Genomic DNA, 59654 nt, shown 5'->3' with positions numbered 1-59654 from the left:
GAAAAAGAAAAAGTCATTGCAAAAAAAAAGAAGATTTGTTAAGAAATCTATTATAGGAAACATAAAAGAAGTTAAAAATATTTATTAGGATGTATTAGAAATTTAAGTGGGTTTATAGAGTAAAAAAGAAAATTTTAAAGTGTAATAATAAATTTATTAATTACATGAACTTATTGAGTATTATAGTGTGAGTTCAAATACCTTCTCCCTTATTTATATTATTAAAGATGATATCTTATGCAAAATTGAACAAATGTCAATGGTAGTGCATGATGAAGCATTGAACCTTATCTTGCATATGAAGAAAATCCCATTATTTATTTATTTATTGTCATCTCTAAGCATCGAAAGTGGACCGTGAGAGATACTATTCAATAGAAAGCTTAAACTTGCATGGTCTTTATTCGATATTTGCTGATTTTTTGAAAAATCAAAGATAACATAATGTAGGCTGATAATTATTTAATCTTTTATTACTTTACCATCTAATTCTAATGTAGTCCTTTTGAATTTATTATCATCACTTATTTTAGAATTTATTATATAAGATACCGGCACGATTTTACTTTAATGATTTCACTTTATTTAAAAAAAATCCCCAGATCAAATAAAAGGACAAAACTCTTTGTCACATTTTGATGATATTTTTCTTTAAAGATCACTCTTCCTTTCAATTTCCTTTTTCTTTTCCAGCAGTTACGTGCCACTCAATTAGACAATAGGCACCACTCTGAATTTCTATGCCATGTGCAAGGGAAGTCAACTGTTCCACAATTGAACGCGTCAAATCAGTTGGCAATTCAACAACGCATATACAGGAAATGACATTTTTGTTCAACGGCATTGCCAAAAATTCCGTTGCTCCAAGAGTGGCGCTAAGGATGAAATTATCAGATGCCCCTCTAGTTGTTAGCTTAAATATCCATTGCCCCCAAGATTTTCAGAAATGCTTAGATGTCCCCAATTACTGCCTTTACTCCTTACACTATCAGTTGTTTTAGCATCTTGATATATGGGCCCCTTTCGAATTCGAGTTCGAATTGAGCACATATGCCTCCCTGTTGGATTTCTTTTCTTACATTTTTTTTTTGTTTTTTTACTTTGTTGGTTGATGAGACGTACATAATGCAAAAAGGAAAATTTATCAGATGATCCACTATATATATTAAGCTTCATTACCAGTTACCTCCAAGATTTCCTAAATGCCATGAGATCTCCTACTGCTACATTCATTAATCTTAGTTAATAATTTTGGCAGAGATACAAATAATAAGAGAAAAAAATAATAATTTGTCGATGTTTTTCTGCGTAAGAGTGCACAAAGACAACCTTATTTATGGTAGTATGAAATCATTGCTTACAGGAGTTATTATATACTTAATGACGGTTCAGATGTTGCAATCGGAATTAATTGAATAATCCTGACATGGATTACTTTTTAAATAATATTTGTGCTTCTTTTAGTAAGGTATCCTAATATTTGAGTACTAACTTATTTGTAATTAATGTGATTTATCTTATAAACGATAGAATAGTTTAATAAATAATTTTATAAGTTATAAATTCAACATCTAATAAATGAGTGACACAATAATTAAAAATTAAGTTAAAACTCAAATATTAGAATTTATATATATATTTCGACGAAACTTCCTTTCTGATTTTTCTATTGTTATTTTGATATATTTTTAATCATCCGAGCATGAGAGCCTATGACTTTGCAAAACTCTGGCTTAGCCATTACTATAGGTTTAATTTAGTTGAATTTTTTATTAACATATTTTTTAGGGTGTCTGACCTAAAACTTTATTTAATTTTGGATCAAAGTTTTGAATCAGATTTCTGTACTTCTAATATATCTGGTCATAAGGGCCTAATCAGTACAATTCCTAAATTGATGTAACATCATTTGACTTGGTTTAGTTCGTGGAATGAGAATTAGGAGAATCATTAATTTGACTTGGTTTGTGGGATGAGTAAAAGAATATGCTGAACTTAGTGATAAGCAGAATGTGCCGATCTATTAATTACTTGCGATGGATTTCTGTTAGCATATGTGAGTAACAGAGCAGGGGATTCCAGCTCAAGAGCTGACGTGTCAATATTCGTTATACATGTTGCTTAACGTGTAACAAACTGATTTCAATTGTAAATAACAGATTCCAGTAGCTTCATTAATTAGTTAGAAAGATTCGTTTAAGCTACTATATAAACCAACACTTGTAATCTTTTTCATCAACTGGATTGAATACAAATTCATTGATATCAGTATATTCTCTGTTATTTTCTTTCTCTTTCTTATCTACCAAACACATCAACAACATTTCTAACATGGTATCAGAGTTCCTGTTTTCTTGGCCTTAATGAAACAAAGAATTCCAACAAATTCAACAATAACATTGTTGTCAGCTAAAAGTTGTGAAACACTTAATAAATTCTTGGTGATATTTGGAACATGTAAGACATTTTTTAGGAGTAAATGTTCAGTTGTCAGTGTATCAAGTACTGCAGATCCAATATGTTTAATTTCTAATGCATTTTCATTTCCAACCAGAAGTGATTCTGTACCACAATAAGGCTGCATGTTAAAGAGTTTACCTGAGTCAGCTGTGATGTGAGTAGAGGCTCCACTGTCTATGTACCAGGACGGATCTTCTACAGTTTCAGGAGAAGAATAAGTATGAAAGCTTGTTGATGACTGAAACTGAGAAGCATTAGTTGTTCCATTGAAATAGTTAAAAGCTACTGGATGATCAGAACCAAAGTTGTGAGAGTTATATGAGGAAGATTGAGAGTTAGCACCAGCAACATTAGAATTTGAATAAGTGACATGGCCTTGAAAACCACTTTGAAAACCATAACCCCTTGATGATCCAGCATATTGACCATTATTATTTCTTCCAAAACCATTAAAAGGTCTTGGAGGAAAATTATTTGGAGTGAAGCCTCTACCATAGTTTCCAAAACCAGGTCTGAAGTTACCTCTGCTGAAATTCCTCTGAGGTACAAATGCAGGATTAAATCTGTTTCTGCATTTTGTAGCACCATGACCTGGAATGAAACAAATTTGGCACACTATATTTGACTCATGATTGACATTATTTCCTCCTTGATTAGCATTGCTAAACCCTCCATTTCCTCTTGGAAAACCAAAATTACCAGATCCACCTCTTGGAAGATTTTGATTCTTTTGTGCAATGTTAGCAGAGAGATTATGAATTACATCAGCACTAATCTTCCCTTTCTTTTGCTCAATCCTCATTTCATGACTCAATAACAAGGAATATAATTCATCTAGACTCAGATTATCACTTCTAGCAAGCAGAATAGTAAATAGTGACTCATAATCCTGAGAGTCTAAACCAGTTAGAATGTATGAGATCATATCATTGTGTTCAACAGGCTTTCCAACAATAGCTAAACTATCAGCAAGACGTTTCATCTTAGAAAAATAAGCATTCATTGACATAGACCCTTTCTTAGAGGTCTGTAACTGCATTTTTAGTGGCACAATTCTTGCCTGAGTTTGAGAGAGAAACATGCGTGTAAGAGTTTCCCAAAGTTCTTGAGAAGAAACACATTGAATTACTGAGGTAAGTAGATTTTCTTGAATAGACGAGAACATCCAGCTTAACAGTAGCTGGTCAGTTCTAATCCACAAAGCAAACGCAGGGTTTTCAGTTCTAGATCTAGAATTACCTTGAGCTGAGCTTGATGCTTCACTTACTTGATCGAAGTACTGAACAGGACGCGGATTAGTTCCATTGATGAAACCTTCCAGACCGTTTCCTTTGATTGAAGCCAGAACTTGATTCCTCCACACCATGAAGTTGTTGTGATCCAACTTGATCGGAGTGACAAAGTTATAAGAATGAGAATTTTGATTTGAGTTGGCCATTAGCTCTAATACCATTTTCTTCATTATTAACAGCCTCTGGTATCCATTTCAGACACCCTTGTCCTCACATTCACCATCAAAATGGTAAAATAGAGAGAAAACAAGGCACATTGTTGACATTGGTCTCACCTTACTAGCTCAATCAAATTTGCCACTTACCTTTTGGTGGAATGCTTTCCACACTGCTGTGTTTCTCATAAACAGATTACCAACTCCAGTGTTGAATAATGTCTCACCCTATTTCAAACTCTTTCATCAAACTCCAGATTACTCATTCCTAAGAGTTTTTGGCTGTGCTTGTTACCCTTATCTTAGACCCTATCAAAAACATAAACTAGAGTTTAGTATTGTGCAAATTTTAATGTACTCGCAAGCGCACAAATCTATTGTAGTATAGATCAATGATGACGAGTGTCGATCCCATGAGGAAGTGGATTTTAATTATATGTAGAATTAATTTTGTATGAGGGTGGTTGGATTTATGGTGAAAGTGATTTAAATTATCTTAAAATTGGAATTGAAATGGCGATAATAAATTCTAAAATTGGAATTGGAATGGCGAGAATAAATTGAAGAGAAATCTATTGAAATGACGTACTTGGGTATCTAGATTTGTATCAACATGCATCATGTGCTAAATATTCCTTATTAATGCCAATTAAATCATGAGGGAGAAATTCACACCTCATGAACCACGCTCTAATCAATATGGTGCTAAGGGCTTATCGTGCCAAATAATAATAACCTTGTACTAGGGGGCCGGTGGAACCAAGGCGGTACTAGACAAGATTAGTATTATTTGTCGACGAGAAGTCAAAACATCCACAAAAATTAGAGGGGAAGAGAAAGTAAATTTACCAAATAAAGCCCATGACACATGTTGAGACTTCACCTTTAACCCAAACTTGAAAGAAAATTAGACACTCATAATTGAACTAGGGGCAAAATGGAAATTTATTAAAATACATAGAAAATACAAGATGTAGAAGGAATTACAGAAAATGGATCCCAAAAATGGATTCAGAGATATCAAATTAGGAGGGAGAGTCCCCTTTTTTATAGATACATGGAGTAAATCGTGGCCATCGGATTAAAAACAGTTTGAACGCTCAGAATTGTGCCACGTCATCAGTCAACAGTACGCGGTTTGACCACGAGAATGAACAGTAACACGGTTTGACCCGGGTTGAACAATAACGCGGTTTGGTTGAAAATAATCATGTGTGATGCATGTACCGTACGCGAGATTTTTGGCCCACTGATATGCTGCCACGTCACCATCAACAGTACATAAGAATTTTAGTCCAACAGGGTCGTGACACCTCATCAGTCAATGCCACATCATCGGTCAATGCCACATCATCGTCCGTCTATGTGAACAGTGTCGTGAACAGTAACGTATACAGTACCGTACACGTGAATAGTACCGTACATGTGAACAGTGCCATTTTTTCTTTTATGCTCCTCCTAAGGTTTTCGACCGTCCTGAGTTCAAAAGTGATGTCCGTTTTACCATCTGATCTCTCGTTTATTGTGAAATGACTATGATGCCCCTAAAATACATAAAATACTTAATTAAAATAAAACACACGGAATTAAATCAAAAGAAGGTTAAATTCATAAAAGTAAAGGTGTTAGTAAAACTTGTAATGTAAAATGATGATTTTCTCCTGTATAAATATACATTTTCTAACACTCAACACACCCCCCAACCAGCTTATTACTGGTTCCTAGCAAATAAAGCAAAAACAAAATTCAAAACCAAAATGATTTTTTTATTTTATTTTATTTAGAAACACTCGTGTTTATTCAATCAGATTAATGATAGCAATCAAATAAAAGTATAAGCATTATCTCAAGTCTAAAGCAACATCACACCCACATCAACCATCCACATGAATCAGCCCAGTAGACTTTGTTATAGCTACTTTCAAGAATGACATGTCAAACCCCAAAATCTCACTGGAAGTAGTGACACTCTCACAAAGAAATTAAACCCAATAAAAATAGTCACTCCAATGAATGGTAATTGAGAGAAAATAATGAAGAAGTGATATCACATGCTCTCACCAAGATGAAATAAATATGCCCTCAACTTAGAAATAATACGATCTCAAGTCAAATAAAAAATGTTAGTCAACCCAATTTATTTATTTATTTTTTATATGCACCACTACATCTTTTTAGCCCATATAAGTAGCTTCTACTTCAAATTATAGTTCCCTAAAATCAAGAAGGACTTTTATTAGGACGTAACGTAGGCTAGGGATATGGTTAACAAAGAAAGGAAATAAGGAAAATAAAGTGTATGTTTGAGAAAAATGCAGAGAAATTTTTTTTTTTGGAAGTTGCAAGGTGGATTTCACCTATTATTGTTATTTTTATTCTTTTGAAACAACAACTTTTGTTTTTTTTGTTTTTTTTTGTTTTTGCTTTTATATGGCATAACTTCACTGAACAACATAATTATTTACATTTTCTCAAACATAAATAGGTGATGGAACTTATAAGACATCGGGCAATACTCCAAATCGGAGTGGGTCAAGATGATAAGTTGATAAAAAAAAAGGTTTTTTTTTTAAAGGCTCAAAAGGATTAACTATGGATATTTAATAAAAGGGATGGCTATAAAGGCTCAAACGGATCAAAGATGGCATTTCCATCGTCTTTTAGGGCTCTAAATAATCATTCATATCTACTAGTTAGACGGGCCTCCCAATGTAGGAACACACATTTTTTTTTCTTTTTCTTCTTCTTTTTTTAATTTTACCATTTTTTTTAAGGGTTAACTCAAAAGAAATCTAGAGATCGTGTATAAAATAATAAACTGCTAAGCTGTATAGAGAATGGGCAAAAGGGTTACTCTCCAAGAAAATGATAGGCTCAACAACTCACTTGGCACTTATTTATGACATGTTTATTCCTTCAAGCAACTCATATTTGTCTCCGACATCAACATGTAAAGTAGCAAACATAGCGTAACATCACTTAAGACCAAAGATAATACAAATACTAAAATTTGAAATTAATCATGTCATCCAATGTTAAAATAAATCACACAAAATTTTTTTTTTAAACAACATTCTACCCCCCAACCTATTCTAAATATGAAAGGAAAATATGCATGCAGAAATGTGAAAATGATGCATAAAAACTAATTAGAAAAGTTACACTTAAAATGATAGAAAACGAAAATGATTTTTTTTTTTTAACTTAGAAGATGCGTTTCTAGAGGCACTGTACTCCATATTCAGCCATCTTTGACTCAAAAATTTAAAAATATATATTTATAAGGAGAAATTAAAAAGAAGAAGAAAAATGAACATCAAAACATAATAAAGAAAAAGAAAATGTCTGATTTTTTTTTTGTTTTTTAGTTTTTTTAATTTTTTTTAACGATGAAGATGCGTTTCTAGAGTCACTACACTCCATATTCAGCCATCTTCAACATAAAAAGTTAGCAACAGTTAGTTTCTACAACAAAAAAAAAATTAATAAAAACTTAACCAAAATTTCACAATTGTCGGCTATTCCCTCCCCCCAACCAGAACGAAACATTGTCCTCAATGTTTGAAAGGAAAAAAGTAGAGTTTAGAAGACATCACCTGGGTAGTGCAACACAGAAGAAAATATTTACAAGCGGAGAGTTAAATCTAATTTGTACTTCTTACTGCGGCTACTGTTACCATCATTATTTGGGCACTCCAACACAAAGGTCCAGGGGTCTGGCTCCAGTTTATAAGCTTGTAACAGATCAAGTAGCTCATTAGCAGTGTGAGCACAAATAAAAAGTTTTTTCACATTAGAAGGAATGAAATAGTTTTTTATTGCATGGTTAAGAAATACGATAAAGTCATCATAAAAGTTATTGACATTTAACAAACCGATGGGTTTCTGGTGGATGTGCAGATGAGCCCAAGATGCTAGTGTGATAAGTGCCTCTAGTGTTGCAAGATCTCCTGGAAGGAAAATTAAAGCATCAGCATGATTAAGCATTTCAGTTATTCTTTTTTGTATACCTGAGACGACTAACTCTTCTCCAGTTGATGAGTCAGACGAACTGCCCAATGGTTTTAAGACTCTTGGGATGATGCCTAACACTTGACTTCCTCTGATAAAAGCTGCTTCTGAGACCATTTTTGATAACCCTCGGTTACCTCCTCCATACACCAAGTGTAATTTTTTCGCTGCTATGCTTCGACCAAGATCTATGGCTGCCTCCACAAACTCTTTATGTTTGCTATAGTTAAATCCAGAAAGCACATAAATGTTCTTGAATTGTCTATTGGGAGTAGCTGCCATTGTGATACTTCTCAAAAATAATTTGTGAGTGCTTGACAAAAAAGAAATCACATTTAAGAATCTTGGTGATAGTGGATCACAGCTGTGAATGAGGTAACATGTCAGTGTCAAATAATGCGTGAAGCACATGGCTCGCGAGTAAAAAAGGAAACAGTAAAAAAGAAAAAAGCAAACAGTAATAAAATTATTAAAGACAATAATGCAAACAATAAAACAAAAATGAAATAAAATAACAATGAAGTAAAAGGATATTTACAAGTAGTTGCGACTGTGGCTCACATCTTCCTCTGATTTTGCGTCCAGAAACGGCTTGAACGCCCTCTATGGGTCGAGGATAGGCTTCCCATCCAGTTTTCTTATAAACTGGCAAACATGATCGTTTATATTCAGATTCTCAAGACTATATCGTGCATGCTCTTTCTGGAATAATGGCTATAACTGGAGAATCGCTCTTTGCACATATCCACTGGGATGCGTTTCAAGAGACAGAAGGATATCATCCAATGACTCCTTATTCAAGCCATCCCTAATGAATTGAATCTTATCTTCTCTGTTATCAGACACCATTTCTAAAGAACATGGTTTTTTATCTCAACTTATTCTGGCACACTTATGACAAGCAACAAAAATTCTTTGAGCTCGTCGTTTTCTTGCATAATTTTCTTTACCACAACCAGGCATGTATGCAATAAATTTTGGAGGTAACTCACCTGCTGATCGTACTTTCGCCTCGATTAACCAACAAATATCAGCAGGTATGTTATTCCTCATGAGCAATCGCATGCGTTCAGACCGAGTTTTATAGATTGTAAGGATGGCATTCTGAGGAAGTGAAAGGAATCGCTTGTGAAGCTTCGCTAGAATCTCGTTTCTGTCCATACTTTCGCCTCAGAATATCAGTTATTATGGGAAACTGAAGTAACCGACTTGATTGTCACGGAGTACCGTTATCCGCCACTTCACCGGAGTAACAAACTAAAGCACACAAACAGAAAAACAAATTAAAACACACAAAGAAAATTAAAATCGTCATCTTATTGAATTTACCTCAAGCTCCAACTGGATGTCGTAAACACTTCTCTCAATGTCTCTGAGTTGGCTTTCTAAACCCTCAACATAGGCTACTAACTCTGGTGGCTGTAGAGCCCAAATGCGATGTGTTTTACAAAATTGAATCTGCCTTTTGAGATGAGTTTTGACACGTTGAAGTGGTTTAAGAATGTTCAGGAGGAACGGTCTAAGTAAGGTACTCATGATTAAAAATGATAAGAGAAAACTTAATAGTTAAATAAACACACTTATGCAAAAATAATTTCAATTAGCAAAAGAATAATATAAATAAAGAAAAAAAATTAAATCACCGAAAAAAAAATCAATTCAAATCTGGTGGGTCACTCAAATTTATTTCGGTGTCTTCTCCATGTGGTTGGTACTCTAGATATGGCTTTAATTTTTTACCATTAACTTTAAACGTGACACCGTTCTTTGGGTCCTTAATTTCAATTGCCCCATATGGAAAAACAGTATGAACAATAAAGGGACCAGACCATCGAGAGCGTAACTTACCTGGGAATAGGTGCAAACGAGAATTGAATAAAAGCACTTTCTGACCTGGAGTGAACGATTTTCTCATAATTTGCTTGTCATGAAAGACTTTCATCCGTTGGTTGTAAATCTTGGCATTTTCGTATGCGTCATTGCGAATTTCTTCAAGTTCTGCCAGTTGTAATCTTCTTTCTGAGCAGGCTTGCTGCATGTCAAAGTTGAATTTCTTGATGGCCCAATACGCACGATGCTCGAGTTCCACTGGTAGGTGGCAAGCTTTTCCATACACTAGCCTGTAGGGTGACATCCCAATCGGGGTCTTGAAAGCCGTTCTATATGCCCATAATGCATCATCAAGTCTTAATGACCAATCTTTTCTGTCTGGCCTTACTGTTTTTTCTAATATGTGCTTTATTTCTCGATTGGAGATCTCAACTTGGCCACTGGTTTGCGGATGATACGGGGTCGCCACTTTGTGTGTGATTGAATACTTTGTCAAAAGAGCCTTGAATGCTTTGTTACAAAAGTGGGCACCACCATCACTGATTATTGCTCGAGGGAATCCAAAGCGTGAAACAATGTTGCTTTTCAAAAATCCTATCACCACCTTGTGATCATTGGTTCTGCATGGAATTGCTTTTACCCATTTTGATACGTAATCAACAGCAACCAATATGTATTGATGGCCAAAAAATGGGGGAAAAGGTCCCATGAAGTCGATACCCCATACGTAAAAAATTTCAACCACTAAAATTGGATTTAATGGCATCATGTTCCTTCGTGTAATGCTCCCCATTCGTTGACACCTATCACATGAAGAACAGAAAGTGTAAGCATCTCGAAATATAGTTGGCCAATAGAAACCACATTATAAAACTTTAGTTGTTGTTTTCTTAGCGCTGAAATGGCCTCCACAAGCTTGTTCATGGCAGAATGAAAGGATATTCTGAATTTCACTTTCTAGGACACATCGTCTAACAATTTGGTATGCACAATACTTGAACAAATACGGGTCATCCCAAAAGAAATTCTTTATTTCTGCAAAGAATTTAGCCTTGTCTTGCTTTGTCCAATACTCTGGAAGTTGACCTGTAACAAGATAATTAACTATATCAGCATACCATGGTAATACTTCCACATTCATTAATTGTTCATCTGGAAATGACTCATTCAATATTAATGGCTCTGTGATTGTGTCAAAATGGAGACGAGAGAGATGGTCCGCCACAACATTTTCTGTGCCTTTCTTATCTTTGAATTCCAAGTCAAATTCCTGCAAAAGTAACACCCAACGAATAAGTCTAGCTTTTGCATCTTTCTTTGTGAGAAGATATTTAAGAGCAGCATGATCTGTGAATATAATTATTTTACAACCAATGAGATAAGATCGAAATTTCTCTAATGCAAACACTACTGCTAGCATTTCTTTTTCAGTAGTTGAATAGTTCAACTGTGCATCATTCAATGTCATACTAGCATAGTAAATAACATGGGGAATTCGATCAACTCTTTGTCCTAATACTGCTCCTACTGCATAATCAGATGCATCACACATGAGCTCAAATGGTAAGCTCCAGTTTGGGGGCTGAATGATGGGTGATGATGTCAACAACTGCTTCAATTTTTCAAATGCCACAAGACATGAATCATTAAAGACAAAAGGTACATCCTTAGCAAGTAGATTGCATAAGGGTCTAGAAACTTTGCTAAAATCTTTAATGAAACATCTATAAAAACCAGCATGCCCAAGGAAAGATCTTACTTCTCTGACTGTTTTGGGTGGAGGAAGATTAGAAATGAGATCCACCTTGGCTTTGTCAACCTCAATACCTTTGCTCGAAATGATGTGACTGAGAACAATACCTTGTTTTACCATAAAATGGCACTTCTCCCAATTTAAGACCAAGTTATGTTTGATACATCTCTGCAGAACTAGTGTTAGATGATGTAAACATTGATCAAACGAGTCACCAAAGACAGAAAAATCATCCATAAAGACTTCAGGGAATAGTTCAACCATATCAGAAAAAATGCTCAACATGCATCATTGAAATGTGGCAGGTGCATTACATAATCCAAATGGCATCCTCCTATATGCAAATGTGCCAAAAGAGCAAGTGAAAGTGGTCTTCTCTTGATCTTTTGGTGCTATGGGAATCTGATTATATCCTGAGTAGCCATCTAGAAAGCAATAAAATTCATGGCCTGCTAATCTATCAAGCATTTGATCAATAAATGGTAAAGGAAAATGGTCTTTACGTGTGACAAAATTCAACTTTCTATAATCAATGCATACACGCCATCTTGTAGTTACTTTAGTGGGTATCAATTCATTATCAACATTTATAACTACTGTGACTCCTGATTTTTTTGGGACAACTTGTACAGGACTGACCCATGAATTATCAGAAATTGGGTAAATGATACCTGTGTCTAATAGCTTAAGGACTTCAGTTCTAACAACTTCTTTCATGTTAGGATTTAACCGACGTTGCATCTCCCTAGTAGGTTTAGCATTTTCATCAAGGTGAATGTAATGCATGCAGTCTACTGGGTTTATACCTTTAATGTCTTCTATGGTCCATCCTAATGCTCCTTTGTGCTCTTTTAAAACATCCAACAACTTACCTTTTTGTTTGTCATTTAGGGATGATGAGATGATTACCGGTAAAGTACTTTTTTCTCCCAAAAATGCATATTCCAGAGTGTTGGGTAATGGTTTGAGCTCGAGTTTCGGTGGTGATTCTGATGATGGGATGAGTTTCTTTTCTGATGGTGCTAGTTGTTCAACTCTTGACTTCCATTTATTAGTGTCCATGGTTGGTGTTGAGTCAAACAGGGCGTTGACCTCATCGACCGATTTGTTAATATCAAAATCCAAACCAAAGTGAGTTAAACATGTTTGTAAAGGATCATCACTAAGGTTTGAAAGAAAAATGTCATCAACTATTGTTTCTATTAAATCCACATCAACAATTCCATCATCTGCATTGTAAGGTTGTTTGGCAATGTTGAAGATGTTCAGCTCCATAGTCATGTTGCCGATGGACAACTGCATGTTTCCAGTCCTGCATTGAATGTGAGCATCTGCAGTTGCCAAGAAAGGTCGGCCTAGGATAATGGGGATGTGCTTCCTTGAATCATGTATTGGTTGAGTGTCAATTACAATGAAATCAACAGGAAAATAAAACTTGTCTACCTGGATAAACATGTCCTCCACAATACCACGAGGTATTTTTGTGGACCGATCTGCAAGCTATAACACCACTGGAGTTGGGTGTAATTCTCCAAGTCTAAGTTTCAAAAATACTGAGTAAGGCAACAGATTTACACTAGCTCCTAAATCCAATAAAGCATTCTCAATTGTGTGGTTCCTTATACTACATGAGATAGTGGGGGAGCCTGGGTCTTTACATTTCAGAGGAATTTTGTGTTGGAGTATAGAACTAACATTTTCTGTTAAAAATGCCTTCTTTCGAACATGAATGTTTCTCTTTTTAGTACAAAGGTCTTTAAGAAACTTGGCATAAGATGGAACTTGTTTTATAGCATCAAGTAAAGGGATGTTAACACTTACCTGTTTGAAGATTTCAAGAATCTCACATGTGGATTTTTCCTTCTTTCCTTTAGCTAACCTCTGAGAAAATGGAGCTTTGGGAACGTATTCTCGGGGTTAGTTTCTTCTCTCTCCTCCGGTGATGAGTCCTCAACACTCACAGGTACAATTTGATTTTCTTTTGTCACCGGCATCTCCACTTTGTTGTCGACTTCTTTTCCTTTTCGCAAGGTCATGACGGCTTTGACCTCTCCATGCTGCTGTGATGAACTGGTACTTGCTTCATGCACTCCTTTAGAGTTAGGCACTGGTTGACTTGGAAACTTGCCTTTCTCAACAGTCGTTGCCAAGGTCTGAACTGAAGAAGCAAGTTGTCCCACTATCTTCTCGAGGCTTAAAATTGTTTGGGCTTGTGAGTTGAAGCCTACTCTCAACTCATTTCATAGTCCATCAATGGTGTGGTTCTGTTGCTCAATCGTAGAGTGAGTAAGATTCTTGAGATTCTGGAATGAATCCTCCCATGGTTTGGGTTGAGAGTAGTTCTGGTTCTGATTGTATGGTCTAAATGGTGGCTGAGAGACTTGAGGAACTTGAGGAATTTGTTGCATTGGTGAAGCTGGAGCTGCTTGTCCATTTTGTTGGAATCCTTGAGACCATGAAAAATTGGGGCGGTCTCTCCATCTAGGGTTATATGTGTTGGAGTATGGGTTGTAATTTGATGGTTTTCTCATTACACCTATGGCATTGGCTTGATCTGGGTATGAGTCATGGTTATGTGGCTCGGTTGATTTAGCAGTCGATAACGATGCTATTTGTCGAGCGAGACCTTCAACCATCTTATTGACTTCTTTGATTTTTGAACTTGACTCGCCAATGTGAACCTCATTTACTCCCTTAATTCTTCTAGTATTCCTGAGTGATCGACTCCGTTGTTGGGAATTATCCCCTTGTCGCTGGAAAAATTCTAAAATTTCTGATGCACTTTTTGACATTAGCTCTCATTCACTTGTTGCCATTAGCCATTCTTGCACATTCGGCAATAATCCATCCAAAACGTATTGGCATTGGTGCCATTTCTCGTACCTATAATGTGGACACTTCAAGAGTAGCTCATTGAATCGCTCCCATGTTTCGAAAAACTGCTCGTCTTCTCTCTGGGTAAACTCTGAAATTTCCCTGCGAATAGCATTGGTTTTATGCACTGGGAAATATTTATTAAAAAATTTTGTAACCATTTGTTCCCATGATGCAATGCTATTAGCAGGCAATGTATTAAGCCATGAACGAGCTCTATCCTTTAAAGAACATGGGAATAGTCTAAGTTTTACATCATCATCTGAAAAATTCTCATATTTAAATGTTTGACAAATAGCACGAAAATCATTCAAATGATTATATGGGTCCTCATTTTCTAGGCCATAGAATGTTGGGAGACAATTTAGCATACTAGGTTTTAGTTCAAAACTCCTAGCAGCTACATTTGGGTATCTTATACATGATGTGCTCAAATTAGCTAAGGGACTGAAGTAGTCCTTAAATGGCCTCTCCTGTAGTGCTTGTAAATCCATTCCAAATTTATTTTTAACGTGCCTGTGTGTGCGAAGTGTTTTTTCTAATTCAAGGTCTATAGGTTCAAGATTAGGAAATAATGACCTACGACCATGCATGCAAGGAACACAAAAATAAATGGGAACAAAACGAATAAAAATAAAGAAAAAAGAGAAATTACGATACTAACCTTATTGCGCTATTACAACCTTTCTATAAAAACACACTAAAACAAATACGTGAAAATAAATTAATTAAAAAGAATTAGTAAGATAAACAAAAAAATTACAAAGACAAATAAATTGAAAATTAAATTACAGAATTTTAAAGAAGAGAAAAAGAAAAGAAATATTAACCTTTAAATGTAGATTCACTTTTTTTTCTTTCTTTTTTTTCAATAAAAAAAATAAAAATACAAGAAAAAAAATTATTCACAAAAACTAATTCTATAAATTAAAATTACTTACCTCCCCGGCAACAGCGCCAAAAACTTGTTGTGCAAATTTTAATGTACTCGCAAGCGCACGAATCTATTGTAGTATAGATCAATGATGACGAGTGTCGATCTCATGAGGAGATGGATTTTAATTATATGTAGAATTAATTTTGTATGAGGGTGGTTGGATTTGTGGTGAAAGTGACTTAAATTATCTTAAAATTGGAATTGAAATGGCGATAATAAATTCTAAAATTGGAATTGCAATGGCGAGAATAAATTGAAGAGAAATCTATGAGTATCTGGATTCGTATCAACATACATCATGGGCTAAATATTCCTTATTAATGCTAATTAAATCATGAGTGGGAAATCCACACCTCATGAACCACGCTCTAATCAATATGGTGCTAAGGGCTTATCGTGCCAAATAATAATAACCTTGTACTAGGGGGCCGATGGAACCAAAGCGGTACTAGACAAGATTAGTCTTATTTGTTGACGAGAAGTCAAAACATCCATAAAAATTAGAGGGAAAGAGAAAGTAAATTTACCAAATAAAGCCCATGACACATGTTGAGACTTCACCTTTAACCCAAGCTTGAAAGAAAATTAGCCACTCATAATTGAATTAGGGGCAAAATGGAAATTTATTAAAATGCGTAGAAAATACAAGATGGAGAAGGGATTACAGAAAATGGATCCCAAAAATGGATTCAGAGATATCAAATTAGGGGGGAGAGGTCCTTTTTTTATAGATACATGAAGTAAATCGTGGCCATCGAATTAAAAACAGTTTGGACGCTCAGGATTGCGCTACGTCATCAGTCAACAGTACGCGGTTTGACCACGAGGATGAACAGTAACACGGTTTGACCCTGGTTGAACAATAACGCGGTTTGGTTGAAAATAATCTTGTGTGATGCATGTACCGTACGCGAAATTTTTGGTCCACTAATATGCTGCCACGTCACCATCAACAGTACATAAGAATTTTAGTCCAACAGGATCGTGACACCTCATCAATCAATGCCACATCATCGGTCAATGCCACGTCATCGTCTGTCTATGTGAACAGTGTCGTGAACAGTAACATATATAGTACCGTATATGTGAATAGTACCGTACATGCGAACAATGCCATTTTTCCTTTTATGCTCCTCCTAAGGTTTTCGACTGTCCTGAGTTCAAAAGTGATGTCCGTTTTGCCATCTGATCTCTCGTTTATTGTGAAATGACTATGATGCCCCTAAAATACATAAAATACTTAATTAAAATAAAACACACGGAATTAAATCAAAAGAATGTTAAATTCATAAAAGTAAAGGTGTTAGTAAAACTTATAGTGTAAAATGACAATTTTCTCCTTTATAAATATACATTTTCTAACACTCAACATTTAGGACTGGTAGATGCATCTTCATTGGATACAGTCCAAACCATAAGGGCTATCAGTGTTTACACTCATTAGGAAGGGTATATATATCCAATCATGTAGTGTTTAATGAGAATTCTTTCCCATACCAGCCTGATGTTGATTTTTCCTCTGTGTCAATGTCTTGTTCAAGTACAAACAATCCAGAGTCCACTTCTTCTATACAAGTTCTCTCAGCACCTCCCTTAACAATAGAGGTTCCTGCTCAATCTCCACATTTATCACAAGAAGTTTCTGGTAATTTCAACTCACCTTTATCACAGCATTCTTTACCTTCTTCCTCAAATCACAATTCACCAGATTCTTTACATTCAAACATTCTAGTTCCTTTTGTTCCTGCCCATCAGCTACCCAATTTTCAGCCACCTGGTCATAGCATGATCACTAAGTCCAAAGTTGGAATTTTTAAACCAAAAACATACATCACTGCACTTTTAGCCCAACCATCTGAACCCAACTCAGTAAATCAAGCACTACAAGATCCAAAATGGTTTAATGCTATGCATGAGGAGTTTAAAGCTCTTCAAGCTAATCAAACTTGGGATTTAGTTATTCCTACAGCTCCTGTCAAAATAGTAGGAAACAAATGGATTTTCAGAATTAAATACAACTCAGATGGATCAATCTCAAGATATAAGGCAAGACTTGTTGCAAAGGGGTTTCATCAAACATATGGGATCGATTACAGTGAAACGTTCAGCCCTGTTGTTAAGGCTTCAACAGTGAGAGTGATATTGAGTTTAGATGTGATGAACAACTGGATAATAAGGCAAGTTGATGTTAATAATGCCTTTCTCAATGACATTCTTGTTGAAGATGTATACATGGCTCAACCAGAAGGCTTTGTGGATCCAGAAAAGCCTCATCATGTGTGCAAATTAAAAAAGGCTCTATATGGACTCAAGCAAGCTCCAAGGGCATGGTTTGACAGGTTCAGAAGAGCTATGACATCTCAGTAGCAGGGTATGCTATGTTTCTTGGACCTAATCTTGTTTCATGGTCTTCAAAAAAGCAACATGTAATCTCCAGGTCAAGCATAGAGTCAAAATACAGAGCCTTAGCTCTGGCAACAACTGAAGTTATGTGGGTAAAAGGGTTACTTAATGAGCTGAAGATTAAAATTGATCACACACCTATTATGTGGTGTGACAATCAGGGAGCAATATCTTTGGCTATGAATCCAGTGTATCATGCCAAAACAAAACACATTGAGCCAGATATACACTTCATTCGAGAAAAGGTCCAAGCTAATCAAATTGAAGTTAACTATGTGCCTAGTGAAGATCAGGCTGCAGACATATTCACAAAAGCTTTGACCTATGGACAATTCAGTTATCTTAGAAGCAAGCTGAACATATTTTCTACACAGTTCAGCTTGGGGGGGGATGTTAACATATGTGAGTAACAGAGCAGGGGATTCCAGCTCAAGAGCTGACGTGTCAATATTCGTTATACATGTTGCTTAACGTGTAACAAACTAATTTCAGTTGCAAATAACAGATTCCAGTAGCTTCATTAATTAGTTAGAAAGATTCGTTTAAGCTACTATATAAACCAACACTTGTAATCTTTTCATCAACTGGATTGAATACAAATTCATTGATATCAGTATATTCTCTGTTATTTTCTTTCTCTTTCTATCGTTTTCTTATCTACCAAACACATCAACAACATTTCTAACAATTTCAGATAGGTTTAATTCAGTTAGCATTTTGACTTTTTTCTTTATTTTTTCAATTGAGTCTGAACTTGAGTCTGAACAGAAGCCTAATTTAATGTTTACGAACTTTCATTAATTAAGTTCTTATGAACATTGGATAGTTTAACTCACTTTTCGGAAAGAGTTGTTCACAATTAAGCTGCTAATATGTCTAAATTTAGAAACGAAATACGACGAGAAAAGATAATAATAATTTACAATCACCACTCGGAAATCAGAGTCCACGATGAATTTAAATGTCAAAATATCTGAACATCATAATATGAATTGAACAGAAGACAACAAACTCATCCAATCCATCGAAGGAAGGAAGAATGAAAACTCTGAATGCTTTACTGCAAATTATTTTAATCTCAAAACAAAATTGAACGGAATTGGAGATCCATTGAAATGCACAAAAGACAAAACGACTAATGATATTTTGACCCGCTTTCATTTTTCTCATCAGTCTCTACTTTTTAATTAATTTCCTTTACTTTCAAAACTACCCTTACCAATAAGCTCTTTTTCGTCTTCAACTACTGATAATATGAGTATCAAATTTCATTTCTAAGACTATACAGGACATAACCCTTGATATTTCGGAAAGAGTAGGCCCATGAAAGCCCAACCTTCCAATCTCGTAAGTACAGTGGACAAGTGCCACAAGGCTCACAGTCGCAAATCAAGCCATAGGTATTAGGTAGGGTAATGAGTGGATCTACTAGCACCTTCTACTTCTAGCATCCTAATAAAATCCATTTTCCCACATTTACAATTTCAAGCTTGAATCTGTTTACATCCAGTATCATCATTTTCAATTTATTGGAAAAGAACGGGAGAGCTGTTCTAGATACAATATGTTCATAAGTCAAAACTGAAAAATATTCTCAATTATTAAGTCCGACACGAAATAAGATTTGAAAGAATCTTTATTTAAATTTAAGTGAGAAATTTAAGAAAAAAACAAAGGAAAGAGAGGGAGAACCTAAAAATGAAATAGTGAGACATCGTTTACTTATTGGAGTTGGGTGAGGGGCGTGTATTTCTCTTGCTCTAGTGTTTACTTATTTATTTTAAGAGAGAAGCGAGATTCACTCTATAAGTTCCACTCATTTTTAGAATGGAAAGTGGAATTCCCACTCTTATGGGGGACCTTTTTTTATCATTATTTTATTAAATTTAATATAATTACATTTAATAAAATAAAATAAATAATATTATATTTATTTACATAATATTACTATATTGTTTTATAAATTACATTTATTAATAATAATAATATTATTATTAAGATTATTTAAATATAATATTATTATATTTAGTTAAAAATAATATTATTACATTCATGAAGAATTAATAATATTATTATATATTATTTTTATTTAAAAATATAATATTATTATATATATTTAAAAATTATTTCCCACCTCGAGGGGGCTTTAATTCCCACCTAGCGATCCTTGTTCTTAACTTTTAGAAATCTAAGTTCCCCCTTGCTGATCGTAACTCCCTTAAGGTTGTAGAAGTGACTAACTTCTATATCACAATATATTCCCAGAAACATGGCTTGGAAATTAGAGTTCGAAGTGGTGGCCATTACTTTGAGGGTGTATCATATGTTCCAATGTCCCATTAATCATTATTGATTTGATAAACCTCAGCTCAATGAATGTTGATGTAGAAAATGAAACTGCATGCGTCCAATCAAGTGCAACCATAGGCCAACTCTACTATAAAATTGCTGAGAAAAGCAAAATCCTAGCTTTTCTAGCTGGAATTTGCCATTCCGTGGGTGTTGATGGACATTTTAGCGGTAGAGGATACGGCTTGTTATTGCGGAAATACAGCCTTGCTGCTGATCATGTTGTTGATGCTCACTTAATTGACGTTGAAGGTAGATTTCTAGATAGTGAATCAATGGGAGAAGATCTATTTTGGGCCATCCTGGTAGGTGGGGGTGCTAGCTTTGGGGTCATCATAGCTTGGAAGATAAAGCTAGTAACCGTTCCGCAAACGGTGACTGTATTCACTGTCCAACCCTGAAACAAAATGCAACTAAGATTCTTAACAAATGGCAATACATTGCTGACAAACTTGATGAAGATTTAATCCTCAGAGCATTCTTAAGAAGACTAGTGGATGCAACAGCAAAAGGAAAAAGAACGATGCAGGCTCTCTTCTCAGGCTTGTTTCTTGGTGGGGTTGACAGGCTTCTTCCATTGATGGACCAGAGCTTCCATGTGCTTGGTTTAGTTCTCTGCTTTGCCGGATTCCAAAAGAGAGAATCCCGGGATGTGTTACTTGAAAGGACCACTATCCTCGAAGGATTCTTGAAAGTGAATCTGATTACGTGAGGTTACCTATTCGCGAAGTTGCATTGGAAGGGATATATGAAAGGTTCTAAGAAGAAGAAGGAGAGACGACTCAATTATTTTTGGTTCCTTATAGTGCGAAAATGAGTGAGATTTCGGAGTCCAAAATTCCATTTCGACATAGAGCTGGTAACATTTGCCAAATTGAGCACTTAGTGGTATGGGCAGAGGAAGGAATTGAAGCTTCTCAAAGGCACATTAATTGGATCAGAGAATTGTACTCTTACCTGACTCCTTATGTTTCTAAGGATCCTCGAGAAGCATATATCAATTACAAGGATCTTGACATAGGTATGAATAACAAAGGTTACACCACAAACTACAAACAAGCTAGCATTTGGGGTGTTTTAACACTTCAAGAATAATTTTAACAGGTTGGTTCATATAAGGCATTGGTAGATCCTAGTAGTTTCTTTAAGAATGAACAAAGCGTGACGCCACTCTTGCCATGGTAGAAGAAGAATGGTGCATACATTTTTACTTATGGTTTTAGGTAGTATTCGTTGATTGAAAACTTTCAGGTTCAATGCTCAAGAATTTCAGGCTTATCCTCTTATTACGTGAAGCATGACAATTGAAGAACAGAGTTAGCCATTAAATCCGTAGATAGCCGCATTATAATCTTGAAGTTTGGCCTGCACAAAGAAACGAGAATTAGTCATTTCTGACGTATGTAAATTACTCGAGGACTTTCATTTTATCCTCTCCCCTTTGGCTTCGGTGTCATTTAATTTCAATTTTGTTGAATGTTTCAACTCATTCAAAGTTTCATCATTGTAATATCCGCAAGGCCAACTGTCCATACACGGTATAGTTATGATGTGAAGTTGGGCTACCGCAAACAAACAAACATTCAATTAGATGAATATTGAATAATGGTTACGACAAAATAATAATAATAATAATAATAACAATCAATCGAAGGGAAAGAATCAACGTCATGAACTACCTAATAAAAGTTACATGATAGATTCAGACAAATACCGTAAACTGGCAAGGCAACATATGGTACAAGAAGTCATTGTCTAGGAAAACGAATCGGAAAATTTATTAAGAAGAAAAATTTACTCGGTCAAAGACTAAATACATCTTCCGATATCTTATTTTGCCGTTCATTAATTTCTTGTTGAGATTAATGGCAATGGACAAGCCAGTACTTGAACTTTCTTCAGACGCGCAGAAGAGTTAGCCGCCCAGCCTGTCGATGAGATATGTATAAATAAGGGGTCTCTTTTGGGTTTTCAAGTACCAAACTAATTACATTGAACAAAAATGAAGACTACTCCAAGCTCTTCACTCCTCCCATTTGCTTTTGTTCTTCTAATGTCACTTCATTCAATAGCTTCGGCTGATGCTCATGAGAATTTTCTCCAATGCCTTTTGCAAAATTCTGACAACTCCACCACCTCCATTTCTAAAGTGATTTACACCCAAAACAACTCTTCGTATTCGTCCATCTTGGATTTCACCATACAAAACCGAAGGTTCTTAACAGCAGCCACCCCGAAACCTCAAGTCATTGTCAAACCATTGCAAGTATCCCACATTCAATCAGTCATTTTTTGTTCCCAATTGCATGGAATGCAAGTTAGGGTTCGAAGCGGGGGTCATGATTATGAGGGCCTTTCTTATATATCCCATGTGCCCTATGTCGTCATAGATTTAATAAATCTCCGGTCAATTAGTATAGATGTAGAGAAGACAACAGCATGGATTCAAGCAGGAGCAACCATTGGCGAACTTTACCACAAGATCGCTGACACGAGTGGCACTCTTGGCTTTCCCGCTGGAGTTTGCCCTTCAGTGGGTGTCGGTGGACATTTTAGCGGCGGAGGATATGGTATATTGTTGAGGAAATATGGTCTTGCTGCTGATCATGTAGTTGATGCTCACTTGATCGACGTTAAGGGAAGATTACTAGATAGAAAATCAATGGGAGAAGATCTGTTTTGGGCCATCCGCGGAGGCGGCGGAGCTAGCTTTGGAGTCATCGTTGCTTGGAAAGTAGAGTTGGTTACTGTTCCATCAACTGTCACAGTATGCAGCTCCCTCCGAAGTTTGAAACAAAATTTGACCCAGCTTGTCCACAGATGGCAGTTCGTTGCTGATAAGTTTGATGAAGATTTAATCACTGGGGTATTTCTTAGCAGTGTGAATGCAAGTACGGGAGGAAACAGGACGGTGATCGCTTCATTCGAATCTGTATTTCTTGGAGGAGTCGATGGAGCCATTCCATTGATGCAGAAGAGTTTCCCTGAACTTGGTTTAGTGGAAAAAGAATGCACTGAGACTAGCTGGGTTAGAGCTGTGCTCCACCACGCACGCTTCCCAATTGAGGCACCCTTGGACGTTTTGCTCAACAGGAGTCCTGTCACCAAAAGGTTTTACAAAGCAAAATCTGACTATGTGAGAGAGCCTATGCCTGAAATTGCATTTGAAGGAATATTCGAATTGTTTAACGAAAAAGAGGGCGGGAATGCTGAGATAATGTTGGTTCCATATGGTGGGAAAATGAGTGAGATTCCAGAGTCATCAATTCCTTTCCCTCATAGAGCTGGCAACATATACAAAATGAGCCCAGTGGTATATTGGTACGAAGAAGGGAGTGAAACAGCCGAAAGGCACATCAATTGGATCAGAAAACTTCATAGTTTCTTGACTCCATTTGTGTCCAAAAACCCTCGTGCTTCATACATAAATTACAGGGATATTGATATTGGAGCAAATAAAATACGAGGCTACACTAGCTATAAACAAGCTAGCATTTGGGGCAGAAAATATTTCAGGAATAATTTTGACAGGTTGGTTGTGAAGACAATGGTTGATCCTCATAATTTCTTTAGAAATGAACAAAGCATCCCGTCACTTTCGTCTTGGAGGAAGCAAAAAGACGATTAGACATTATAATCCTTAAGCAAGAGTCTCTCATGAGTCTCATGTTAACACTAACTAAATTAAATCATGTATTCACGCGTTTGTTTTAAATTCCTTTAATTCCGGCTTTCTGGAGTAAATCATGTATTGTTTCATTCGTTTAAATTGTTTCAGCAGAGTCAATGAATTTTATCTTGTTCACAATTATTATACAACTAAACGATGGTGTTTTCTCTTGTTTACTCGAATATATTGTCACAAAAACGCACCCTGGCAAGAAGTTAAGGATAAAAATTCAAAAGAGTAATGCACTAAGAGCACTCATATATATATATATATATATAACATGATGTCATAATGTTGATCCGAGTGTAATTCAATAAGTGGTTATGTAGTGACACATTTGCCAATGACAAAGAAGTAACAAGCATTTTTATTTGACAATAAATTTTTGAATATGTTATATGTACTATGTCATCCATACAACAAGTAAATAATATTATAATATATGTGCATTTATTTTGAAAAATCATATTAGAGAAACCATAAATTTGAATAGGTTATAAAATTTGTTGATTTAAGGGGAGGTGGACAAAATTAATTTTTCTTTTGTTTTTTATTTTTTTATTTCACTTCAGTTTTGATTTACTCAAATATCAAATTTTTTTATTGTGTCTTTGTATTTTTTTTTTCCCTTGTTTTCCTATTAGCAATTTCTAGCTAGAATTATTACTAATTTTTTTTTTTCCATTTACAATTTTAACCGTGCATTGGATTACACCCCTGTTTTTAATATTTATTAATATACAAAACAGAGCCACTATTCATAAGCCAAAACTGAAAAAGGCTCCAACTTTCACTTATAAAGAAGGCTTTGTTTGAAGCCTAAAAAAAGAGGGTGAAAAACAAACTGAGGGCCCAATCAATTTGACAGGTGCAAAAGCCCATCCAATAATTAAAAAGTGTTACCCCACTAAATATTACAGTTGAACTATGAATTAAATGTTATCAGACACGTTTACTTCCAAAATGTTACCAGTCTATCATCTCAATTAAGATCTAATAATTAAAGGGATAATCTTGAGTTATTAAAAAAAAAAAAAGGCAGAACATTTTGTCTCCTTATTATTATTATTATTTAAATAATTTTTCCTCCCTGAACGTTTTTAGTAACCACTGCAGAAAACCGATGACTATTTACCAGATATAGATTCATCCTACATAAACTACACGCATGTAATATATGCTAGTCTCTTTTAATCTTTTCGAATGTTTCAATTACTTATAGGAAACTTGGCCACTTAGAAAGCTTTGCAGTATTATGATGAGAAGTTGGGTACCTGCATGGGAAAGAAAACTCTGACCGATGACTGCACCTACAGAAAATTCAACTTGAAGCTTAATATAGTCAGCATAAAACATTCATCTTAGAAGAAAAACAGAAAAAAATAATAAATAAATCAGAAAGCCAGGTTTCTCTGTGATAAGAATACGGTATAAACGTGATTGGATATAATAATAATAAATCATCAGTCAAAATTACTTAATTGAAAATTCTTCTAGAGGGAACGGCATCATTGAATAAATGCTTTGCTAATAATGTTCAGATGTAGTTAGTTAGCTATTGTTTATATAATACAGGCTTTGATCTTATATACATTATATGTTTCAAAATTTGTGTATTACATGCCTTCCTCTTATGTACGTCAATCAAGTTGATGCAACACTCCTCTTTCACGTTTTTAATTTCCAATCATGAATTAGGACGGACCCTAAATTTGAGCTCTTTTAAACTTTACTAAATTTGATGTCACATATGATTGATATTGCATGATTGAGAGTTCAATATTTTTATTTTTCATCTACTAATTACTAATTACCCAAGTGTATTTCACTAAAAAAAAGCTTATATCATAACAAAATTCTTAAAATTGTTTATCTTCAGTCCGATAGGGATAATATCAAGAACTCGAGAAGTGATTAAATGTAACACAAAATTGGTCAAAGTTAATTAAAATAGAGCCCAATGTCTTTGACAAGGCAAACGAACCCTTTAAGAAATTAATTTACCTCATTAATTTATTGACTGATACAATCTAGATGCTTGAATTCCCTCCAGACGCTAGATACCGTGTAAGAATTCGCAGTTTACTAAAGATATTTTTTTTATTGTTAAATATCCTCTGCATCGGTGTATATAAGCGATTAATTTTCTTGCACCTCTGCACCTTATTGAACATCAACAGAGAAATGAAGCCTCAAAGCACTATGATTGTCCCATCTACTCTTGCTCTTCTACTATCGTTTCAATTGATAGCTGCTGCGGCTGATACTCATGAGAGTTTCCTTCAATGCCTTTCTCTACATTCTGAGAACTCCACTTCCATTTCTAAAGTGATCTACACCCACTACAACTCTTCATATTCATCTGTCCTGGAACTTACTTTACAAAACCTCAGGTTCTCAACGCCGGCCACCCCAAAGCCTCTGGTCATTATCACGCCAATTCACGTATCTCATATTCAAGCAGCCATTAAATGTTCCCAGAAATACGGCATGCAAATTAGAGTTCGAAGTGGCGGTCACGACTACGAAGGTCTATCCTTTCGTACTTCTTATAATGCCCCGTTTGTCATCATTGACATGATAAATCTCAGCTCAATTAGCATTGATGTAGAAAACAAGACAGCATGGGTTCAAGTTGGTGCCACCCTTGGCCAACTTTACTACAGAATTGCTGAGAAAAGCCCAAATCTTGCTTTTCCCGCTGGATCTTGCCCTTCTGTAGGAACTGGTGGACATATTAGTGGCGGAGGCTGGGGCATATTGTTGCGTAAATACGGCCTTGCTGCTGATAACATAGTCGATGCTCATATGATCGATGTTCAGGGGAGATTTCTTGATAGGAAATCAATGGGAGAGGATCTATTTTGGGCCATTCGGGGTGGCGGAGGAGCTAGTTTTGGAGTCATTGTTGCATGGAAAATAAAGCTTGTGGACGTTCCATCAACCGTGACCGTATTCACAGTCCGGAGACCCTGGGACCAAATTGTAACCAAGCTTGTTCACAGATGGCAACACGTTGCTCATAAACTTCCAGAAGATTTATTTATCATGGTCTTCTTAAGAAGTTTGAGTAGCGGTACGGAGGGAAACAGAACAATGGAAGCTATATTCCAATCCTTGTTTCTTGGTGGAGTTGAGAAGCTGCTTCCATTGATGCAAGAAAGATTCCCTGAGCTTGGTTTGGTGAAAGAAGACTGCAATGAAACGAGCTGGATTCAATCAATCATGATCTTCAATGGATTTGAAAGCGGAGAATCTTTGGATATATTGCTTCAGAGGACTAATTATTCTGATAGAAGAGCTTTCAAAGCAAAATCTGACTACGTGAGGGAACCGATGCCTGGAATTGCATTGGAAGGAATTTATGAGAGGTTATCTAAAGTAGAGGCAGAAGCAGCTCAACTCTTTTTTGTTCCGTATGGTGGCAAAATGAGTGAGATTTCAGAGTCTGCAATTCCATTCCCGCATAGAGCTGGCAACATATACGAAATTGGGCATCTCGTGCTATGGGCAGAGGACGGAATTGACGCATCTCAAAGGCACATTAATTGGATCAGAGAATTGTACAGTTACATGACTCCTTATGTTTCTAAGAATCCTCGGGCAGCATATATCAATTACAGGGACCTTGACATAGGTACAAATAGCGAAGGTTACACAAGCTACAAAGAAGCTAGTGTTTGGGGCAAAAAATATTTCAACCACAATTTCGATAGGTTGGTTCATGTGAAAACTTCCGTCGATCCTGATAACTTCTTCAGAAACGAACAAAGCATCCCACCACTCTCGTCTTGGAAGAAGAATAGGAACGATTGAATATCAAGTGGAAGTATCCCTATTAACAAAACTTGTTGAGCCCCACCCGGACCGTGTGTTTATTATTACTCTTATTTTTGCTTCTTTGTATTGTTCACTGTCATAAGAATGGAAGATTACAAGATCTAGTGCTAAACTAAGTTTTTATAGAGAAAAGAATCAATGGTTATTAGGTAAGAGAAAAAAAAAATTAACATTTGATTCTTTGTTTTGTAAAAAATAAGTTCAAGATTGAATCCTAATTTGATTATTAACCCAACTAATGTATGTATGTTATGTGTTCATTTATTTTGACATATCACCATGTAATTAATAGTTATATTTAATTAAACTACATGTGGTATATATGCATTTATTAAGTGCAATATCTCTCATATACTTTAGAATTTTTCCATAACAATTAGACTCACTTCTAATTAATAAGAATAAGTCTACAAAATGTGGCTACTTTTCATCTTTTTTTTTTAATAAATTCCCACGCACTAAGGTTCATAAAAAGTAAATAAACTAAATAACCTTTCTTTTTTCAGTATCTTTCTGAAACAAAACATTAAAACGTAACGTTAATCATTGTAATCATTGTACATATGTACAGAATACACACATAGTGTGTGTGTGTGTGTGCGCGCGCGCCTATATGGTTATAAAATGTTGATTTTGATGATAACAAACTGCATGTTTTGAATAAATAAAAAATTACACATTATGTTTTTATAACAAGAAAATGATTTTATGAAATTAGTTATTTTCAAGTTTATGGTTTAAATTAAAAAATTTTGAAAACTTTGAAATCAACAAATATTGTTTTAAAATTCTAAAAATGGACATATTTGCAAAGTTTTTATAAAGATTGGATGATAATATAATTTTATAAAGTTTTGGGGTAAAATAATAATTTTAGAAATAGGCGATTTACTGTAGCAAGCGGCTAACCAGATTTACCAAAATAGCAAATCAGTTTTCAAGCAGAAGCTCTCTGGAATAAAAGCGGCTAACCAGAAAATGAAAAGCGGCAACTCGAATGTGCAAAAATTCAAATCTTTGAATATAACGGTAACGTACTTAAAAAAAAAAGTAACATAAAACGGCAAGCCGGTTAACACAAGACGGCAAGCTGGTTATCACAAAAAAGTCTATAACAGCTAGTTTTTGGGCTAAAACTATATAAACTCAAATCCAATTCATTTTTAGATACTTTTGCAAGCAAAAACGAAAAGCATACAACATATATTGAGCTTCCATTTCGCAAATAATCATATATTGAATTATGATTGTGCTATAATTTGTATATCCACTCTAAAAGAGAGTTTTTGCTGAAATCTTTATTTTCTCATCAAATTTGTGAGTGTATAAGTGTGAGAAACACTGGATAAAGAGATTGGAAGATAATCTCTTAATTGTAAAGGTTTATTGACACTCCTAAAGTCAATTGTAAAGAATTTGAAGCTTTGGGAGGCTTGGATAGTAAAATCTTCAAGTTTGGTTGGCTTGGAAGTGTGAATGTAGGCGGGATTGCCGAACCACATAAAAATTATTGTATTTGCTCCCTCTTCCCTTACTCTTTTATTATTGTGCTTTATTAAATTTATTGTTTTTTATTTCATTAAGACAATAAATTGAATTGTTGTGTGGTTTGTTTAGCTTAAGTTTTAAAATCTCAATTCACCCCCCTCTTGGGTTGCATAACTAGTATTTCAATATATATATATATATATATATAGTGATCTCGCGTAAGTTCTAATATATGTATAAACCTGAATAAATTGAATTTTTTTTATTTAGTAATATTCTCATTTTATTAACATGAAAATGTCCTTACTATAATTCGCAAGTTGATTTGACACCTTGCAATAAAAATTAGTAATCAAGAATTCAAATTTAAAGAGATAATTTTAATTTGGGTTGAGTGGAAGTGGGGTGCATGGTAATCTTAAAACAACAACAACAACAATAAATTTCTTATTTGGCATACACATGGCTTTCACACAAGATCCATCTAATTAACACAAAAGAAAATTACAATAACATCATGTCGTATGCCACATCAATTAAGGTAACAAATTCTACAACAACTTTATAAGCATAACATTAGTGAACAAAATATCAGATAGCCAAATAGATTCTGGTTAGATAACAATACATGCGTAGCGTATCTAATTTATTTTCAAAAGCAACAATTTTTTATTCTTCTTCATCTTATTACAGGCAATAAAATAGAATAATTAAACATTTAATTCCTGGTAATTGAGTACATATTCAACTTCATTCTAATGTGGAAGAACAGGAATGCTTTGTTCATTCCGAAAGAAATTCCCAGGATCAACCTTGGTCTTGATTTTCACCAACCTGTTAAAATTACCCAAGAAATATTTGATACCATAAGCTTTTGCTTCTTCAAAGCTTGCTTTCCCATTGTGATTAATACCCAAATCTATATCCCTGTAGTTGAAAAATGCTTGCCTTGGATTCTTGGACACAAAAGGAGTCATGTAACCATAAAGTTTCCTCGTCAAATTTAGATAGCGATTTGCAGCATCTGTCCCTGGCTCATTCCAATTTGTTACATACTGAATCTTCCATAAGTTTCCAGCTCTATGCGGGAATGGAGTCGCCGTCGAAGGAATCTCAGCCATTTTCCCTCCGTAAGGGTTGAAAATCATCTGTGGTGTCTCTAGTTCAATCATTCTTTTCCAAATAAATTCCAGGCCATTTTTCGGAATTGGCTGCTTCACATAATCTGACTTCCTCTTCAGAAACGTCAGCGTCGGAGGTGTCCGATTGAGCAAAATATTTAAAGGATCGTCAATTTGGAAATTAGTCCAAAACAGAACCGATCGAATCCAACTCGTTTCAATACAATCGGATTGAGCTAACCCCAGTTCAGGGAAGCTCTCATTCATTATAGACAAAAGTCTGTTAGAGTCTCCAAGAAACAATGAAAGAAACGAAGCCCTGACAGTCTTTGTCCCAGATTTTGTGCCATTTACGACATCGAGTATAAGTCTAACGAAGAGATCATCAGGCAGCTGCTTGGACGCAACTTGCTGCCAACGACACACAATCTCAGTAGCATTCTGTTCCAAAGTTTTCCGAACCTGAAACACAGTGACGGTTTCAGGAACACGAACGAGTTTGATTCTATAAGCTAGCACAACTCCGAAGCTTGCTCCTCCGCCTCCTCTGATAGCCCAAAACAGATCTTCACCCATTGACTTTCTATCCAATAGCCTCCCATTTACATCAACCAGCTTTGCATCGACAATGTTATCAACTGTCAACCCGTATTTTCTCATCATATTGCCATAGCCACCACCACCTATGTGTCCACCAACACCAACAGTAGGACAAACCCCAGCAGGGAAGCCATGAGTTTTACTTTTTTCGGAAATCCGATAGTAAACTTCTCCGAGAGTTGCTCCGGTCTGAACCCAAGCAGTCTCGGTTTCGACGTCGACATCAACAGAATGAAGATTGAACATGTCGAGGACGAAGAATGGGACATGGGAAACATAAGATAAGCCCTCATAGTCATGGCCGCCGCTTCGGATTTTCATTTGCAGGCCATGTTTACGAGCGCAAATGATGGCTGCTTGGATATGGGATTCATGCAAAGCGGTTATGATTAGGAATGGCTTTGGTGTTGAAGTTGAGTTGAAGCGAAGGTTTCGAATTTGAGCTTGCAATACAGACGAAAATGAAGAGTTTTGCGGAGTAAAAATAGCAGGAGAGATTGGATGGGAAGGCTGAGAATGGCTTAAAAGACATTGAATCAAATTTTCATGCACAGAAACTGAAGTGGCTCTTGCTCTCCATGAAATGGACAAGAAAAGAAGAACTGGGAGTAATAATGAAAGTTTTGTGATTGTAAGCCTCATAATCTCTATATTTTGTTTTGTTAAGAGGAGACATTAAGATTTGGAGTTGTTTATTATTTATAATGCAGCAAGTTCATGAAATTGGAACTATAGTTGATGACCTGGCTATCTGATCCTTCAATCTTAATTTTTCTATCATCTTTTTAATTTAATTTTGAATTAATTAATGAAAGAATAGAAAAGAAGATCGTGCAAGTCACCGGCCGGCCTCCTTCCAATTTGACCAAGAAAATTCAAAGCACAAAATGAGAGAAAGACGCAATATATCGGCCTCTGACTTTTGGAAATCAAATTTATTTTGAGCTGATAGCGCCATACATTTTATTTTAATCATATACGAATAGGGATACGTCCACAAAAAAAAAGCGCACATAGTCATTAGGGCCCAAAAAAAACATAAAAAAAAAATTCTTATAGTTTTTATTCTAAATTTGCACTTTTTTGGCTACAAGCATGATTATTCATCATATATCCTATTATACCCTAATATCGGATGGGTTCGAGGGTGATTCTTACAAAACAATTCACAGCTTAATCATAGAAGCCCTGAAACTAATGAACTTCTGATTTTTATAACTAATAAACTCATCATCTTTATATAATAAAAATTCAACCCTTAAATAGAAAAAGACTTTAAATGATAAATCATTTATGATTCTTAAATCAAGTTTTTCTCCTTACTCATCATGAATCAATCTTGATATCTGAGAATCATAATAAACGAATACTAGCTCAATAAATAAATCAGTTTTTATACCCTATGCAAATATATGAAATACCATGATTTCGTTGAAAACTAACCTAGTCTTACCGTGGGAGTTTATACCTCTATTGACAATCCCTTTTAAGAAGTGGTGCCGGGTCACCAAAAAATTCTATTGATTATATTCAGCGAAAGGTATTTCGGACAAGAGGTGATGGCGGCGATCAATGGTCCCCAAAAATGGGGAGTTGTTCCCTTTTCTTGGGTCATTGGAGATCATGAGTCAGCGGATGCGGGCCTGGATGCTTCCGCGGCTTTGGTTTTTTGTGGGGGGGGGGGGGGGGGGGCGGCCGGGGGAATCTTTTGAAATTTATAACCATTTAACATTTAAAACATTGTACAATGTTAAAAACATATAAGTGATTGAATCATTATGCAAGCATTTAAATATTGGAAACATCATAAGAACATTTCATAACTAAAACATTTAAATATTTGAACTTAGTTAACTTATACCTTGTAGTTGTTAACATATGGTGTCTTAAGGAATTTTAATCTGACCAAGATTTTGTAAGAAAAAATATTAAAAAAATAATAAATAAAAGGTAGATGGAGAATAATGTTAATCATATAACATAAGAATTTATATGAAAAACTTTGTATCAGAAAAAAATCACAGTCGCCAAGGACGACGGGAGAAAAATCTACTATGTAGAAAATTATTATAATTATTTTAGTATTTTTCTCACACCCAAAACCCTAATAACACTCAATCTCTCAATAGACCCACTGTTCTTTCACATTAGAAAGTATCAAATTGTAAATAAATTGATTGTTGTATTATGTAAACAAGTGGACACAACTTCCTTATGTATAGTGATTTTTTTTTTTTTACAAGTAGTATTCATTTCCTTATAGAAATTATTTTCATTCTTGAATAAACTAAATTCTAAAAGGAAATTACTTATTCCTCAAATAAGGATCCTATTAAATAAGAAAAACCTAGAAAATATCCTATTTAAGATTTACAAATCCTCATCAGGAAATAAGAGATATTTCCTTACAATCTCCACCTTAGTGAGTTTTTCAATTAGGTGACAAAACATGATCCACCGTGTATCCATAGCCATGTCATCTCTACCTCCTTTACTGCACGAAAACCATATTCGCATATAGCTTATGAGAATCACTCCATTATGGTCTCTATCCAGACGCTGTAATTCTGTACACCGATAATTGTCATACTCTATCTTATCCAAAGTACACATATTCGGTACATGTCGATTAAATTTCTAAAAATACCCACTCTTATGTTTGGCTCCTTGAGAGCCTCCAGCACCATCAACATAAAAATTACTTCATATAGCTTGCACAAATGTCAAACACATGCCTTGAATGCAAATCTTATAGACCCACTAACAATGACACACTCTTTTCCATGGCACACCAAAAAAAGATAAACCGATCTCTTATGGATTAAAGAGACACACCATTAGCTAATATTATCAGTATCTCCATCTACTGATTTAGATTTATTTGCCAAACTTGCTCTATTTCGACAATCTTCTTCAAAGTGCCTTAATTGTCCACATACCTCTATGAGTTCCTATGAAGGTTTACATTGCTTTTGCTTTCCTTATGTAACCTAGATTGAACTAATATATACTTGACTTGAATATGCCACAAGCCAAAATTGATTATTCCATTAAACGTTTCTGTTTCTATATGCAGATTGAAATCTTATTGCTGGCATAATTACTTTTCAAAACAAGCTTAGCTCTGATACAACTTGTTAGAAATTTTAATTTGTTCCAATATCTTGAAAGAAAAAATATCAAACAAATAATAAACAGAAAATAAATAGAGAATAAAACTAATTACACAATATAAGAATTTAAGTGAGAAAACTCTTATATTAGAGAAAAACTATGGCTGCCAAGGACGACGAGAGAAAAATCTACTATGCGAAAAATAAGTATAATCACTCTAATATATTCCTCACACCCAAAACTCCAATAATACTCAATCTCTTAATAGAACTACTGTTTCTTTCATATTAAAAATTGTCTACTTGCAGAGAAATTGATTGTTGAGACAAGTATAATAACTATTTCTTCTACAAGTAGTATTCTTTTTCTCATACAAATTGTATTCCTCCTTAAATAAGCTAAGTTTTAAATGGAAATTACTTATTTTTTAAATATGAATCCTCGTGAATAAGAAAACTACTAAATAAGAAAAGTCTAAAAAATATATTAATTTAAGATTTACAAATCCTCATTAAAGAGGAAGACATATTTCCTAACATGATGCTATGTTTTGAAAAACCACACCCCACTTTGTGCATAACGTGACATCATATGTTAAGGACTACGAGGCATGAGCTAATTAACTATGTTTAAATATTTAAATGTTTTAATGAAGTTTCAAGTATATAAATACTTACCTAATTTGTGTCTGCTTCTAATTGTTAAATGATTATAAATTTGGAAAGATTATATGTTTGAAAAGTTTGTCAACGATGTTTTAAAAAGATTTTGGTATTTTATAAATTTGCATGGTATATAAATATGTATATGTGTATTTTGGTATATAAAATTTTTTTCTCAAAAATTAAGATTGATCCATGATGAGTAAAGAAAATGACTTGATTTGAGAATTATAGATGATTTAACATTTAAAGTCTTCCGCCGTTCAAGGGTTGAATTTTAATTATATAAAGATGATAAGTTTATTTACTTTAGAGCTTTTGCCACGTTTAAACTGTGAATTGTATGTAAGGATCACCCTTATACCCGTCTAGATTTCGGGCATGACATATCATGTATACATGTACACATTGATTGATCACCAACTTACATAGAAATTATTAATGGTGTGCGAGGTCATGCACACGTTTAGCCATTGTCATGGCCGCAATTGTTAAAGTGCTATTAGACCAAGTTTCTCAAAACACATAAAACTCCAAGATAAATATGATTTATATCTGTCTTGTTTGGTCACTTTGATCGACCCATTATTTGAATTTTAATTGGCTGCAAGCAAATTGGCCAATCATTCACAACTAGGCATGAAGGGATGCATGGTTTCGCAAGTGAAAGAACAGTTGCCAATTTTAAGTAAGCCAAGTCTGAAAGAGTCCACGAAGATTTATTTCAATATTTGACATATAAGATCACTATCAAACTTCAATAAATACGTGATCATTATTAATTGCCTCAAAGTTCGCTGCATAAATAAGACAAATCAATGAGCAACGTGACCCAAAGAAGCCGTGCATTTTTGGTTCGTCATTTAATTAAGACGTATCTACGAGCAAATTAAGTTACTGCGTGAAATAAGACATATCAATAATCTCTAGTACGTGCTCAAAATATCGCAAAGCTAAAAAAGCAACAGCTGCACGCTCCATTTTCTCTTTCATCTTCAGGTTAAATTAATATGTTTTCGAAGCCTAATTTTGAAATATTAAGTTCATTTTCTGGTTTAAAAATCATTTTATGGTTTTATTGAGCAAATATATTTCCATTTTTAGAATCCGCTTACTAACATTTTGCATCTTTTATCGAAGGGTAATTTTTGGATACCTTTCCTGAGGTTTGGCCTTGCTACACTTAGATATAATGTATGCATATATTGACATAGAGCACCCCTGGACGTGTATAAGCGTTACAAAGCAGTTTGGTTTGTCAGTGAAATTATAATAATACCCTTCATTAACTGAGAATAGACCAAATCACTTTTTTTTTTTTTTTTGTGTAAGCCATTCGGTATCCAACAATCACATTAAATCCCGACTAATTCGAATTATGGGTGTAGTCACAGTTAAGACTCTTTACCCCTCTCAAATGACGTGTTTAGTGGGGATCGAACACGAGAGCTCTTCCCACAGACTCAGCTTGCTCTGCCAACTGAGCAACAACCATTTGATAGACCAAATCACTTTCAATCAAGTATCTTATCATTTGCAATAAAAGGAAATGTTCTCTGACTTTGTAGCTTCCGCCAAATTATTTGTATTTCCACTAGAATTACTTCTCACGTCTTAGAATCCGGGCGTCCATTTCAAAATTTTACCATCTCCTAACAAAACCCTTGCTCATTCTGCTTCAAATTTACAATTTAACTTTGTACTCAAAGATTCAAAACTTTATCATCATAACCAATTAACTCATCCTCAAGTAATCAAACATACCAGTAATACCCAAAAATCACCCAAATTGAGGGGGAAAAAAACATTTTTTTTTAATATGTACAATGCCTCGAATTAGTCAATAGCAAGCGCAATAAATTCCTCTGTGAATTTAAAATTCAAGTTTCTAATAAGACAAGAAAGCAAGCAAGCAAACAAACAAAATGGAAAAGAAATTAAATTTAAAATCAATAATAACTTTATGAAAGTAGAATACATAGTGGAGCTCTTGGTCATCAGTAACCCAGCCTTGACCGGCGCCTAAAGCGGTGTAGTTAGAGACGTCGTGCTGCGACTAAGCAAGCTGAGCATCAATCCTCGGCAGCTGATCAACCGACGTGTCAACCCTCAAGTAAGCCACGTGTGCTGAGAGTAGCTGCTCGTACAACGGATGCGAATAATATCTCCGCCTCGCACCTCGCATTCTGCCAATTCACAGCTCTGTCGGCGCCGCTCTCAACCACCACTCCTTCGCGCTTGTTATTAGTATTGGCCTTGTTCATGTTCTGACTGGTGGTCTTCTTCAAATCGGCGGATTCGACAGCGTCGATGATGGAGCTGTTGGTAGGAGTGACGTCTTCGATGAGTGGGCGTTATTTGTTTTGGACTGAAGCTGAATGGTAAAGTGAAGATGGGTTTGATAAAGTGAAGGTGGGGTATCATTTGTTTCACTCGATTCCAAGCTTTGTATAATTGTGCATTCTGAATACACATTGATTTGTTTAATCAATCACTGTCAATTAGCTTTTTTACGATTTAAAAATTATAAACTTTTGCAATTATAAAAGTATCCCCGTTTACCAAACGGCTCCGTAAAGCTTATACACATCCGGGAGTGTTATATGTCAATATATGTATACATTCTATTTAAGTGTAGCAAAATCAAACCTCAAGAAAGGTATCCAAAAATTACTCTTTACCGAAATACAAATTAATTATTCTTTTACGAAGATTAAAAATATAATGAATAAAATTAAAGACTATACCCATCTTAAATAGAATAAAAGTTAATAACCATCTGAAATTTCATCTTTTATACTATAAAAACCACTTGGTCCGTGGCTTTGAGCACATCTCCTCCATCATCAACCTTAATTAGTTAATGAACCAAGACTTTGTTTTAATTTAAAGCATGCTTTTAGCTCTCATACAGTCATCTAAATACTCTTCAATTTCCATATGAAAACAAATTTGCCGCATCAACAAGACAACTGCAAAAGCTCAAGTTTCCGTAATAAAGGTAATTTTATGAAGGAATATGGTTAATAGAGAAGGGGGAGTTAGATAGTTGGTGAGATAAATGGTCAAATATCATTACTTAAGAGGAAAATCATGCCGAATTGGGCCCAACCCCGTTGGGTTACAACGGGAGCAAAGAAGGGTCCAATTCGTTCGGATTCAATGGGGCAATTATGTCAAGAAGCCCAAACAATTAAGGGAATAAATGTAACAGATGGAGAACTGTTGGCATTTTAGGAAACCTAAGGGTAACTGGTAATTAAGATAAACGATAGTAGGGTCATCTGATAATTTTCCTTCATACAACATTACACACAGTGCATTATTCCAGCAGAAGCGAGCTTTTTTTTTTTTTTTGACAAGAAAATGAAACTTTCATTCAAAAGTAAAAGAGTACATCAGGTGGAAAATTATCCTTCCATGTGACAGTTTCTGAGCTTCTCAAAGCTCTTTTAGCAAGAGAGTGAGCACAACTATTACAACATCTTGGGACATGTTGAATTGATAACGATTGAAACTTCTCCTTGTAGCTGTGAATATCTGAAATTGTCCACACAATCTCCTTCCTGCTACTGGTTTTACTGTTGGCTAAATTGGCAACTTCAATACAGTCTGTTTCAATTATCACTGCTGCTAGTCTTGCTTCCAAAGCAATTTCCAACCCCCATTTGACCGCCTCAGCTTCTGCTGCTGTGACATTATCTTGGAATTTTGTGCTTTTGACTGCTGTCACTATAACTTGCCCTTGAGGATTTCTGATAACAACCCCCAGGCCTGTGAGCTGCTGCTCTGTGTGGACAGCTGCATCCACATTGACTTTGTAAAAACCAACAGGCGGGGGGCACCATTGGTCTTGCTTGCTGACATCTTCACTTCTTTTGCTTGTCTGCTCTTTCCCATGGACTCTTTGATAAGCCTCTACAGCAGCTTGTGCTTTTGCAATTAAAGACATCGGGTTTACTCTTTTCCCTTCAAAAATTAGCTTGTTCCTAGCATGCCATATTTCCCACCAGACAACAGCCACAAATTCTACCTCCCTCATCGACATCTTTTTTATCAAGCTCTGCATAACACTTAGAATGCCCTCTCGCACAACTTCCTGCATTTCAGAAGCAAGATAACTGTATTTCCAGACCTTCCTAGCCACCTTGCACTCCATAAAAGCATGAAAAGCATCCTCTACTCCTGATTTACAGACTTGGCAAATGGGCTCCTGCATAATTTTTCTCCGAAATAAGCTTTCTGCAGTTGGCAATAGATCCTTTGCAGCTCTCTAAATGAAGATTCTGATTTTTCTTGGAAGATTAAGTTTCCAAATATTATGCCAGCCGTGAGAATGACCTGTTGAACTTGTTGGAGCTTCAACATATTTGAGCTTAAGGGCAACCTGGTAGCCACTCTTCACTGTGTAGAAACCTTTTTTGTCATAGTGCCACACTCGTTCATCGTTCTTGGGGTATCTTGGTAGGGGAATGCTCTTGATCACCTCCGCAACCTCCTTTGCAAAGTGCTGCTCAATCAAAATATTATTCCATTGGTGGTCTGAGCCTATTAAATCTGCAACTTTGGAATTAGCTAGGAGAGATGGGGAGAAGATTGGCCTAAAGGAAATTGGCCTGGGAATCCAGTTGCTGGCCATAATATGAATTTTGTCTCCTTTTCCGACTCTCTATCTTGTTCCCTGCTGAAGAATTTCCCTCCCCCACAGGATGCTTCTCCAAATGAAAGATGGGTTGGAGCCAACTTTTGCCTCCATGAAGTCAGTGTGTCTGTAATATCTAGCTTTCAAGACTTGCGCTACCAAGGAATCGGGATATTGAAGTAATATCCAGCCTTGCTTCGCAACTAAGGCATGGTTGAATGATGAGATATCTTTAAAGCCTATCCCCCTTCTGATTTTAGCCTGAGCAATTTTCTCCCATTTAACCCAATGGATTCCTTTTTTGTCTTCTGTTGAACCCTACCAAAATCTCGCAATTGCTCGTTGAATATCATTGCAAACAGCCGAGGGTATTTTGAAGACACTCATGGCGTATGCAGGGAGTGCTTGAGCTACAGCCTTGATCAAAATCTCTTTACCTCCGCTGGAAAAGAGTTTATGCTGCCAACTCGATATTTTGCTCAAAACTTTGAGCTTGATATCATTGAAAAAACTGGTCTTCTTTCTCCCCACCATTGAAGGCAGCCCCAAGTATTTTTCATGTCTTGAGACTACATTCAACTGAAAGATGTCTTTTATTGTTGCTGTCTGTCCTTGTGGGAGTTTGCCGCTGAAAACCATTGATGATTTTTCATAATTGAAGAGCTGACCCGAAGCAGAGGTATAGCACTCGAAAAGCGCTTTCAACCGCTTGCAATCTTCTACCAAGGCTCTAGTAAACACCAAGCTGTCATCCACAAAGAACAGGTGAGAGATTGTGACAGTCTTACTGAACTTCAGGCCCTGAATTAGGTGTTGTTTTTCTGCCATAGCTAGTAAGTTAGAAAAAACCTCTGCACAGATTAAAAATAGGTAAGGGGATAGAGGGCATCCTTGCCGTAGCCCTCTTTGAGGCTGTACCAGCCCCTTAGCAGCTCCATTTATGATTACAGAAAATGAGGAAGTGGTTATGCAATCCATAACGAGATCAATCCATTTATTAGAAAAGCCTAGTCTCTCCATTGCTCGTTTCAAAAACAACCACTCTACTCTATCATACGCTTTGCTTATATCTAGCTTTAAAGCTACCAGCCCCTTTTTTGCCCTTGCTGTGTCTAATTTTGTGCAAACATTCATAGCCAATAATAACATTATCGGTTATCGGTCTATGTGATACAAAAGCACTCTGAGTTGGAGATATTACCAGGTGTAAGATCTGTTTCAGCCTATTAGCAATAACTTTCGCAACAATTCTATAAACTACATTGCTCAAACTAATAGGTCTGAATTCCGTTACTTTCATAGGCTTAGCGGTCTTTGGAATCAAAGCAATATAAGTGTGGTTGAGTGGTGCTATAGTAACTTGCTGGTTTAGAACATGGAGGCAAGTTGCAAGGACTCCATCTTTGCCTGATTTCCAATGTTTCTGAAAGAATACAGCTTGCAATCCATCTGGTCCTGGGGCTTTTGTTGGGCACATCTGAAAAAGGGATGTTGTTACTTCCTCTGCTGTAAAGGGCTGCTCTAGTAAGTCATTCATTTCTGAATTGACTTTTGGGGTCATCCCTTGTAATACTGCATTGATCTGGCTTTCTCCTGGGCTAGAGGTTGTGAACAACTCTTGGAAATATTCGCAAAACCTTCTCTCTATCTCGTCTTCGTCATCTTGCCAATTTCTCATGCTATCTTCGATACCTTCAATCTTGTTCTTTCTTTTTCTCGATGATGCTTTTGCATGGAAAAATTTTGTATTCTTGTCCCCTCCCTTAAGCCAATCAGCTCTCGATCTCTGTTTCCAATACGTCTCATCATCTATCAATATGTTCTGAATCTGCCTCTCAATATGTGTTATTTCCCCTCCCCGGTCATATTGTAAGCCATCTGTCTTAGCTTGTTTTAGCTTCCGTAAAAGCTCTTTCAACTTCTTATCTCTACCTCCAAATTCTCTTCTGCTCCATGATTGAAGTTGGGCTAAAGAGCTTCTAGCAATTGTTTTGAATTTCTGCACAGGGCTGGTTTCCATGTTTGTGTTCCATTTAAACCACTCCGACTTCACTATATTTTGGCATTCCTCATAGGGGCTCCACATATCCTCATAGTGAACTCTACGAAAACTTTTCCTCTCATAGACAAGGCTTCTCTTCCTTTCTCTGACTTCCAGCATAATCGGGCAGTGATCCGACTCCCAATGGACCAAGTTTGTAGCCCAATCATCATGGAAATCGGCCCTCCATTCCTGGTTACAAAAGAATCGATCTAGTTTTTCCTCTATAAGATTTGGTCTGAATTGACGATTAGACCAGGTGAAGGGATGCCCTGTACTTCCTAGGTCACTAAAATTGCACTCTCTTACAGCATCTCTAAAGTCAGCAATTACATTGGCCTTTCTATCTATACCACCCGATTTCTCATTCACATGTAAAATCTCGTTAAAATCACCAAAATAAAGCCATAGGAGGGAGAATAAACCTGATAATCTTCTCAATAAAGTCCACGTGTGCTTTCTTTCACTTGCTTTTGGGTGCCCGTATACTCCTGTGCACCTCCAGAGCTTGCCGTTTGCTTTCTGGACTTGCATGTCAATGTGGTGTCGGCTGTAGGATGTGATTTGGACAGTTATCTCTGAGCTCTACATTATGGCAAGGCCACCACTCTTTCCAATTCTATCCACTGCAAAGTAATTGTCAAACATCAATCTTCTACACACGGTTTTAACCTGCCCCGTAGTTAATTTAGTTTCGCAAAGAAACAACAGTTGAGCCTTGTGCAGGTGGAGAATTTTTTCCAAAGCTTGGCGCGTTCGGGGATTCCCCAAACCCCGAACGTTCCAGCTTATTATCCTCATGGCTGTCGGCGGGGTTGGTTCCCAGCCTCCGCCGTTATACTTTCTATGCTTGTAGTATGGTCATCTTCTCCACTCTCTGTTGCCTCCCCCGCCTTCTTAGTAAATGGAGATTGTGAGAGCCTTAGCTTTGCCACTAGAGCATCGGTATGGCCAAGCAGTTTCTGTTTTTTAAAATCTGGGCTTAATCTCTCTTGTGTTTCAATAGGCCATTTGAGTGAAAAGGGCCCATTTTTTTTTTTTTTTTTTTTGGTGTCTTGCCTTCTGGCTTGTGATTTCCATCTTTTGAATTTGCCAAGTTTACCCTTCCCAGCCATTTCTACTTCATTGGTTTTTGGTGGATGGGCCATGTCCTTTTTCGAGCCATCTAAGCCCACTGTGCCCATATTCTCATTTTCAATTACCATCTCATTTTCCCACCCATCTTGGTTGTGTGTTCCCGCTACAGTGCTCATTTTCCCAGGCAGCAGCTCCCTGCCAGCTATCTCTGCACCTTTGCTGTAGTATGTACCCTTTTGCAAATCAGTTTCACCCATCTTCATTAATGAACCCAGAGCCGACCCCTCCACATGGCTTATTTCCATTGGCATTGTACTATGACCCGTTTGAAGTTGGGTTAGCCCCTTTCCTTCATCCACGCTTGGTTTCCCCTGACCCGTTTCCATTTGTTTCTGCACTGGCTGTTCTTGGTTTTCCAGTGTTACCGATGATGATTTCTGCCTTCCGATCCCGTGGTCATGATTTATTTTTTGCTTGGCTTTTTCCATCCTTGTCAAAGCCTTCATCCATGCTCCATACGCCAACTCCTCTTTTGGCTGCCCACCATAATCCAGGCACTCTTTGTACTGGTGCCCAATGAGCCCACAACAGAAACAAAATTCAGGTAGTTTTTTATAGGCCACTCTTAACGAAATCCTTCTCTCATCTTCTAGTTTTAACAGCAGCCTTTTCTTCAGAGGTTGTGTGATGCCTATTGAAATTCTTACCCGAGCAAAAGAACCAAGGCACTCCCCTGTTTCATCCGTCTTTACTTCTTCTACTTTTCCAATCTTTTGCCCTATCTATTTCATTATGTCCTTGTCCATACACATTATAGGTGCATTGTGAATTTGCACCCAAAATGATGTATGAGTGAAGGTTTGTTGTTTGATGTCCCCTACGCCAGTTGGTTCTGTGAGTACCATTAACCAATTGTTGAAGTGCCCTCCATGTAGAATTCTTTTCTTTTCTCCTTCTGAAGCAAATTTGAAGATGAAAATATTTTCCCCCATACTTTCCACTTTCACTTCTTTCACTGATCGCCACACTTGCTGCATAGCTGCTCTAAGTCCTTCCCGATAGACCCCACGTGTATGATAGATTTTTCCAATAAGACAGTGTGCTGCTATTTTCTCTCCTTTGGCTTTCATTTTTCCAGCAAAGTCAATCATATCATCCTCTTCTGATTTTAAGCTTATAGCCTCGCATCTCCGTATTAGTTCTTCGGAATCCTCTGCTTTTTTAATTTCAAAAGTTGCAGTAATGGGGCTCACCAACTTTACCAACCCTGTGAACTGCAATAACACCCTTATTTAGATTTAATATTCTTCCTGGAACACAATAACTCTATTGTTGCCCCACCCCAAAAGTGACAAAACCCACCCAACCCGTGAGTGACAAAATGGATCACCAAGGATCCCATTCTTCATCCATTCTAGGTTCCCTTGCGAGAGAGAACTGTCTAGAAGGAATAAGAGAAATGTGGAGTTTTGGAAGCGAGCTTATTAACTAATAACCATCGATGATACTTTTACTATAAAATATTTCCCACAAACTACAAGAAATTTAAATTGAATGGACCCTGCAAATTTCTTTTCATTGGCGATTGAGGGGTTTCGAAATGGTTAACACCCAAAATTTACGTTTTGTTGTTTAATTATTAAGCATAAAAAAATTGAACAAACTAGGGATCCCAATATGTAGATCTCAGCTTTTGCATCTTGAATTTTATAGCTCGTAAAATATTATTCAATATATGAATGTCATATCAGTTGAGAAATAAATTAAAATGCAAATGTTAAGATTCATAATATTATTTTTCTAATTTATAAAGCATAACTATTACTTAATAGATTTTCAGAAATAGTGAAATGTTCCCTTTTTTTTTATTCATTAAACTAACTATCAATTGTTTAGCATCTTGACATATGAGCCACATTTGAATTTGAGAATTCAAAGCCTATTTTCCCTAGTGGATCTCATTTATTTCAATTTTTTTTAGTAAAATTACGAATTCCAATAGTTGAGTACTAACTTAAGTTTCAACTATTATGTGTCATTCTTCTATTAGATAATAAATTTTATAACAATGAGTTGTATTTTTTTTTTAAAATTCAATCATAAGGAACTTGCCTCTATAATATATAAGAACTTGCCTCCCATGGTACAATTAAACAATGAGAGAAAATTATCAAAGATAATGCAAACATTTACAAATTTTTAAGTTGACTTGGCATATTTTTATGCATTTTATGCATGTTGTTGGAGTTTCTGATTTGTAATAAATGATTTGCAGTATGAGTTTTCATGTATATATAGTCAATAAATATTTTCTGTTTTATTGACTTTGACATATTTTTCTATTTGCTTTGTTTCTATTCTCTGTTTTATTAACTTTGATTGTTATTCTCTTTGTTCCGTGAAATAGATGTTAATTATATGTGCTTTCTAGTTGCAGTGTTGTCTATTTTTAAATCATTATTTTCTATTTTGTACATTCACTTGTATTTTCTTCTTGGCATTCAAGCTCCCCTCCACTTTGTTTTCAAGAGAACGGGAGTTTTTGACTCCGCTCTAAAATCTTTATAGCACCCTTTCTAAATTTTATTTTCTAAAATGTCCTATTTTAATTTATAAAATACAAATTCATATACTGTTAAATTAAACCATGATCCCATAAAATCTCACTCTAAAAGTTTTTTTTTTTAAGTTTCTGTGTTATAAAACACATGCAAGTCTTAAAATCTAATTATTTTCTTCTTATAATATATTTCTATCTCTATAATTCTAAACTTTTATAATTTTCTCAAAATTTTTTTATTAAAAACTAAATATTAATGTAAATTATGAAATGATGTGGATGTAAAAAGTTTTTTAAAAGAAATTTTGAATTTACTTATTTAATTGGATTTACATTCAAAATTAAAAATCACTTAAATTGTCTTAATTGTTTTGGTAATTTCAATTATATAGGGAAAGAAGGGGTTCTATCAGAATTTTTAGAAACCTACCGTTTTCTCTAATCAATGAGGGAAATCAGGCTGAGTTGTGTCCAATCGTGTTCGATAGAACAGGACCAAAAAATAAGGTCCAATTCGTTCAAATTCAACGAGGGCAAATATGCCAAGACGCCAAAAGAATTAAGGGAATAAATGTAACAGATGGAGATCTCTTGGCATTTCAGGAGACCTAGGAGGTAATTGGTAATTAAGCTAAATAACAGTGGGTTCATCTGATATTTTTCCTTAACACCGTACATTACTCGAGCGTTAGGGAGCTTAACCAATAGGGCAATAACCATCGTTGATGCTTTTACTATTAAGCAAAGCCCAGACGGCATAAAATTTAACTTGAACGGACACCGAACATTTATATTTTCATCGGCAATTGAGGGCCTTTGAATTGGTTGACATCCCAAATTTATGGTTTTTTCTTCAATTTTAAAGCAGCAGATAAAAAAAAATACTAGTTAGATGTCTAGATATTTGGATTTAATTACACGTGTCAATTATTGATTAGATGATGAATTTTATGAAAGTAAAAGTACTATTATACATGGCTATAAATGAATTAAAATATAAATATTTGGATTTTTAGTATTTTTTAAAAATAATAATAATAACAAATGTACCAACGGGCAGTGGGGGTGAAAAAATGGGCTCAGTTTGAATTCAAATTCAAAAGAGGCCGTTAATCAAAACGCTGAAACAACTCAAGATGCTGAACAACTCATAAGGAACAAATGTGAAAAAAGCAGGGGATATTTAAGCATTTCTAAAAAACATACGGGTAATAGGTATTTAAGCTAAAAAGTAGAAGGCCATCGGATAATTTTCTCCCTGACGCCATCCTATGTGTAACCGGTTCTTTGGCATCATTATTGTTGTTGAACAAAAATGTCATTTCAAGGGTACACGTGGTTTAATGGTCAAATCAAACTTCAAAGTGGTTTTAGGCAGTCGATGGTTTGACGTTCCCTGCACATGGCCATTTGCATTTGAAAATACAAAGCCAAAATTGACCAACTGGGAGCATTCAACGTGGCGGAGAAAAAAAGGGGAGCTAAGAGAGATAATTGATGCAGACGAAAATGACGCGCAAGCACACAAGTATACAAACAATGATGTGAGTATTTTTTTTTCTCTCTCTTGGATTTGACGCGCAAGCACACAACTGACACAAGTGTTCAAACAATGATGTGCTTTGCTGTGACATTGGGAAATTGCTAATTAATTTCCATAGTAAACTTAGATGTGCTTGAACGAGGTAGTTTAAGCTTTTGGAGTGTACAATATAAATAGGGGGTCTCATTCACTCTTTTGCACCAAAACATCAACAGAAATGAAGTCTTCTTGCACTTCTATCATCCCATTTGCTTTTATTCTTCTTTTATCGTATGATTGCTGGGTTACTTTTGCCAACATTCATGCAACTTCTTCAGTGCTTGATGATCATTACGATGATAATTTATTTCTTGATTGCCTTTCTATGCAATCTGATAACGCCTCCTCCATTTCCGAAGTGATTTACACAAAAAGCCATTCTTCTTATTCATCCGTCTTGAATTTTTCCATACAAAACTTCAGGTTCTCAACACCCAACACCCCCAAACCTCAAGTCATTGTCACGCCATCAGACGTATCCCAAGTTCAAGCAGCCATTAAATGTTCTCAAAAGCATGGCTTGGAGGTTAGGATTCGAAGTGGTGGCCATGACTTTGAGGGTCTATCTTTTGTTTCTGAGGTCCCGTTCGTCATCATTGATTTGCTAAATCTTAGTGAAATCAGTGTTGATGCAGAGGAGCAAACAGCTTGGGTTCAAGCAGGCGCCACCCTTGGCCAACTTTATTACAGAATTGCTGAGAAAAGTAAAAATCTTGGCTTTCCAGGCGGACTTTGCCCTACTGTTGGGGCTGGTGGACATATTAGTGGTGGAGGATATGGGGTCATGTTGCGTAAATTTGGCCTTGCTGCCGATAACATCGTTGACGCACACTTGATTGACGCCAAAGGTAGATTTCTTGATAGAAAATCAATGGGAGAAGATCTATTTTGGGCCATTCGAGGTGGTGGAGGAGCTAGCTTTGGCGTGATCATCGCATGGAAAGTAAGGCTAGTCACAGTTCCATCAACTGTGACTCGATTCCTAGTAACAAGAAGCTTGGATCAAAATGCAACAGAGATTGTTCACAAATGGCAGTACATTGCACATAAGTTTCATGAAGATTTATTTATCGAAGTCACTTTATCCAGGGTGAATTCAATGATGGTGGCTATATTTTCATCGGTGTTTCTCGGTGGAGTTGATAGGCTCCTTCCAATGATGCAGGAGAGCTTCCCTGAGCTTGGTTTGACAAAAGAAGACTGCACAGAAATGAGCTGGATTGAATCAGTCCAGAATCTTGCTGGATTTGAAAAGGGACAATCCTTGGATTTGTTGCTTGATAGGGATTCTCAATCCAATGGGGTTGTTGTGAATGGTACAACAAAAGCTTTTTTTAAAGGGAAAGCGGACTATGTGAAGGAGCCAATCCCTGTAAATGCATTCGAAGGAATATATGATAAGTTGTATGAAGAAGAGGGACAAATAGCTTTCATGGTATTGGTTCCTTATGGTGGGAAAATGAGTGAGATTTCGGAGTCTGAAACTCCGTACCCACATAGAGCTGGCAACATCTACCAAATATTTTACGGAGTTTTTTGGGGAGAAGATGGAGCATCTCAAAGACATATTGATTGGTTAAGAAGATTATACAGTTACATGACACCCTATGTCTCAAAAAATCCTCGAGGAGCATATATCAATTACAGGGATCTTGACGTCGGAACAAATAACCAAGGATACACAAGCGTTGAACAAGCTAGCGTTTGGGGCAACAAATATTTCAAGAACAATTTCAAAAGGCTGGTTCATGTGAAGACTATGGTTGACCCTCATGATTTCTTTAGAAATGAACAAAGCATTCCACCTCTTATAGATAACTTACGCATTAGCTGTCCTGAGTCTACTTGCTCGCCATCTCCACCTTCTGAGACCACTCCACTCCTTACAGAAGATTCTAATGGATTCCCCAGCAGCTACAGTTTTCAATGACCATTCAACTTCTTTTTTATGTCTTCTTCGTTTTTTCTCTGGGTCGACGTCTTTAGATCTTTTTTTTTCTGTTAATTTTTTTTTCTAAAATGTGAGGCTAATTACGTCCCGTGAAATGGTGTATTATTTATTTCAATTGATTTCTTTTTAATAAAGTTATCTCTCACTATGCCGAGCTTTTTTTTCTTTAAAAAAAAAAAATTCCACGACTTACGTCTGAGAGGAAGAAAAAGGAAAATGAGATTCATCCCACGCTAAGCACCGCAGTTCACAAATCGATTCGTTTTGTGCTAATTATAAAATAAGTTACTGTTGCTTCAAAACACACACTCGCCTCACAACTCTCACGCAAACTCACAAAACGCATCGTGGGATTGCTCTATCTGCCGGCGCTCTCTCTCTCTCTCTCGTCGTGGGTCTCTCCACATTTGATCGTTGGCTCCCTCTCTCTCTGCCCCGTCGATAGCTGTAGCTTCACTTGTCGCCCGCCGTAATCGATTCGTGGAGGTAATTGGTTTTATTAATGCCCAATTTTGGTTGTGCTAATTACGAATATGTGAAGATTCGACTGCGAAGTCAAATTGTGTTGATAATTGCTGTAAGAAATTGCTATTGGAAATTAGCAAAATGCTGTTCTGTTGTGAGTTATGAGCTGCTGATCCGTTGGGGGAAAACCAGGCAATGAAACAAGATTCAGGCGACAGCCCAGTTTCAGATTTGGAAATTGGTTTTGACGGACTTAAATGGGCATAATCATGAGATGTTGACGGTTCAATCCAAAGACTCTCTCACGATCAGCCATGCGAAGACATGGTGAGAGTGATACAGCCGGCAGTGGACCACCAAATCTCAATGCCGAGGCTTCCGCTTTCCGGTCATTTTAGGGTCATAAAAATGGGTATTTTAACAATTATCATGGCCCGTTTTTCACTCTCTTCTTGGCGGTTGGGTTTTTTGCGTTCGAACATCGGGCCAACAACTTCCTACTTATATTCTTTTTTTTTTAATGATTTTTTCAGCGAGAGCATAAGTGTAGCAGAGGTGGCTATCATTAGCCATGAAAGCGTCGGATGTAATGTTGTGACAATAAATTTCCACGCCAGAAAACTTATGTCAAACAAACTTTCCACGGCAAGTCTGTGTCTCCCCTGCGTTTGCGTTTAAGTAAGACGAGTGTGTGTAGTCTGCGCTTGCGTTTGAGCAAGACGAGTGCGTGTATTTTGAAGCTACAGTAATTTCTTTTATTGATGTGAGCATATCGGTGTGGGAAGAAAAATAGTGGTCTTTTTTTTTTTTTTGTGTATGAATAGACATAATGAAACAAAAATGATAAGGGATACATGTGTACGAATTGGTAAATAAAATCCTTTGTAATGATTAATTTGCAACATGAATCCCCTTGCATAGTCTAATAAATATCATCTGTTTTACTATGAATAAATAGTGAGTTTCTTCTTTTTCTTCCATTATTATCATGAAAGAAGTGTTATAGTTGTAATTAGTTTCTTCCGTTATAGGGGTATTTGTCATATTCATTAAACACTATCTAAAATTTATAAGCCACTTTAGGGTGGCACATGTCTATTTTACTAAATTTCTGGGCGGTATTTTTCACGAAGGAAATAACTCGTTGGGATCAAGAAGATTGCATTATTTTTTATTATGGGAGATATCTCGTTGGGATTCACGAGTATATCTCGTTGGGATTCACGAGTAAAGTTCTCGGGAAAAACGTAATTGTAATATCTTATCTTAATATAGGATTCCCCTTAGGTGCAACAGTGGCACCGTGCTACTGTTGCACCTAACCGTTGGATGCAGTTAGATGTCAGTGGATCCCACCAATCCAACTGCATCCAACGGCTAGGTGCAACTGTGGCACGGTGCCACTGTTGCACCGTAGCCTGATCCCTTAATATAGCTTGATTTTGGTAAAATAAGGCACTGTACTTGTCACATGAGTGTTGCTATTGGCACATCCAAAACTCATTCAGAAAACCCATTTTGATGTTGATAGCTCTTCTTAGTTAAAACTTACATAAAAGATCAAATAAATTTAATTAAAATCGAATATATTTTTTTGTTGTTACTAATTCTTCAAACACAATCAATTACTTTATTGGATTTATGTTATTTTGCCCTTAGTTTCTTATTATGTTTATTTAAAAAATTATAGTCTTTAGTTACAAAATTAATACAAATATATTTAAAAATAAAATGTTTATTTGATTTTATTTGTAAATTAATAATAATTATTAATATTATTGATTATATAAATCATAATTTTTTTATTAATTCTAATTTTAATTATATAAATTAAAAATTATTGATAAGTGCGACATAAATGAAATATTATTATTGATAATATAGTAGAAAATTAATATTTACCGATGATGGGAAATCACAAGAACACTAAGAAAATGGATACATAAGTTGATTACAAGACTAACAAAGCACCGAAAAATAAGAACACAATCCCTACTCTTAAAACAATGCTCCAATATTTTCGAATTGAGGTAAGCCTTAACATGGCTCTGATAACTATCTTGAAGTTGTTGCCTTAAATGGTTTGGCTCCTCCTCTTTGTTCTTGATCACCCTATTATTAATGATGTGCTCCAATTTGAGAGACTCGTGAATAGGTTTAAGGGAAGCAGGTTCAAACTTTAATTGATTGATTTCGCTTGCCATTTTGATTTTCTCACCTATAGTTTTGAAACATTCATCTTTCAAGTCGTGGTACAATTTGTACACTTTGATCATGTTCATAGTAGGTTGTGAATGTTCAAAGAAGAATTTTCACTAACACAAAGTGTGGAGGGGAATGTGATAGTAAAATCAAATGAGGAATAATAGAAACCAACCTTATGTGCATTGCCAATGAAGACTGTAAATAAAACCTCTTGATCGGTTTGTCTTAGACGAAAGCACTCTTGGTGAGAAAACGCTCTCTTCAAGGAGGAGAGATTAGCCAAATTATGTTCGAGCACGTTGGGTTAAAGAGTCCAGTTTACGAGGTCTTTGAACAACAGAGTTGAAGTGTACTAAAAAAATCCTAGGCCAGTCAGCAGATGATTTTTTCTCTCCAGCTTGTGGAGCCTTATGGAAGGTAAGCTGAGTCGATGGATCTTCAGAAGATTAGGATTGGGTTGGAGGAGGAATACTTGTACACCTTCGAGGAGTAAGTCTCCTAGGAGGCAAATTCACTGGCCTCTTTCTCTTTTTGTTGTCTATCTGAGACGTGGCAACTGTATATATATACGAAAAGAAAAAAAGATAAAGAAGTCAATTTTCTATGTACCAATAGAGATAAGTCCAACTTCTTGGTAGGAGGTCCTACTAAACAAGCAAATCACATCCAATTGTAAGATGCTGGCTCGGGCAAGCTCAATGTTGCCAAGCAATCCCACGAACAAAACAGGGGGAGATCGCCAAATCATTGTGAAAAAATAAAATTAGATGACAAAAATAGTATGCTAAAATCACGAAGATGAAAAAGCAACTTGGAATTTAAAAGAAGTTTAAATAAGACCATTATCGTTATGCTTATTAGAGCTCCAGTTCCCAGAAGTAAAAAATTAAGAATCTTTTCAACCCTTAATATGGCCAAGGAATTCAGGAGGGATAATAGGATTGATGCGAGCCCAACTGGTTAAATAGTACCACCTACTCCTTTTAGTTACTGATTTGATTTAGTACAGTCTCTAAAATTTGTCAAAGTAAAAGTCAGTCACGATTCCTGAGCGTCTCCAAAGCACATAGTGATTGCAAAAAGCCTTATGAACTATAGGGTTGAGCTACGTTGGGGTAATATCGAGTGATCTCGAGAATGAACGAACAAAAGGGTGCAAAGTTAACCTAATTCCCACTTTAAACATAGAAAGGTATAAGGCTACAGAACCCTCGGGAGGTCCCGCCATATTTTCATTAGGGTTAGGTATTTTAAGCTCCACAAAATCAGGAATGTGAAAGTCTTTCCTCAATTTGTTGATTGCACAAAAATGGCCTTTGACTCTAATCATGCAGCTGAAAATCCCTTTATAGGAGCGTTTTGGTCGTCATAATCAGCAATGTTGATTGTGGCAGTAGAGAAAAGAGGAATAGAAGAAGGATGGGGCGTGAGACTCATGATGATGCTTCTAAATCATTGATATTTTTACCCGATCCATTAAGCTCAGTTTCAAATGGATCCATAGAGGATGTAAGTAAAACAAAGGAATGAAGGAATGAGTGAAAGGAGAGAAGCGTACCTGGACAATATAAGAAAATAGAGACTTAGCACTAGAAAGTAAAGGATAACAAAAGCCTAGGAATGGCATGTGTCTCAAGAGATAGGGTTTTTAATTTTAAATTTTGAATTTGGATGAGGCTGCATGTTGATGCCAAAAAACGACCTCAACAGCTAAATTTGTTTTCTTTAGGGGATAACAGCACAAATCCAAGCTCAAACGTCGGTTTGAACGCAACTTTATATACCTACCAATCAGAAAATACGGTTAGAATACGCCGGTGGGGTTTCAACGTAGACCCTCCAATGTTTAAGTCAGAAATTGTATATAAGAGAAAGAAAAATGAGAAGGAAGAATCGTGAAAAGTGAAAATCATGGAATTTTTCTGGTAGAGGTGTTAAAATCTTGTAGGGAATGTTAATGCTTTTAGATAGGTGGCTTGTAAAATTTTTGGTTGATTTTTCTAACCTCTACCTCTGTTGCCATTTTCAGCTTAAACAGACTTCTGGTCATGGGTGGTTGTCTATTTATTTCAAGCCCATTTTTTTCAACAGTTGCAAGTAGTTGTTAGTTGGAGGCAGTTTAAATAAATCGTGACACATAACTTTCCTAGAGATTAGGCCACGTTATTTTAACCAATAATCTTCCATGTCGAGCTAATTCTTGGGTTAGACAAATGAATTTTAAGGTCAAATTACTTCACTTTTAGATCAGACGGGCGAGTTTCCTAATTGCTCATGGAGGCTTAAGGAGTTATTCTTAAATCAGGTCATTCATATAAATCTCAGGTCGTACTTGTAAATCAGACCGCCAACATAGACTTCAGGTTGTACTTATGAGGTCAGCTCGACGGTAATAAATTTTAAATAGATTGGATTCAACTATATTTCTAGACACTATCAGAAAAATCCAAACCGAACACAACATTTAATTCTTAACTCATAATCAGAGATCTTTGAATTTCAAAATGGGTTATCATAAACTAAGGGCTTGTGTTGATATGGAAGTTAGTCACTTTTACAACCTCAAAAGAGTTACGATCTCCAAGGGAAAAACGTGGATTCCTTGAAGCCAAGAACAAGGATCGCCAAGTGGGAATTGAGAATCCTTCTAGGCAGAAATAAGAAACTATCGATCAAGACCATGAATTGGTCAAAATTATCGATCAAGACCATGGCCAACAGAGACGACTATAGAGAAAGGCATTGAAAAAAAATTGATGAGTAGGATCTGCCGAAGCTATCCAATGAAATGATGATGATAGGAAAAAGCTAAGTAATAGGAATATTGAAGAGTTAGGAAGCTTTTATTTCTTTGGGTGCATACATGTCCATGCCATTTATTTATAGAAGGACCCACCGTAATATTCTTTACACCTGTTTTTTTAATAAAATTTTTATTACAAAGATATCCAAACTTAAATTACTAAAATAACCAATATTTATACTTTACAACTTTTCTCTCTCTAAAGTTAAATAAATGTTTATTTATTTTTTTACCTTTTCTACATCCTCTCTGCAATTGTTCTCTGGTCTTTATCATATTCGTTATTTTGAAGTTTCTTTTTGAGTTTTCCATTGAATATTTTCATTCAGAAAAATTTTATTCAGAAGGATCTAAAGATTACAAACTCATTTTTAATCATATTGTTCAATATAATTCAAATATAATTAGTTTAATTACATGTGAATTGTGAAGTATTCTTCCTCAAGTCTTTGTATACAGCATTTCGTGATAAAAATAAGAGTTCACTTAAGAAAAAGAAAAAGTCATTGCAAAAAAAGAGGATTTGTTAAGAAATCTATTACAGGAAACATAAAAGAAGTTAAAAATATTTATTAGGATATATTAGAAAGTTAAGTGGGTTTATAGAGTAAAAAAAAAAAATTAAAGTATAATAATAAATTTATTAATTACATGAACTTATTGAGTATTATAGTGGGAGTTCAAATACCTTCTCCCTTATTTATATTATTAAAGATGATATCTTATGCAAAATTGAACAAATGTCAATGGTAGTGCATGATGAAGCATTGAACCTTATCTTGCATATGAAGAAAATCCCATTATTTATTTATTTATTGTCATCTCTAAGCATCGAAAGTGGACCGTGAGAGATACTATTCAATAGAAAGCTTAAACTTGCATGGTCTTTATTCGATATTTGCTGATTTTTTGAAAAATCAAAGATAACATAATGTAGGCTGATAATTATTTAATCTTTTATTATTTTACCATCTAATTCTAATGTAGTCCTTTTGAATTTATTATCATCACTTATTTTAGAATTTATTATATAAGATACCGGCGCGATTTTACTTTAATGATTTCACTTTATTAAAAAAAAAAATCCCCAGATTAAATAAAAGGACAAAACTCTTTGTCACATTTTGATGATATTTTTCTTTAAAGATCACTCTTCCTTTCAATTTCCTTTTTCCTTTCCAGCAGTTACGTGCCACTCAATTAGTCAATAGGCACCACTCTGAATTTCCTATGCCATCTGCTAGGGAAGTCAACTGTTCCACAATTGAACGCGTCAAATCAGTTGGCAATTCAACAACGCATATACAGGAAATGACATTTTTGTTCAACGGCATTGACAAAAACTCCGCTGCTCCAAGAGTGGCGTTAAGGATGAAATTATCAGATGCTCGGATTGAGCTAACCCCAGTTCAGGGAAGCTCTCATTCATTATAGACAAAAGTCTGTTAGAGTCTCCAAGAAACAATGAAAGAAAGGAAGCCCTGACAGTCTTTGTCCCAGATTTTGTGCCATTTACGACATCGAGTATAAGTCTAACGAAGAGATCATCAGGCAGCTGCTTGGACGCAACTTGCTGCCAACGATACACAATCTCAGTAGCATTCTTTGCCAAACTTGCTCTATTTCGACAATCTTCTTCAAAGTGCCTTAATTGTCCACATACCTCTACAAGTTCCTATGAAGGTAGCTTGCTCCTCCGCCTCCTCTGATAGCCCAAAACAGATCTTCACCCATTGACTTGAATATGTCACAAGCCAAAATTGATTATTCCATTAAACTTTTCTGTTTCTATATGCAGATTGAAATCTTATTGCTGGCATAATTACTTTTCAAAACAAGCTTAGCTCTGATACAACTTGTTAGAAATTTTAATTTGTTCCAATATCTTGAAAGAAAAAATATCAAACAAATAATAAACAGAAAATAAATAGAGAATAAAACTAATTATACAATATAAGAATTTAAGTGAGAAACAGAAAACTCTTATATTAGAGAAAAATTATGGCTGCCAAGGACGACGAGAGAAAAATATACTATGCGAAAAATAAGTACAATCACTCTAATATATTCCTCACACCCAAAACTCCAATAATACTCAATCTCTTAATAGAACTACTGTTTCTTTCATATTAAAAATTGTCTACTTGCAGAGAAATTGATTGTTGAGACAAGTATAATGACTATTTTTTCTACAAGTAGTATTTTTTTTCTCATACAAATTGTATTCTTCCTTAAATAAGCTAAGTTTTAAATGAAAATTACTTATTTTTTAAATATGAATCCTCGTGAATAAGAAAACTACTAAATAAGAAAAGTCTAAACAATATCTTAATTTAGGATTTACAAATCTTCATTAAAGAGGAAGACATATTTCCTAACATGATGCTATGTTTTGAAAAACCACACCCCACTTTGTGCATAACGTGACATCATATGTTAAGGACTACGAGGCATGAGCTAATTAACTATGTTTAAATATTTAAATGTTTTAATGAAGTTTCAAGTATATAAATACTTACCTAGTTTGTGTCTGCTTCTAATTGTTAAATGATTATAAATTTGGAAAGATTATATGTTTGAAAAGTTTGTCTACGATGTTTTAAAAAGATTTTGGTATTTTATAAATTTGCCTGGTATATAAATATGTATATGTGTATTTTGGTATATAAATTTTTTTTCTCAAAAATTAAGATTGATCCATGATGAGTAAAGAAAATGACTTGATTTAAGAATCATAGATGATTTAACATTTAAAGTCTTCCGCCGTTCAAGGGTTGAATTTTAATTATATAAAGATGATAAGTTTATTTACTTTAGAGTTTTCGCCACGTTTAAACTGTGAATTATATGTAAGGATCACCCTTATACCCGTCTAGATTTCGGGCATGACATATCATGTATACATGTACTCATTGATTGATCACCAACTTACGTAGAAATTATTAATGGTGTGCGAGGTCATGCACACGTTTAGCCATTGTCATGGCCGCAATTGTTAAAGTGCTATTAGACCAAGTTTCTCAAAACACATAAAACTCCAAGATAAATATGTTTTATATCTGTCTTGTTTGGTCACTTTGATCGACCCATTATTTGAATTTTAATTGACTGCAAGCAAATTGGCCAATCATTCACAACTATGCATGAAGGGATGCATGGTTTCGCAAGTGAAAGAACAGTTGCCAAATTTAAGTAAGCCAAGTCTGAAAGAGTCCACCAAGATTTATTTCAATATTTGACATATAAGATCATTATCAAACTTCAATAAATACGTGATCATTATTAATTGCCTCAAAGTTCGCTGCATAAATAAGACAAATCAATGAGCGACGTGACCCAAAGAAGCCGTGCATTTTTGGTTCGTCATTTAATTAAGCGTATCTACGAGCAAATTAAGTTACTGCATGAAATAAGACATATCAATAATCTCCAGTACGTGCTCAAAAATATCGCGAAGCTAAAAAAGCAACAGTAAGTTATTGGAATATTCTGTTGAAAATTTCGGGAAGATACAAATAACGACTCACATTCTTGCATCGGTAGCTAGTAAATATCGATGTTTATTTGTCACCGATGAATTAGTCAGTCAAAAGTTGACGTCCTGTAAGTAAATTCAGCTGCACGGTCCATTTTCTCTTTCATCTTCAGGTTAAATTAATATGTTTTCGAAGCCTAATTTTGAAATATTAGGTTCATTTTCTGGTTTAAAAATCATTTTATGGTTTTATTGAGCAAATATATTTCCATTTTTAGAATTCGCTTACTAACATTTTACATCTTTTACCGAAAGGATAATTTTTGGATACCTCTCATGAGGTTTGTCCTTTCTACACTTAGATATAATGTATGTATATATTGACATATAATACCCCTGGACGTGTATAAGCGTTACAAAACTGTTTGGTTTGTCAGTGAAATTATAATAATACCCTTCATTAACTGAGAATAGGCTAAATCACTTCTTTTTTTTTTGTGTAAGCCATTCGGTATCCGGCAACCACATTGAATCCCGACTAATCCGAATTCAAATTGTAGTTACAGTTAAAGCTCTTTACCCCTTCCAAATGGCGTGTTTAGTGAGGATCGAACCCGAGAGCTCTTTCCACAAACTCAGCCTGCCTGCCAATTGAGCCGCGACCATTTGCTAGACCAAATCACTTTCAATCAAGTATCTTATCATTTGCAATAAAAGGAAATGTTCTCTGACTTTGTAGCTTCCGCCAAATTATTTGTATTTCCACTAGAATTACTTCTCACGTCTTAGAATCCGGGTGTCCATTTCAAAATTTTACCGTCTCCTAACAAAACCCTTGCTCATTCTGCTTCAAATTTACAATTTAACTTTGTACTCAAAGATTCAAAACTTTATCATCATAACCAATTAACTCATCCTCAAGTAATCAAACATACCTGTAATACCCAAAAATCACCCAAATTGAGGGGGAAAAAAACATTTTTTTAATATGTACAATGCCTCGAATTAGTCAATAGCAAGCGCAATAAATTCCTCTGTGAATTTAAAATTCAAGTTTCTAATAAGACAAGAAAGCAAGCAAGCAAACAAAATGGAAAAGAAATTAAATTTAAAATCAATAATAACTTTATGAAAGTAGAATACATAGTGGAGCTCTTGGTCATCAGTAACCCAGCCTTGACCGGCGCCTAAAGCGGTGTACTTAGAGACGTCGTGCTGCGACTAAGCAAGCTGAGCATCAATCCTCGGCAGCTGATCCACCGACGTGTCGACCCTCAAGTAAGCCACGTGTGCTGAGAATAGCTGCTCGTACAACGGATGCGAATAATATCTCCGCCTCGCACCTCGCATTCTGCCAATTCACAGCTCTGTCGGCGCCGCTCTCAACCACCACTCCTTCGCGCTTGTTATTAGTATTGGCCTTGTTCATGTTCTGACTGGTGGTGTTCTTCAAATCGGCGGATTCGACGGCGTCGACGATGGAGTTGTTGGTAGGAGTGACGTCTCCGATGAGTGGGCGTTATTTGTTTTGGACTGAAGCTGAATGGTAAAGTGAAGATGGGTTTGATAAAGTGAAGGTGGGGTATCATTTGTTTCACTCGATTCCAAGCTTTGTATAATTGTGCATTCTGAATACACGTTGATTTGTTTAATCAATCACTGTCAATTAGCTTTTTTACGATTTAAAAATGGGTAATTTTTAAAAACCTCCCCTGAAGTTTGAGCTTGTTGCAAGTAGATAGCGAGAATTTATTTATTTGTAAAAAATTTCCTACCGTCAGTTAACTTTAACATTAACCGTTTGTTGACTGTGGAAAGATAATATTATCCTTAACAACAATTTGTAGACAGAAATAACTAAAAAAAATTTAAAATTGTTGGCACGAAAAGCACAAACCCTATTTTTTGACAATTTTATCCTTGTCAATTTCAAAGATTTACAATATCATAGGTAAAGATTATAACTATTTCATTTTCAAGTTTTTAATTTTATCTTTTTTATAGAAACTTTAAGAAAATATCAATAATTTAAAGAGAATTTTTTAAATTTTAAATTTTATCTTTCTTGTAAGAACTTTAAGAAAATATCAATAATCTAAAGAGGATAAAATAGTCAATAATTTTAATTTTTTTTTAGTTATTTTCGTCTACAAATTATTGTTAAGGGTAATATTGTCTTTGCTTAGTCAACTAAACGGTCAATGTTATAAGTTAACTGATGGTAGGGGGGTATTTTTACAAATAAATAAATTTCTCGCCATCTTACTTTGCAACAAGGCCCAAACCTCAGGGGA

The 59654-nt window shown here is 35.5% G+C and overlaps 5 protein-coding genes across 5 annotated transcripts; 3 read left to right on the top strand and 2 right to left on the bottom strand.

Moving 5' to 3' along the window:
• The first annotated feature begins 22061 nt into the window (after positions 1-22061).
• On the top strand, positions 22062-23716 carry LOC18051430 (cannabidiolic acid synthase). Its single transcript, XM_006448784.2, has one exon. The coding sequence runs from the start codon at positions 22067-22069 to the stop codon at positions 23690-23692; it is 1626 nt and encodes a 541-aa protein (XP_006448847.1). The 5' UTR covers positions 22062-22066; the 3' UTR covers positions 23693-23716.
• A 2202-nt stretch (positions 23717-25918) lies between these two features.
• On the top strand, positions 25919-27550 carry LOC18051429 (berberine bridge enzyme-like 18). The gene has a single exon (XM_006448783.1). The coding sequence runs from the start codon at positions 25919-25921 to the stop codon at positions 27548-27550; it is 1632 nt and encodes a 543-aa protein (XP_006448846.1).
• Positions 27551-29764: 2214 nt separating this feature from the next.
• LOC18051428 (berberine bridge enzyme-like 8) lies at positions 29765-33396 on the bottom strand. The gene is made up of 2 exons (XM_006448782.2): positions 33270-33396; positions 29765-31430 (listed from the first exon to the last, which is right to left on the bottom strand). The coding sequence occupies exons 1-2, from the start codon at positions 33394-33396 to the stop codon at positions 29818-29820; spliced, it is 1740 nt and encodes a 579-aa protein (XP_006448845.2). The 3' UTR covers positions 29765-29817.
• A 4542-nt stretch (positions 33397-37938) lies between these two features.
• Positions 37939-39198, bottom strand: LOC112101057. Its single transcript, XM_024190964.1, has 2 exons — positions 38901-39198; positions 37939-38801 (listed from the first exon to the last, which is right to left on the bottom strand). The coding sequence occupies exons 1-2, from the start codon at positions 39196-39198 to the stop codon at positions 37939-37941; spliced, it is 1161 nt and encodes a 386-aa protein (XP_024046732.1).
• A 7439-nt stretch (positions 39199-46637) lies between these two features.
• On the top strand, positions 46638-48560 carry LOC18051427 (berberine bridge enzyme-like 18). Its single transcript, XM_006448781.2, has one exon. It carries the CDS (start codon positions 46640-46642, stop codon positions 48389-48391), a length of 1752 nt encoding a protein of 583 aa, XP_006448844.1. The 5' UTR covers positions 46638-46639; the 3' UTR covers positions 48392-48560.
• Positions 48561-59654: the final 11094 nt, after the last annotated feature.

The sequence above is a fragment of the Citrus clementina genome, unplaced genomic scaffold, assembly GCF_000493195.1.
Source record: "Citrus clementina cultivar Clemenules unplaced genomic scaffold, Citrus_clementina_v1.0 scaffold_2, whole genome shotgun sequence".
In the NCBI taxonomy this organism is placed as follows: Eukaryota; Viridiplantae; Streptophyta; class Magnoliopsida; order Sapindales; family Rutaceae; genus Citrus; species Citrus x clementina.
This window is presented reverse-complemented; position numbering and strand designations above follow the sequence as displayed.

Bases quoted from the DNA above. Each gene is read 5' to 3' on its own strand.
- LOC18051429 (XM_006448783.1), top strand. From the start codon at position 25,919: ATGAAGCCTCAAAGCACTATGATTGTCCCATCTACTCTTGCTCTTCTA.
- LOC112101057 (XM_024190964.1), bottom strand. From the start codon at position 39,198: ATGGCCAGCAACTGGATTCCCAGGCCAATTTCCTTTAGGCCAATCTTC. The intron at 38,802-38,900 runs GTCATTCTCACG...TGCCAACTGCAG, and splicing joins AGCTCCAACAAGTTCAACAG to AAAGCTTATTTCGGAGAAAA.
- LOC18051430 (XM_006448784.2), top strand. From the start codon at position 22,067: ATGAAGACTACTCCAAGCTCTTCACTCCTCCCATTTGCTTTTGTTCTT.
- LOC18051427 (XM_006448781.2), top strand. From the start codon at position 46,640: ATGAAGTCTTCTTGCACTTCTATCATCCCATTTGCTTTTATTCTTCTT.
- LOC18051428 (XM_006448782.2), bottom strand. From the start codon at position 33,396: ATGTGTACTTTGGATAAGATAGAGTATGACAATTATCGGTGTACAGAA. The intron at 31,431-33,269 runs GTAGAGATGACA...AACAAAATATAG, and splicing joins GTTTTCGTGCAGTAAAGGAG to AGATTATGAGGCTTACAATC.